The sequence below is a fragment of the Mastigoproctus giganteus genome, chromosome 10 (assembly GCF_048544385.1).
Source record: "Mastigoproctus giganteus isolate SK-2022 chromosome 10, ASM4854438v1, whole genome shotgun sequence".
NCBI classification, from domain to species: domain Eukaryota; kingdom Metazoa; phylum Arthropoda; class Arachnida; order Uropygi; family Thelyphonidae; genus Mastigoproctus; species Mastigoproctus giganteus.
Window position 1 is genome coordinate 195,523,257 of NC_143584.1, and position 72,089 is coordinate 195,595,345.

At 38.4% G+C, this 72,089-nt stretch overlaps 1 protein-coding gene across 1 annotated transcript; it reads right to left on the minus strand.

The window, feature by feature from the left end:
- Positions 1–14,662: 14,662 nt before the first annotated feature.
- LOC150079708 (uncharacterized) lies at positions 14,663–51,269 on the minus strand. The gene is made up of 4 exons (XM_090383175.1): positions 49,103–51,269; positions 16,512–17,235; positions 15,420–16,175; positions 14,663–15,029 (listed from the first exon to the last, which is right to left on the minus strand). The coding sequence occupies exons 1-4, from the start codon at positions 51,267–51,269 to the stop codon at positions 14,663–14,665; spliced, it is 4,014 nt and encodes a 1,337-aa protein (XP_090239301.1).
- Between the last annotated feature and the right edge of the window lie 20,820 nt (positions 51,270–72,089).

Below are 72,089 nucleotides of genomic sequence, written 5' to 3' on the forward strand. Positions count from 1 at the left end.
AGTACCGTTTGGTGTGAGAGTGGATTGGATAACTTCGCCCCTCGGGAGCTTGTTGGTGGTGATGCGGTACACCACCCCCCAGGGTTCAGTATTGCCAGTCGTTTTGACGAGTCGTTCCCAAGATGATCTTTTACATTGCCTTATAAGGGAGGTGTAGTCGTTTCTGGCTCTTCGATATTCTTCACGGAGGGTGTTGACCTCATTTGGGGGCCAGGAGGTACGGCTCTCTGAAAGGCTTTTCATTTGGAGTGTACAATTTGGCGAAGGTGCTCCAGCTCTGGGGACCACCATGGGACGGCATTAGGCATTGGTCTTTTCTTTCTAATTGATTGATTGCAGGCCTGGATGATGATTTCTGTTGGGAGCTTTTGATGTTGGTTTGGGGTCCAGTGCTGGAAGATCAGAAGAGTTGTGGTTCTGGATCATGGTCTGCAGTGTGGAGCAAAAGATTTCCCAATTGGCCTTGTTAATGGCATAGCGACTAATATTGTAGTGAGCTGGTGGAGTTGGATCAATGGATCTTGTGAGTTGAAATGTAATAGCTCTGTGATCTGAGGTGGTCCAGGCCTCATTGACCTGCCACCCAGAAATTTTGCTGGAAATGGATCGTGTAGCTATGGAGATATCTATTGTGGATTCCCACAGAGTGCTGGAATAGGTAGGCAGGTTATTGGGCTTGTTCAGAACCAGGAAGGGAGAAGTGGCCAGGAAATCTTCAAGGAGCTGCCCATTGTGGCACCCAGAGCGATCAGTGGTCAGGCTGTACCAGGTAGGAGAGCGGCAATTTACATCTGCCCCAAGAATAATCTTGCTGTTGGGAAGTGTAACAAGGACTGTACGTAGATAATTTATTGTTGGAGTGATATCTTGGCCAGGTCTGCAGTAGAGGGAGATGAGGTAGAAGGCTCCCAAAGGGCAAATTACATGGGCACATGCCACCCATGCAGTGCATAGGGAGGAAATCCTTGTAACCATGATGTTAGGGTTATGGACAGCTATGGCAGCCCAGGGCATATCTTCATCTGTATGTATGATTTTGAAAGTCAGGGGGTATCCCTTGACTAGCTTTGAATGGGTATATGGCTCCTGTAGAATTAATATGTCAGCATTTTCCACTACAGCTCTGATTCTAAACTGGGCACTTACTGCACGGGTTCGCTGGGCGTTTAGTTGGATAAACTTTATGATATTGCTGTTGAATGATTTAGGGCGTGCTGCCATAATCGGTCTTTATTTGTTGGTTCCTCTTAGCTTTTAGATAAACAGGGCACTTGCTGTCCCTGAGAGAATGTGGTGCATCGAGCTTTGCTGCTTTGCAGTTTGCACAAACTGCATCTGTGGATCTGTTTGGGCAAGAATTATAGTCATGCCCTTTTTTGGGCACAGTGCCCACAGGTAGACACGGTTTGCATGCATGTGTGGGTGGTGTGCCCAAAATGGCAGCATCGGAAGCACTTTGGAACAGGCACATGCTCCTTGAAGCGGTGACTGCTCCAACCCATAAAGACTCTGTCCTGTAGTTTGAGGATGTTCCATGCCTGTGGAGAAAGCTCCAGCACCCAATTGTATAGCTGGGGAGACTTGGAGCTAGTGTGATATTTTGGTTTGATGTGTTCCTTGGCATTACTTATGTCAGTTAATTCTTGGAAGTTTCTGTTGAAGAGTTCACCTGTGATGTTATCTGGAGTGATATCCTTGCCCACATCAAATATACGTATGGATGGGCCTCTCTTTTTAGGGATTTCTGCTGTAAGACCTAGGGTACTGACTGTTGGATTGGTGATGATAGAGTGAGCCTCTTGCGTGGTTGTTGTTTCAATGATTACTCCAACATTTCTTGTTTTTCGGATGGACTTTATTCTTGTGGTTTTAAAGTCCTTGGCCAGTTTCTGGACAACGGTAGTTTTTACTGCTTCGCTACTGTCTATTGTCGAGTTTTCCACTGGCTTTATTATGACCAGATGTGGCGTGCTGAGTAGTGTTTTCTTCTTTGTTGATGGTAGTTTGATGCTTGCGGTTGTATCTGGAGTTGTCCTCAGCGCTTGGGCACAGGATAGGGGGCGCTGTGGCATTTCTTTCCCCCTTCCTTCAAGGTAAACGTCTAGCTTAGCCTTCGTTCTCTCATGTTCTACATGAAGATTTACCAGAACATGCTCCATTCGGGACCATACTTCTATGATTTCTCCTCTGACAATGGTAGTGATTTGATTGCTCTGTTCTGCCATTATTGCCTCCAGGTTTAGGCGCAGTGAATGAATTTGTTCTGTTATAGATCCATCTAGTGATTGTACGGTGTTAGCATCTGTATTCAGTGATGTAGAGTCTTTGGGGTCGTCATTCTGCTCTGGCAACATGTTAGCATCTGTGGCGACCCTCGGGGCAGGTTTGCACTGGCATCGGGCACAAAAGTAACGCTCTTTAGCTACCTTTGTCATTTTAGAAATTAGTGACCGTCCTGAGCAATTTCCGCATAGCGATCGGCTGCAGTCGCCATTGCAGATTATTACATGTTTTACCTTCTTCAGGCAGGCCTGACAGGTGTGTAAAAAATCTTCTGACGACATATTGCTCATAGAGTGATTTTGGTCAGTTGTAGTGCTGTCTCTCTCTGCGTTGTTTTTTCCAGAACTTGAAGTGCCGCTTTTGCATTGGCTGCAGTAGTATCTAGATCGAGGCGTGGAACTTATCTTTGGAATCGTAGAACTTCCAGAACAGCACTCCCCTAGGGTTCTTTTGCAGGGGCCATTACAGATCAAAAAGACTTTAATATTTTTGCCGCAGCAATCACAAGTTTGTTGGCTTGCGCGACCACGCATGATGATGATTATTAAAAGGAGGGAGAATTGGCAAAGAACAAATGTTTAAGGTAGCACTACAGTTGGGGCGGAAGGGTTCTGCAATTTTTATTATTTTTGTTTATTTATTATTATTTTATTTTATTATTATTATTTTTTTTTTAAAAATTACTGCAAATTCTATTTAGTTTCTCAAATTCCTTATTTCTAAAGTGTTCAACTGCTAGGCAATAAAAGCACTTCCTACTATGTGAGGAGTGTTTGTGTTCAGTTATATTTAGCTTTAGCACGACTTTCCCTTCTTTAAGTGCCCCAGCGGGTAGCCGATGTCCGCTGCAGTGAGACAAAGTATACAGACCACCTGCCGGTTGACCTAATTTAGGTGATCTCTAAAATCCTGGTCAACGTGACCTTGTGCTGGAAAGCATTCCGCTGGCTATATGCTTGGCTGAACAAAATAAGATATGCATTCAAGTTTTTAAATTGAGAATAAAGTTGTTTACCTGATCATTTAGTGAGTACAACTTGCCTCAGGAAAAAGCACACCAGAAACTGATTCGCTGGATATCAGAAACTCGACAAGATGTTGAGCATAATCCTTTAAACTATTCATTGAACAGGAGCCTGAAAACATGCGACCGCACAGTGGAAAACCTACTCGAAGCTCAAATAAACATACAGCTTCGGCAAAAAAAAAAAAAAAAAAAAAATTCACTTAACGATCGAAAACAAACGTTTGTCCAGTTCTTCCATGAATTTATTTCAGCTGTCAAATTTCACAACGACAGTGGAAGTTTGTTCCAGGAATCACCACTCGCTAGCTAAGGGAAAGTTTCCGCTCATCTATTTTACAACTTTCTTTCCTCAATTTGAATTTATGACCCTCAATTGCGTAATCTAAACAAGAACAATCCCATTGAGCTTTTGAAACCATTCAAGGCGTCATACACCTGAATAAGTTCAACTGGCAGGTGCCTAGCCTTCAGACTCTGTAGTTTGCAGAACTGAAGCCTTTCTTGCTAAGAGCATCCCTTTGGTTTCCTCACCAATCTCCTTGCTCTTCTCTGTACTCGTTCCGAAAGCTTTACTTCTTTCCTAAAATGAAGCCTCCAGACAGGTATGCAGTATTCAAAGAGGGGCATGACCATTGTCTTATACAAAGGGATGATTACCTACTTTTCCCTGCTAGCAGAGTTCCTGTATATCATTCAGAAGGTCACATGGGTTGCTTTGGCATCCAGTGTGCACCGCACAGAAAATTTCATAACTGACTGAACAATTATCTCCAATTCTTTTTCATTATGCACTAGTGCTGTGCAGAACGAAACATCCTGTACAAAGTAGTTTAGTGTCATTAACACCCTGCCACCTTTGTATCATTTGCACACTTTGACGTTAAGCATGGTATTCATATTAATCTGAATCAGTGAAGAAAGTATCATTACTAAATTTAGCAAACAAGTATGGATCCAACGCCGAAACCTGCATGTGTTCGGTAATAACTTTAGTTCACGAAGAGCAGTGTCCATTGATTACCACTCTCTGCCTTCTTCCATTCAAACATTCCTTTTGTCCAGTGCAGCACCTTGCTCTTAATACCACACTGTACTAATTTGAACAGCAGTCTTTAATGTGCAAAAGTATCAAACTCTTTCCTGAATTCCAGGTGTAACAGTAAACTCTCGCTAATCCGGGTTAATTGGGGAGAGATCACCGGATTAAGCGATAATCGGAATCAGTGAAGCAAAAGATTCTCTAAAAGACAAAGCAACTCGGAACACAAATAAATGAAAAATTTAATGATATATGTAGTGGTGATGAAAATAAATAAAACAACTATCACTATAAAGCCATTATTTAAAAATTATAAAAACGCAATCCATCGATAGATTAAAAGTGCACAAATGGGAAACGTTTTGCACTTTTCCCATCTGATTTTTTTCCTAGCATATTAACAAAGGGATAGACTCATTCTCAGTAAACAATTATAATTTTTCGATTTGTGTAATTCATTTTATGAAAATTACAATTTTAAGGGAAGAAGAGTTATTATTAAGGAGAGTAGGTTTTTTCGCTTTTGTAAAAGTGTACGTTGTCCCAGAATACCCATTTTCTATACTACCATAGACTCTTTTATTACCCAAAAAATATTCGTTTCTGTTGCCATTTCATTACAAATTGCAAGCACTTGCCCAAAATTTAGAAACCTTTATTCAATACTTTTGGAGCCACCTTATTATGTGAATTACAGCCCATACACGTCGAATCAGATCCCACTATTGTTCTGAAGGAATCTAGCTTTAAACTTTACCATTATTAATACAGAATAATTGTAGGCTTCTGTATCGGGGCTGGTAGAGGATTGTAATGGCAAATTGGCCTTTATCTCAGATATTCCCAGTTGGCTTTGTGAAAAATTAAGTGGAAAGGGTAAATCGTGTTAAATCTACATCCAAACTGGTTCCTCAATCCTTTTGGATACAATACTTGCACAATGGATAGCTACACAGTGGATAATTTTGAAAGAATCCATTCTAATCCGCTTAATAATGAAGCACAGCTTAATGAAGGCAGTCCGCTAAGAGAGAAATTGGATTAATTACAGGTTACAAAACCTGTGAACGGAATGAGTGAACTTAAATACTGAACAATAAATGCTGTGACAAGAGAACATAATCTATTCTATATCTTCAGCCATTTCATCGGTGGATACAAGTCAGTTGTCATTAGAATCACGCTATACTCATTGTACATTGCTGCAGAAAAATGTAATTCCAGACTTTCTAGACCATACTCTAATCGAATAATTAGTAATCGAGTGATAGAGTTCAGTAATCGAGAGAAACAGTTAGTAACCGAATTATTAGTAGTTACAGTACTAACTAATATCGATTAAGGAAAGTCGAAATAATCATTTGATTATTTTGACTTTCCTTAATCGATTTATCATCAGAATTGGGAGATTCATTCATATGATGTGAAGTTAAGCGAAAGAAATGGTTGGTTATGATCATTACTAATAAGCCCACAACTAATCCCGTGGAATACTTCAGTTTGCAATGGATTAGGCAAATAAAGATTCATTCCAATGTAATGGATCTTTATTTGCCAAAAATAAATTTTTCAGCCATTTTCTGCAGACTGTACTCTCTATTCTGACACAATCCGCTTTAAATTCCAACGATTTCTGGTATTGAATACCAGAAAGCTGGTATTCAAAACCAGATTTCTGCCGCATTTTTTCCTTTTAGAGTTGCATTCTTCTTATAGACTTCCTCTAACCTGTATTCTCTGATATGGTTGCTTTCGACAAACCAATGATTTCCTTTGTTTTCTCAATTATGGCTCTTGCTTAACGTGCTCCAACAATAACACGTTTCTGAAAATGGCGAAAATCAACTGTTTTACACACGACGGAATTCACTACGCACAAAAGAATGGATATATGTTAATGTGTTATTGAAAGGAGTGGCTCCTTGAAGGCTGTTCAACTCGGCCTCCTGTCTTTTTGAAACCCAGTACTGTACAGTGCTTGGATTGGAGGTTGAGAAGACGAAAGAAGATATTTGTTGACATTGGACTTGAAATTCTGTAAACTGTACTTTTCAGGAAATACGTATGAAGGAAGGTTCTTCGAGAAAACGGCAGTTGAACGAATAAACCAGGAAGATGAAAAGTTGTTTCTGTTAGCTTGAAGTTGGACAGTAAATGGATGTTGGCTGGTGTCGGCACGTGTACGGACTGTTCTGAAAGAGAGAGTGGGAATTATAGAAGCCAATTCAGAAGAACAGTGCCCATGGAAGTATCTGTTGAAGAGGCATGCAGCAGAAACAGCACGTCTATGAGACAGCGAGTGGAGACTGTGTTAGAGAGGAGTCATTAATAAACATAACTGCCATCTTCTGAACGGAATCCAGAAGCTTGAGAGAGAGATTTTGTGGGCACCACCCCAGATGTGGGAAAAATATTCCATGGCAGGGCGGATTTGCAATTTATACAGAGTGAACAGCTGTTTGGAAGAAATATAATGCCGAGAGTGAAAGAGAAAACCAAGTTTTTTAGATGCAGAGGAAACAATATTTGTAATGTGCTTGTGCCAAGAGAGATTAGGACTCAGGGTAATCCCCAAGAGATATATCATCTTGCCTAGAAATCGGAGTGTCATGAAAGATAAGCATAGGAGATGAAGAATCCTTTTTGCGAGATATAAGACAGGACTCAGTTTTAGAACGATTGAAATCAATTAAATTGTCTTTGCCACACTACAGGATTACATGAGTTCAGCATTTAAGGAATTGCTAACGGATATTTGAGAAGTTGAAGCTGATTGAGCAGGGCAAGGTTTCTCAAAATGGAAAGTGGAATGCAATGTGCTATCATCTGCAAAACTATGGATAGGTTTCACGTTAATGGAAGATGGTCATTAATATACAAGAGGAAAAGAGTGGGGGAAAGAACTGAACCTTGGGGGACACCAGCATTAGTGGAGAAGTTAGAAGACAGAGAGCCATCTACCATCACCCTCAGTGAGCGATCAGAGAGAAAACTAGATAACCAATTACTAAAAACAGTTCGCAAACCATAAGATGGAAGCTTGTTTAGAAGATATTTATACCAAACACGATCAAAAGCCTTTGAGATGTCAAGAGCAACTACTGGTGTTTCACCAAACCTTTCCATTGAATTAGTCCATAAATGGGTAACATAAGCCAGAATATCACCAGTGGATCGACACTGACGGAATCCATACTGGGGATGGTTGATCAAACGGAAGGTTTCAAGGTAGTTTAAGAGTTGGCGATTAATTCATTTCTCCATTACTTTAGAAAGAGTTGAAGTAATTGCAATGGGACGATAATCGGATGAGAGGGATTTGACACCCTTTTTAGGAACTGGCTGGTTATGAGCAAATTTCCAAGCAGAGGGAAACACACCTTTGGAACAAGAAAGTGAAAAGAGGCGGCAAAGAACAGGTTTAAGTTCAGGAGCAGGGGTTTCGAGAACAAGTGGTGAAATACCATTGGGACCTGGAGCTTTAACATCAAAATTTGTGAAAATCTTTCTGACATACCTTTGACGGAAGACCACAGGAGTAATTGAGTGGAGCGTGTTGGGAATGGTGGGAGGTGTTTTACCAAGATCATTCATATATGAGTTGGAAGAAAAAGGGGATGCTAACAGTTCAGCTTTATCCTTGGCTGAAGTGACAACAGAATCATCTGGTTTGGACAGAGGCGGGAGCAGTGATGGGCAAAATATGCGGCCAATTGCGTTGGCAAACGACCAGAATGCTCGGCTACCATTAGGGCAAGAAGCAAGTTTTCTACTCTTAGCCTGTTGAAACTCTAGTTTGGACTGATTAATAACTAACTGCTTTACAATTGTTGTGGGGTTTGGTGTTGGCAGAAAATCAAACTGAAGAATTAGAAACAAGCCAATTACGATATGCAACATTCATCTCTTGAACAGCCTTAGCACATTTATTGGAAAACCAAGGTTTAGATAAAGGACGAGATTTTAAAGAGGAGTGTGGGATAAAGGATTCCATTCTTGCAAGAATAATTGAATAGCCATGAGATAAAGGCTCCATTGGAGAAGAGACAATCAGTTGTGATCTGGGGTGCCACAAGGACCTCTCACTTCGACCGTATACTTAGAAGGGATGTTTGTGAGAAAAAGATCAAGCATGTTGGCTGTATTGTTATGATTGTACTGTATTTTTGTAGGTAAATGTACACTCTGTGCTAGGTCATTAGAAATTACAAAAGACTCAGCATCTCGACCAGCTGGGTTGGTGTGACGAGAAAACGAAAACCAGCTGGAGTTTTGAACATTAAGATCACAAAGGAAAATTACCACACTGTTAGGAAAGTCGAATTGGAGAAAGTCAAAGAGCTCCTTGTGATTAGTGCATTTGGGAGAACGGTAGAGACAACAGATGCATTTGACACAGTGATGTAGAGGGATTTTAAACCAGAGAAGATCGAAAAGAGGAGATTCCAAATTACCAAGTCTCTGACAGGGAATATCGGAACGGACCTGTGCTCAGTACCACCTTTGAGGCGAAAGGAATCATACAGCGAATAATTTGGGCAACTGAGATGAGCAGTAGTTGAATAAAGAGAAAAACGAATTCTGGCAGGCAGAAAAATTACATAAGGTTTGCAAGACTGAAAGTGGAAATGGACATCGTTGAGATTAGAATTGAAACCACGTATATTTGTGAAATGAACTAGGAAGTGTTTGGGAGGTTTAGATCTTTTTGCAGATAAACTTACTCGATTAGTTTGAAAATTCATGGTGTATTCAATAGAGAGAAAAAGTGAGTGGGGCATGCTGTATGAAGTAATGAAATTTTTGGATATGACGTGGTAAGAATATAGAATATATCCAGATCCTTGACTTAACCTGGCCTCGAGAATGACCCCCCCCCCCCGCATACACTCTACTCGGACTCCGTCCGGTCACTATCTGGTACAGTAGGGGCAGCTAGATTATACACTAGCTGATCCGGAAGCCTTCTAAAGAAAACCAACAGGTTCAGTCCAGTGTACTAACTAGGTGCCGGCCTGTGAACACCGTTTTAGAGCTGTACCCTCGAAATGTAAGGAAGATTGGTTCTTACCACGATGTTCTCTATAACCTCAAAAGTCATCAATCATACTGAATGATGGAAGAGATGGGGAAGGGTTCACCGGAACTTAGCTCTGGAAACTAAACATGGGTTGCACCACTTCAAGCTTCCAATAAGCAAAGTGTTGGTATTTCACCGGTTGATCAGAGAGTCATCTTCCACAACTGGAACTGACTTTGTTTTGATCCATTTTACTGCAACTTATTTGACTTCGTTTTAGTGTCCTGTTTGAAGCAGTCTGAATTCTCTCTCATATCACTAAATACGTTAATAATGTGGCGGATTTCCATTGAAGTATTTAACAACTTAACTTTTCTTATTTGAAAATATTCATAGAGTCTGCAAGTTAAAGACAGCAGTTCACCCACAATAAAATTTCCGATCCGAAAAGGAAATATGCATATGCTATTTCGTAATGAATCTTTTCGTAATTAGAAATAAACAGATGATAATAATAATAATAACAATGTGTTTGCTTTTTTGGATGAACCATCCTTGTGTTCTAATTTAATGGTGTCGAGATTTGAAACAGTTGGTTCAATGAAGCATTCCGTAAATCCAAAAGAGTTCCCATAAAGTCTTTACCAAGGTTACCATTGAGTTTGGCGTCATTTCCGTAATAGTAATTTTAGGCACAGTAGGATTGCTTTTTTCAGAAAAAATGGGCAAACTTCGGAAAGAACATTGAATACATTTCGGATACATTTCAGCAACTGCAGTACATTCGGATAAAAATGATTAAAGTAGTGTGCTTTAGATTGTGTATATAAAACTTTATGTTTTTTTTTTTTTTTAGAATCGCTTGAGCAACTCGAAATTTTTCACAAATTGTTTTAGATTAAGACTGGTGTCTAGCGATATTTTCTCTATTATAAATTTAAGTGACGTGCAAGTCACATCGATTATTGGTTCTAAGGCGAGCACCACCAGTAACTTCATAACTTCCTATTTTCCTCATTAACTTACCAAACATAGAAAAACTGCTCCATTTTACAATGTTGGCAGTATTAAAAGAGAGAAAATTTTAGATTTGTTCACCTTACTCACATTTCTTGTTTGGATAATGTTATCATATATACTGATTATGTCATTTTGTACTACGGCACTTTTGTACATTGCGTTGCCAGCACTTATTCTTAAATGTTCCTCCAAAACCTTATCCTCTCCATTTCAAGACCTCGCAGCCGAGACTGGCTCAGCAATTGATAACATTTCAGAATCTTTTTAGCTAGAAATTGTCAACACTCGTCTACCACACACCCGTGTTATTTGTATCATACACGCAAGTTTCTTTCTATTTTGGATGATGTCCCGTATCCCAATTGAATCGAGCTGATCAATTGTTTTTATTTAATAATTTTGCATTATTTACCAGCAATGACTTCTGAATTTTTATGGTATTTTGTAGATCCATGTTTTTAAATAATTTTAAAGGACTTTTACTATAATTTGTACGTTCATGGTTTTAAACAATTTTAAAGAATTTTTCATAATTTTGCATGATTGATTAACCAACGCTCTGAGTACAAAAGGAGTAGGCTCTCAGAACAACGCACATTCACAAAAGAGCTTTTTCCCTTGCGAATAACTCGGGCATTTATATTTTTCAGACGACTTTATTAATCACAGGATAACACTCGTATATTGAATTCGAAATTTCCGTATTTAAGGGCCATCCTGTTGAATTGGAAATGCATATTTTGCAGATGGAAATACAATAAACACATTGCTCAGTAATTCAATCTTTTCTTCATCAGTTAAGATTAAACTCTTTTACAGAATCAATATATAATCTTTTATTTATTTTATTTATTTATTGATTTCGTATGATGTGATCAATACACGAAGTTTTTTCTTGCTTCCTTCGTGTATCGTGGCCGGGATATCCAACCAACCGGTTGGTTTGGCACCATCCTGATATCCAGCCCGAGGAGGGAATCGAACCCGCGACCTTTAGGTCGCCAGGCAGGCACTTTACCTACCCGGCTAGCCCGGTCGGCTTATATTTATTTATATCAAATAGTGAATTATAATAGACAGTGCTTATTTTGGAAAAAAAGTAGGTGCTGGTATTCATTCTTTGTTATCAGGAAAAATTGAAAATTAAGAGGATATGAAAAGTACTCCAAAATTTTTATTCGCCTTATATTGTTGCTTTAGCGGTAATGTTTTTAGAATTAGAACAACAGATTAAGAATATTAACACAATTTATGAAGTATAAATTTATTATTCAAGTATATAAACAAATAAATAAAATGTGAGTTAAATAAGTAAAAAATAATTTCGTAATAAAGTTTTAGTAGAATTTTCCAAATTTTTATTTAGTTCTCATCCGACACACTTAGTTGACATTTTTATTCCTCTTTGTTTGTCGGTTGCTGAAGGACATTTCATTAGCAGTCGCAAATCGACATATTTTGCTGGATTGAAGTCGGTCAGGGGTGGGCGTACAATTTTAAGAACAGTGGTGAAGAAACAGTTTTTATCATCAACGAAGCGCTGGTTATGCTGGCGATCATATTCATTTGTACGTGGGACAGCCAGTCCGATAGCTTTTACCAGGTACCACTAAGTTGTGGAATGCTAATCCCTTTAGCTCCCTTAATTAGCGCGCACCACTAATTGCCTAAATTCGCTGAACTCCAGAAATGCGAACAGTGGGTACCAAATTAATTCCCTTCTATTCCGTTCGTTTTATGAAAATTTTCTCGTTTAACAGAAAGTATTTTATATCTAAGTTCCAAGAGGAAGTTAAATTTATCCGCTATAAAATGACTTCGTTAAACAGAGGTTTCGACTGGATAATTTAGAATTATAAAAGTGGTAATAGTTTAATATAGTAAATATCTTAACAACAGACAGTAAAAAATTCAAATTTAGTTAAATCATTTTAAGCTTATTTGAATAATAGTTAAACATGCGAAAAAATTTCTGCAATATTATAAATTTCGAAATGCATTACATCCAAATATCACACGTCCTGTTAATAACGGTGCCAGTAGGGTGTACTATCCCCCCCCCCCTAAAAAAAAAAACAGTATACATATATATCAGTGTTATGTGGTAACTTCATACCTATACCCATGTGTACTGTGTTTTCTTTGGCCAATTTGTCTGTTTTACTGAAAGAAAAAAAGGTTTCCGGATGAAAAAATCTTGCGATCTATGCCTGAGACCAAATAAATCAGTCACGTACTAAAAAGAAGCCGGTATAGTTCTTTGCGTCATCAACGGGATACGAACCCGGGACTTTTCCACCAGACGCGTGGGGACCGATCACTATACTACTGTGCTACCAGCCAACCGCCTTCGGCATGTACATTATTTACAAGACATTGAGTGTTATTACTGTTTAACAGTCCTAGGGTCCTCACGGGTAGCATGGCTGGTAAGATCGCCGTCCCTCCACACCACATGGAAAAGACCTGACTTCAAATCTCGTCGATGAAGGGAGGAAATTGTATGGGTCTTTTCTCAAACGTGGCTGAATTGGTTTTTATTTCCGGAGACTCGGGATTTTCGTATAGCAACAGAAAATCGACCTCAGAACAGACGGAAATGCCCATATCGCAGTCATAAGGAACATTTAGTAATGATTGAAAAAGGTTGAAATTTATGGGTATAAAACCCAAAAAATATTCTTTTCATACATACATAATATTACTTCTAAAGCTTAGGATTCGAAATGATAACACAGAAAAAGGCGACCAAGTTTTATTGTTGGGTCTAAGCGTGACGTTTTGATCTACTCCATAAAAAGAAAACCACAGTTAATCTAAACTTTTATTGTACAAAAAACTGCAAAAAATATCATGAACCATATTGAAAGAATTCGAGTAATGGAAACTCTTTACCCTGAGGTAGGTAAAGGGACGGCTGATAAAACCATTCACTGACATTGACAGCGGCAATAGTAAGTAAGAGACGTGATGTCCACAAAATGGCACTCACTGAAGAAGAGGGCGATTGAGCAATGAAAATTAAAGAAAATTATATACCATAGAAGGTGCAGAACTGCACGATATTAGTATATAGAGATATATATGAGCCTTACTGTAACATGCATGGGAACAATGGATTGCTTTTGAAATAACATAAAAAATTAAAAATTTGGAGCACTAAAGCCTGAAACTATACTCTAACCCATGCATGACTAAATGTTGCAGGAAAGTTCACACAATATCTGATAGTAAGTCATTCTTTATCTTACCATGTGGCAACTTCTATTTGCGAAACACACGCTTAATTACCTGTTGGTGCCATTTGCAAAAATTTCTAATTTTTTGTTCATTAAGTATATAAAAATCACAAACCAGGAGTCAAGCAAACAGAGTGCGCTGGCAAAAAAATTGGCAGAAGATGATGCCGGGCACCAAAAAACATTTCCAAAACTTGGGTGACACTTTTTTATTTAAAAAATAGCATGTATATTTGGAGTGTAGAAAACAATGAAGAATACTGAGGAATTAAAATGGAAGAAGAAACCCATTTTAAAATTAGAATAGCGGGAGACAGTGAAGTTCTTTATGTGATACAGACAGCTGACAACAGGGACATATGGTGTTCTGTGAACAACTTATTGAACAAATTCTTTCAGCGATAGGGAAGTTTATAATTGCGCTTTATGTATGTACATGAATATACATATATTGGTGGATGAGACAGATAAGAATTTACTTTAAAAAATTCATAGGCAAGCATGAAACACTAGGGTTTTAATTTGATTTTAAAAAAGAATAATAAGTAAATTATCCAAATGAATAAATAACTGAAATATGTGTAACTGAATGTTATTTTTAAAGAGAAATTCATCAGAAATATGGAGATGTTAACTCATTACAATTTGTTTGAATTTAAAGGAAGCAGTTACAAAAAAATGCATATACACTTTATAAATATAGCTTGCTTCTGTTTTTATTCAATACATTTCATGTTTCAAAAGGAATTCATTCCCACACAGCTGGTTTGAACGGGTTGAAAATCTAGCAGTTCGTTTTTATTAGAGTTTTTAATGTTTACTATGGCTAAAAGGTTTCTTCTTGTTACTAATGATGTGCAGTGTTTATAAGAATATTTTTTTTTCTTGGAGCATCCTAGCGATTGAAACCATTGGAAAGATTCCACTGTTGCATGCAAACTGAGATGGTTTGAGATGTATTTGTCACCACTGACCACTGGCTGCTGCGAACAATAATATCTCCATTATGAAATCAAAGATCTCGTAAGAGAGGCCTATTTCCTTAAAAGTGTTTCATGAAAAATTGGACAGATAAAAGGTTTTTCTCCTGAATGAATTCTTAGGTGTTCTGTTAGTTGTCCTCTGTGTGAGAACTTCTCACATATCTGACAGCAGAAAGGTTTTTCGCCACTATGAATACTGACGTGCCTTGTGAGGTGTTCTCGTTGTGAAAACTTCTTCTCAGATGATGGACAGCTCAAAGGTTTTTCTCCTCTAGGAATTCTTAAGTGTCTGGTAAGCTGATCTCTCCGCGAGAACTTCTTCTCACAGGTTGGACAGCTGAAAGGTTTTTCGTTTGTGTGAACTCTAAGATGGATTTGGAGGTGTGATTTCTGTGAAACTTTCTCACATGTTGGACAGCTGAACGGTTTTTTTTCATGTATGAATTCTTAGGTGTTCTGTAAGTTGTCCTCTGCATGAGAACTTCTCACATGTTGGGCAGCAGAAAGGTTTTTCTCCACTATGAATACTGAGGTGGCTTGTAAGGGGTCCTTGTTCTGAAACTTCGCACGTGTTGGACAGCTGAAAGGTTTTTCCTTGTATGAATTCTTACGCGTCTTGTAAGTTGTTCTCTACGTGAAATACTCTTGTCACAGGTTGGACAGCAGAATGCTTTTCTCCGTTATGAATTCTGAGGTGTCTTGTGAGAGAGGCTTTTTCTGAAAACGTCTTCTAACATGTTGGACAGCTGAACGTTTTTCTCATATATGAATTCTTAGGTGTCCTGTAAGTTGTCTTCTGTGTGTGAACTTCTTCTCACATATTGGACAGCTGAAAGGTTTTTCTCCTGTATGAATTCTTAGGTGTCCTGTAAGTTGTCCTCTGTGTGAGAACTTCTTTTCACAGGTTGGACAGCTGAAAGGTTTTTCTCCACTATGAATTCTAAAGTGTGATCTAAAGTTTCCTCCTAGTGAGAACTTCTTCTCACAATTTGGACAACTGAAAGGTTTTTCTCCTGTATGAATTCTTACGTGTCTGATTAGACTTCCTCTCCATGAGAACTTCTTCTCACATGTTGGACAATTGAAAGGTTTTTCTCCTGTATGAATTCTGAGGTGTCCTCTAAGTTCTCCTCTGTGTGAGAACGTTTTCTCACACGTTGGGCAGCAGAAAGGTTTTTCTCCACTATGAATACTGAGGTGGCTTGTAAGTTGTTCTCTCCGTGAGAACTTCTTCTCACATGTTGGACAGCTGAAAGGTTTTTCTCCTGTATGAATTCTTACGTGTCTCATTAGACCTTTTTTCCATGAGAACTTTTTCTCACAGGTTGGACAGCAGAATGGTTTTTCTCCAGTGTGAATTCTGATGTGTTTTGTGAGGCTTGCTTGTTCTGAAAATTTCTTCTCACATGTTGGACAGCTGAATGGTTTTACTCCTGTATGAATTCGGAGGTGCCTTGTAAGAGTTCCTTGTTTTGAAAACTTCTTCCCACAGGTTGGACAACAGAAAGGTTTTTCTCCTGTATGAATTCTTAGGTGTGTTCTAAGTTGCCCACTGTATGAGAACCTCTTCTCACAGGTTGGACAGCTGAAAGGTTTTTCTCCACTATGAATTCTGAAATGGCTTGTGAGTTCTGCTCTCTGTGAGAACTTCTTCTCACATGTTGGACAGCTGAAAGGTTTTTCTCCACTATGAATTCTGAGGTGTCTTGTGAGTTGCACTCTCTGTGAGAACTTCTTCTCACATGTTGGACAGCTGTAAGGTGTTCCTCCTGTATGAATTCTTAGGTGTCCTGTAAGCTGTCCTCTTTCTGAGAACGTCTTCTCACATGTTGGACAGCTGAAAGGTTTTTCTCCTGTATGAATTGTTAGGTGTATTCTAAGTTGTCCTCTGTTTGAGAACTTCTTCTCACATGTTGGACAGCTGAAAGGTTTTTCTCCTGTATGAATTTTTAGGTGTTGTGTAAGTTGTCCACTGTGTGTGAACTTCTTCTCACATGTTGGGCAGCAGAAAGGTTTTTCTCCTGTATGGATTCTGAGGTGGGCTTTGAGGGATCCTTTTTCTGAAAACTTCTTCTCACATGTTGGACAGCTGAAAGGTTTTTCTCCTGTATGAATTCTTAGGTGTCCTGTAAGGTGTTCTCTCCGTGAGAACTTCTTCTCACATGTTGGGCAGCAGAAAGGTTTTTCTCCTGTATGGATTCTGCGGTGGCTTTTGAGGGATCCTTTTTCTGAAAACTTCTTCTCACATGTTGGACAGCTGAAAGGTTTTTCTCCTGTATGAATTCTTAGGTGTCCTGTAAGGTGTTCTCTCCGTGAGAACTTCTTCTCACAGGTTGGACACGTGAAAGGTTTTCCTCCACTATGGATTCTAATGTGACTCGTGAGTTCTACTCTCTGTGAGAACTTCTCACTGGTTGGACAGCTGAATTGTATATCCTTATCGTCACATCTCAGGTGCTTTTTAATCATTTCACTCCCTGAGAACTTCTCATTCATAGAGGACTGGAGGTTTTTCGAATAAGAACGCAGATGTTTCATGAAAAAGCAAATTTCATGAGATGACTTATTGGAATTGCAATTATTGAGAATTTTTGAGCACAGATGGAACAGCTGAATGGTTTTACCTGATTATTGTTTTCTGGGGTCTGTTTCAAGATTATTCTCTGTGAAAAATTCTTCCAACCATTTTCACAAATTAAACATCTCTCCTTATCATGAAGGGAGAATGTGTTTCAACAGTTCTTTGTTTCAGCTTCTTACTAGAAGTTTTACAAGAAGTGTATTCGTAAATTTGGGAATTGCCAGATGTTCTGAATAAGAAATGATCTTTTCTATTATGACATAATTGCAAAATCTCATCTTAGGTACACTTGTTGTACTATTTTTTTTTCCAAGTGATGTGTGGTAAAACCACTTAGTTGATGAAAATTCCCTTGTCTACGTTGTGTGAGATCAGCCGAGGAGAAATGCCCTCAGTGGTTTACGTTATGGCTGTGTTTTGAACACATTTGTGGAAAATTTTAGTTAGAGCTTTATGATATGTACACATATATTCCTTCAGCTTAAGTCATGGGTGACGTTGACTACCTTTTGAATAGTTAATAAGGGTTTTTTTCTAAGGAAGAAAATATGTATAAAAGTCCTTGATCACCCACATTCTTTATGAAGTGATTTCATTATAACCAGATGATAGTTTGGCTCATAAACTCTTGCTATTTTTGCGTTATATTCTTCATTGGTGATGCTTGCAATGTACAGATGTTTTGTTTATGTTTGGTTCAGCTGACTGTACAAATGTTTGCCAAAAATTGGCACGGAAACCTTTCGTATCTCTCTTTAAAATTATATGGCATTTTTCGATTATTAGAGAACTTTACTGTGTTTTTAATACTTTCTTTTAAAGTGTTTCTTCACTAGTCATTCAGGTTTCTGTAATCTTGTTCTTTCCATTAAAAGGGTTCGATTGGGTTGTATCTTTTAATATGTTATATCCTTCCTACAAAAAAGAAAGAAAATAAGTTATATAAATGCCATGTTCAATAAAGAGATATACACTCACCAGTCAAAAAATTTGAAATGTATTTTGAATATCTTGGAAGTGACAATTTTATCCCAAACTGAGGACTGTAATCTTCATGGCATGGATTTCACTGTTTCAGGGAGCGCAGTTCTTGAGGTTGTCACAGACATTCTCTCAGATATGCCAGACAAGCTGCACTTGCTACCTAGGGGTCTAGAACGCTGATGGTGACCACCCAGGTGTGAACCAACATAATCAGCAGGGGTTGAGGTTTGGCGCACACACCACATGGAGTAATACTGCCTCTGTATATTACCTGGCAGTACTAGATGGTAGATGACCCTCATCAACCAGTGCAATACAACCACTTTGATTATTGGAGGCTTGATGGGGTGGGACCCATGTTTAGTGTCTAGAGCTACGTTCCGGTCAACCCTTCCCTATCACTTCCATCATGCTGTATGGTTGACGAATTTTGAGGTTATGATGAACATCGTGGTGAGATCGAATATTCCTTACATTTCGAGGGTACAGCTCTAAAACGGTGTTCGCAGGGCGGACGCTAGTTAGTACTCCGGACAGAACCTATTGGTAACTCCCTACGAGGCTTCCGGATAAGCTAGTGTATAATCTTGCTACCGCTACTCTGCCAGATAGTGAGTGGAGGGAGTCCGAGTAGTGTGTATGCGGGGAGCATTGTCGATGCCACGTTAAGTCAAGAATCTGGGTAAATTCTTACCATGTGTACGCCATATCCAAAAATTTCGGTACATCATACAGCATTTCCCAATCACACTTTCTTAATATTGAATACACCATGAATAGTGAAATTAATAAAGCATGCATATCTGCGTAAAGATCTGAACCTCCCAAGGACTTCCTAATTCATTTCACAAATATACGCGGTATCAATTCTAAACTTAACGATGTCCATTTCCACTTGCAGTCTGCCAAACCCCATGTACTTTTTCTGACAGAATCTTAGTTATCGATAGATTCAAATACTGATCATCTCAGATGCCCAAATTATTCACTGTATGATTCCTTTCGCCTCAAAGGTGGTACTTGTGGATATGTCCGTTCTGATATTCCCTGTTAGAGACTTGGCAATTTGGAATCTACTCTCCTTGACTTTCTCTGGCTTAAAATCTCTCTACTTCGTTGTGTCAAATTCATCTTTTGTCTCTACCGTTCTCCAAACTCCAATAATCACTTGGAGCTCTTTGACTTCCTCTCTGTGCAACTTGGCTTTCTCCAGTCTAACTTTCCTAACAGTGAGGTAATTTTCCTTGGTGATTTTAATGTTCACAACTCCAGCTCGCATTCGTTTTCTAGTCACACCGATCTAACTGGTCGAGATGCTGAGGCTTTGGCAATTACTAATGACCTTGCACCGATTGTTCATTTACCTACAAGAATACCGGGCAATCCTAATCATACAGCCAACACGCTTGACCTTTTTCTCACAAACACCCTTCTAAGTACACGGTCGAAATGACAGATCCTTTAGGCACTTCAGCTAACAACTTGGTGATTGTCTCTTCTCCAATGGAGCCTTTATCTCATGGCTATTCCCAACCTCGTGTTGTTTGGTATTACAAGAATGCAAAATGAGATGAACTGCGAGACTTCTTTTCTTCTTATCCTTTGTCGGATTACTGTTTCAAAAGTTCTGATGTCACCGCTTGCTCAGATTGTGTCAGTGAAATTATTCTTGCAGAATGGAATCCTTTATCCAACACTACACTTTAAAATCTCGTCCTTTATCTAAACCTTGGTTTTCCAATAAATGTGCCATGGCTGTTCAACAGATGAATGTTGCATATCGTAATTGGCTTGTTTCTAATTCTTCAGTTTCATTTTCTGCCTACACCAAAGATCCAAACAATTGTAAAGCAGTTACTAATCAATCCAAACTAGAGTTTGAACAGGCTAAGAGTAGAAAACTTGCTTCTTACCCTAATGGAAGCCGTGGATTCTGGTCTCTTGCGAAAGCTATTGCCCGCAACTTTTGCCCATCTGTGCTCCCACCTCTGTCCAAACCAGATGATTCTGTTGTCACTTCGGCCAAGGATAAAACTGACCTGCTAGCATCCCATTTTTCTTCCAACTCATGTATTCTTCATTTTGGTAAAACGCCTGCCACCATTCCCAACACGCTCCATTCAATGCCCCCGGTGGTCTTCCGTCAAAAGGATGTCAGTATTTCGACGAATCTTGATGCTAAGAAAGCTCCAGGTCACAATGGTATTTCTCCACTTGTTCTCAAAACCTGTGCTCCTGAACTTACTCCTATTCTTTGCAGCCTTTTTTCACTTTGTTATTCCAAAAGTGTTTTTCCTTCTGCTTGGAAATTTGCTCATATCCAGCCAGTTCCTAAAAAGGGTGACAAATCCCTCCCATCCAATTATCGTCCCATTGCAATTACTTCTACTCTTTCTAAAGTAATGGAGAAATCAATTAACCGCGAACTCTTAAACTACCTAGAAACCTTCCGTCTGATCAACGATCGCCAGTATGGATTCCGTCAGTGTCGATCCAGTGGTGATATTCTGGCTTATGTTACCCATTTATGGACTAATCCAATGGAAAGTTTCGATGAAACACAAATAGTAGTATCTTGACGTCTCACTGTCAAAAAGAGAAAGAGAGCCATCTACCATCACCCTCACTCTCACTGAGGGTGATGGTAGATGGCTCTCTTCCTTCTAACTTCTCCATTAATGCCGGTGTTAACCAAAGTTCAGTTCTTTCCCCCACTCTTTTCCTCTTGTATATTAATGACCTTCTTCCATTGACTGGAAATCCTATCCATAGTTTTGCCGATGATAGCACATTCCATTCACCTTTCCATTTTGAGAAACTTCGCCCTGTTCAATCAGCTTGAAGTTCTCGAAAATTCGATAATATGTCCTTAAATGTCGATCTTCGGGTAATTCTCCAGTGGGAGAAAGACAACTTAGTTGATTTCAACCCTTCTAAAACTCAGTCTTGTCTTGTATCTAGCAAAAATGATTCTTCTGCTCCTATGCTTATATTTAGTGACACTTCAATTTCTAGGCAAAATGATATATCTCTTTTGGGGATTACCGTGACTTTTAATCTCTCTTGGCACAAGCACATTACAAATATTGCTTCCTCTGCATCTAAAAATCTTGGGTTTTCTTTTTCTCTCTCGGCGTTACTTTTCTTCCAAACAGCTGCTCACTCTGTATAAATCGCAAATCCGCCCTGTCATGGAATATTGTTCTCCCATCTGGGGTGTGCTCCCTAAACCTCTCTCAGGATTCTTGATTCCATTCAGAAGAGGGCAGTTAGGTTAATTAATGATTCATCTCTAACAGAGTCTCTCCACTCGCTTTCTCATAGACATACTGTTACTGCTGCATGCCTCTTCTACAGATACTTCCATGGGCACTGTTCTTCTGAATTGGCTTCTATAATTCCTGCCCTCTCTTTCAAAACAGTCGGATCATGTGCTGCCACCAGCCAACATCCATTTACTGTCCAACTTGATACTCGCAGAACCAACTTTTCATCTTCCTCGTTTATTCATTCAACTGCCGTTTTCTGGATCAACTTCTCTTCATACGTATTTGCTGAAAATTACAGTCCGGAGAAGTTCAAGTCCAATGGCAACGAATATCTTCTTTCGTCTTCTCAACCTCCAGCTTTTGCACGGTACTAAGTATCATAGGTTCTAATACCTCTCGTTTTTCGGGTTTACATTAAAAAAAAAAAAAAAGTCTTCCGGACTGTCATCATGAGTTTTGTGTTGTATTTTGATTTGGTACAGAAGACCGAAACCCAATTTGACTTATTCAAAAAATCGCAGACATTCTCATTTTGAATCAGATGTGTAGTATAATGGGTCAGAAGAAAGCTTGCAAATATTTGGAGTGTCACTGGTACTATTCCGTGTCAACTTTTGTATGGGGAGAGTTGTATGTTTTTTTTTCCAACACTGTTGTGTTGAAAGAATATGTAGCTATGGGGTAAAATTCAGGGCTGCTGTTTGCATGTGGTGGGAAATGGAAAAGGAAACCAAATATATATTTTAGGTTACATATCGTGTTAAGGGTATTATTAGATCAAGTTTTTATAAGATAATCTATCCGAATATCATAATGCACGTCCATCCCCTTGAATGGTGAAAAGGGGAAAGTCTGGATGCTTAGCTTCATGACGTTCACGCCCTGCATTGACACTGTATTGGTGCAAAAAGTGAAATTAACAGTCAGCAGACCACGTGGTTTTTTTTACTACACATCAAATCGGGTATTGGCAATGGCGGCAAATCGAATCGTTCAATTTTTAAAAGAAAGAAGTCGTTTCTTGTAACCGCATGTCAACCAAAATTCCGTATTCTTGAACAAACGGCGCACAGTTCGATTGGACACGGCCATTTCATTTTAATAATTTGAAATTTTCAGACATTTTCTGCAGTTGACTTTCTATTCTGACACACAATTCGCTTAAAATTCTTGTGGTTTCTTTCTTAGAGTAGCGAATTTTTATGGCAATTATTCCTTTTAGGTTGCTTTCCACTTTTGTCCTCCACTCATGTTATTCTTTTTGGGCTGATTGCTTCCGACACACCAGGCGGTTCTTTTGTTTTTTGAAGTGTGACTTTTGCTAAACGTGCTATAACAACAACAGCTTTATAAAAATCTGAACGATTACCTGACTTGCCCAAGCACGGATTGACCATGCCTCCCCAGAAAAGCATGCAGTATTTATCTGAAAGCAAGGAACTTTTGTTAACGCATGAGGCAACTTATATTCTCATAATTTACGTTTGATTATCTACTGAAACAAATTGGAAAAGGTTTCTAATTTTTTGGCCAGTGAATGAAAATTTTCTCTATTCCTTTTTGCAGTATATAAAAATAGAGATTAAAGAAAATGTCAGCAGAAAATCGACATTTCATAATAGATTCCAAGCAAATAAATAAACAAAGTTAATTTTATACACTTTACAGTAAAAATATCATGACCTATTAGGGAGTATGTCCTTTTGCAGCGAGTTCTTGCCACATAGCAGAACATGAACTTTATAAAATTAACGAATATTTTTTGGACTCCCGGAATTTAGAGGGTGTTCAGTGATTTTTGGGTAAAGTTTGTCAAAAGAGAAATATTAATGGGTAAAAGTGAAGACAGTTATGTAATCACTATTTACTGTCTCCTTTGAAATGCGAGTATCAAATTCCAAGACAATAAAAGCTTCAGTGAAAGGAATACTGACACAAATAAGAGTGAAATGGTAAATTTAAATTGAAAAGTGGAGATGATTTCCTCAGCTGGCTATATATATTTAGTCATTCGATATTTATTTCATTGTGCTCTCAAACAAAATCAAGGTAACAAAACAGAAGCGCCATAAAAATATTTTTTCCTATTAATCGTTTAAAAGGTTTGAATTTAATCCAAAATTTATGGTTGTAGAGTAGGACGGAAGGCATTACTAAATGAAAGTTCATTTCTATGAAAACTACACTACTCGACAAATTTAAGAACAAAGTTTTTTCATGAATATTTTTTGTGAGCGGTGTCGCCGAAGGCGATTATTTACTGTAATAGACATTCTGGCGAGCAAATGCGGAGTATCCAATAGAATTCGATCTACCATCTTACAGAGGCTCAACATTATAAATATGGTTTTAACTCAAGCTGCGCCAGATCACTCAGGTATCATGATTTTACAAAACTCTTCATGCCACCATGCCAGGGATTTTGGAAATTTGTCGTGGACATCAAAGGTCCGCAACGATTCCTTCGTTACCGGTCCGCGAGGATTGCATTTTGCAGAATTACCTCTCCGTTACGGATAGGAAATATAATACACTGATTCTTAATTGCATATAGCTTGAGAAGAACTGGGACTCTATTTGATTCTTTGAGATGGAGGGCTGTTTGACGAATTGAAGCCAGGAAATCGAAGGCCTGTTGCACGTTGGCTTAATGTGTCCCAAAGTGTCGTCTTGGCACTACCAAGGAAGCAGTTTCAGGGACAGGAAGGCTGGACGAAGGCTAGGGAAACTAGAACAGACCGTTATTTGGCTCTAACAGCGTTCTGTTATCAATATCGGTCGAGGTAGCTGTGGCGACAGCTATTTCCAACTGGATTGTTTAATGTCAAAACGATAGGAGAAAATCTGAGTATGATACTGCAACAAGAGCTAGATAACATTTTGAGATGACGTTTAACGTTGAAAAATGAAAGTACTGCCTATGAGAAGCTGTAATCCCAGCATACCATACCAATTCGGTGGTACCACACTCAAGGTAGTGAAGAAGGGAAAAGAAAGCTCAATTCAAGAGAATTCTGCGCAAGGTAGCCAAGGGGTTTATATCCCGATTAATAGCTAAAATATTTGCAATAGTTTTCGCCATATAATGCAAAGAAGCTAAAGGCTTTCGCTGCAGTGGGAAAAAAAAAAAAAAAAGTAGACAAGGAAACAGAAATTATATGCTTTCCTCTTCACAAAGGAAGTATCCAGTTGATCTTTGAAATTCTTCAAACTCTCAGCCTGAACTAACTGGAAGGGCAATTTGTTCCAGTTATCACCGACACGCAGGCTAAAAGGAAATTTCCTGCTATCTAATGTAAATATAAAACTCGAACCTGCAATTTGAATTTATGATCCCTAATTTGTAATATATATGTATATATATTATTAGTATGTATAATCGGTTAGATTTTAGCATTGTTTAATAAATTCTTTAGTGCAACGTTAATACCATTGTAAGTATGCCAATTGGACATTATACGTGCCTGTCTATATATATGTGTTTTTTTTTTTAATGTTGTTAGGATATTGTATATGTATAAGTATTATTGTACATACAAATCTGATACTAAAGTTAGCCCAACATGGTTATCTTAATTCAGCATGGCCTATATATTTTAATTATATTAATATTTGATAATTAATTTTTCATTACACTTTACTGATGAATTTTCATTACTTTCAGCTAATATTATATAAAAACTAATGGTCATGTTTATGTCAATATTAATTTTAAATAACAATACATTTACATATATTATGATATAATAACATAGAACATTGCATCTCGTGGTCGTCAACCCCCTACTTCTTCGGGGGCTTTCAGTGGATTCACAGCCCATTTGACGTAATGTCTCATACCCACCCGCTTCTGTTGTCCCTATACCAGTTTTGCCATTTTGCTATATTAATTTAATTTTCTAATTTACATTTTAATTTTACATTTAAAATATTTCAATTACTTAATTTTCTTATATTAGTTTAAATTTTTATAATCGTTCTCTACAGCAAACTGTGATGGGGAACACAAAGCCCAACGGGTAAATATACGATCTTTTCAAGGCTCCCACTGCTACTGTCCTGAGGAAGTTGTACCTTAGAAAGAGGTTTTTTCCCGCCTTCTAATTGTTACATAGGTAGGGAAACTTTTTACTGTGCAGTCCCACTTACTTGATACTGTGTTATGATGGTGCATTAGCCTCAGGCCCCAACATCCTATGCTAATGTATGCTGTTATTTGTACATTTGTTCCTGCCTTACCTCGGACTGCGCCGGTAACGCTTTTCTAAGGCATAACAGCGCGTATATGTCGTAAGGTATGGTCCAATATACATATATACAGCCTCTTACTAGGTGACATTTTCTAATAATTTTATAACATTTTTATCTTATTTGTATCTGGGGGGGGGGGTTTGCTGAGTGTTGTAGTACTGTTAGACGATGAGCCTCGTCTGAGCGAAGAAAACCCTGTAAACATGGGGATTAAATTTATTAAATGTTATGTTATTTTTAGATTATATTCAATGAATGTATGTGGGTCGACATTAGGGTGGTTCGTTCTAAGATTTGCGTGTATGGCTGCTTTTATATGACACCTACTGTATAGGGTGGGTATTTTTTTTAGGTTGAGAGTTTTAATGAGTTTTTGAATGGCTACCTTTCCGCTATTTATATTGTGGCCTATTTTGAACAACCTGTTTGTTTGATTTCTGATTGTATTTCCATGTATGTGTTTTGCTATATTGCTCTCCCAATGGGTGAGTTTTATTGTATTGAAGTTAAAGTGGTCTCTCTCTTATCGTAGTGATGTGTGTATGTTTTGTTATGGTTGATGGGGATTTCGATGTCTAAGTAGACTGCTTGTTGGTTGTTATACGGGTTTGTACGTTCAATGGTTAGGTCTGTTTGGTAAATATACTGGGCTACTGTTTCAAAATTGTCAGGGTTGATCTCAAGGACGTCATCGATAAATCTTTAAAATGTAATATTGTCTGTGATGCTGCTTTCATAGTGTTTCAGGTAAAGGTTAGCTATGGAGCATGAAATGCTAGATCCCCTAGCTATCCCCCTACATTGCATGTATATCTTATCTCACATTAGTACATAGTTGCCTTTGACACAGAATTTGACGAGGTCATTCCAATATTGTTTGCTGAATTTTATGATATTGTGATATTTCTGGTAGTATAACAGGAGTACTTCTTTTAAATTGCCGTGTGCTATACTTGTAAAGAGGTTTTTGAAGTCGTAAGGGTATATACTTTTTATCTTATTGCTTTGATTGGTGATATAGCCCAAATATTTTTGTTGTAGTTGATAATTCTGGTATTCTTTATTTCATTAGTAATGCCTTTTAATTTGCTTTCCATTATCTTACTGTAATACTTTATATAACTATTTATGCCTGATGTAATAAATCTTTTTCCTGTTGGCACTTTGTGATATTTTGGTATTGTAAGGGTATTGCACCCTGTCTATTTTTATTTTACGTATTTTATGCATACCCAAGGTTTTTTTTGCTGATGCTGTTTGGTTTGGTGTCTATATGTATTTGTATGTGTCATTGTGATTCAATTCCTCTTTGATAGCTTCTACGTAGTATTTTTTATATATAAGTCGCCTTGTCTGTACTTGTGGTCACGAATTTGTTTTGTATTTCTTTTATTTTGCTGTTGACGTTTCTTAGTTTAATTTGTTTATCATTTTTTTACAGTGCTATGTTTTCTCTGAAACTGGTCAATATGCTTTCAGTGGTGGTGTTTTTTTTTTTTTTTTTTTTTTATGAGAACCCCAAACACGAGAGGTATAATAACCTATAGTACCTAGTACAGTGCTTGGGTTGGAGGTTGAGAATACGAAAGAAGATATTTGTTGATATTGGACTTGAACTTCTGTAGATTGTAATTTTCAGGAAATACGTATGAAGGAAGGTTGTTCCAGAAAACGGCAGTTGAATGAATAAATGAGGAAGATGAAAAGTTGGTTCTGTGGGTTTGAAGTTGGACAGTAAATGGATGTTGGCTGGTGGCGGCACGTGTTCGGACTGTTTTGAAAGAGAGAGTGGAATTATAGAAGCCAATTCAGAAGAACAGTGCCCATGGAAGTATCTGTAGAAGAGGCATGCAGCAGAAACAGTACGTCTATGAGAAAGCGAGTGGAGAGACTCTGTTAGAGTTCAATCATTAATTAACCTAACTGCCCTCTTCTGAATGGAATCAAGAAGCATGAGAGAGGTTTTGGGGGCTTGATTTGATTTGATTTGGTAGTTGTTGGCGCATCGACTTCTGTGGCCATATTGCACCTCCCAAGGTTTTTGCAGTACTTTGATCCAAGCCCGAGGCGGGAATCGAACCCGCGACCTTTGGGTTGCCGGGCAGGTACTTTACCTACTCGGCTAGCCCGGTCGGCCGGTTTTGGGGGCACCACCCCAGATGTGGGAACAATATTCCATGGCAGGGCGGATTTGCGATTTATACAGAGTGAGCAGCTGTTTGGGAGAAAAGTAACGCCGAGAGCGAAAGAGAAAACCGAGTTTTTTAGATGCAGAGGAAGCAATATTTGTAATGTGCTTGTGCCAAGAGAGATTAGAAGTCAGGGTAATCCCCAAAAGAGATATATCATTTTTCCTAGAAATCGGAGTGTCACTAAAGATAAGCATAGGAGCAGAAGAATCCTTTTTGCGAGATATAAGACAAGATTGAGTTTTAGAAGGGTTGAAATCAACTAAGTTGTCTTTGCCCCACTGGAGAATTACCTGAAGATCGGCATTTAAGTAATTGGCAGCAGATTTTCGAGAACTTGAAGCTGATTGAGCTGGACAAGGTTTCTCAAAATGGAAAGTTGAATGCAATGTGCTATCATCGGCAAAACTATGGATAGGATTTCCAATCAATGGAAGAAGGTCATTGATATACAAGAGGAAAAGAGTTGGGGAAAGAACTGAACCTTGGGGGAAACCGGCATTAGTGGAGAAGTTAGAAGACAGAGAGCCATCTACCATCACCCTCAGTGAGCGATCAGAGAGAAAACTAGATAACCAATTACTAAAAACAGTTGGCAAAGCATAAGATGGAAGCTTGTTTTGAAGACCTTTATGCCAAACACGATCAAAAGCCTTTGAGATGTCAAGAGCAACTACTTGTGTTTCACCAAACATTTCCATTGAATTAGTCCATAAATGGGTAACATAAGCCAGAATATCACCAGTGCATCGACACTGACGGAATCCATACTGGCGATCGTTGATCAGACGGAAGGTTTCTAGGTAGTTTAAGAGTTGGCGGTTAATTGATTTCTCCATTACTTTAGAAAGAGTAGAAGTAATTGCAATGGGACGATAATTGGATGGGAGGGATTTGTCACCCTTTTTAGGAACTGGCCGGATATGAGCAAATTTGCAAGTAGAAGGAAAAACACCTTTGGAATAAGAAAGTGAAAAAAGGCGGCAAAGAATAGGAGTAAGGTCAGGAGCACAGGTTTTGAGAACAAGTGGAGAAATACCATCAGGACCTGGAGCTTTCTTAGCATCAAGATTCATCAAAATCCTTCTGATATCCTTTTGACGGAAGACCACAGGAGGCATTGAATGGAGCGTGTTAGGAATGGTGGGAGGTGTTTTACCAAGATCATTAACACATGAGCTCAAAGAAAAATGGGATGCTAGCAGGTCAGCTTTATCCTTGGCTGAAGTGACAACAGAACCATCTGGTTTGGACAGAGGTGGGAGCAGAGATGGGCAAAAGTTGCGGCCAATAGCTTTGGCAAGAGACCAGAATGCTCGGCTATCATTAGGGCAAGAAGCAAGATTTCTACTCTTAGCCTGTTCAAACTCTAGTTTAGACTGATTAATAACTGCTTTACAATTGTTGCGAGCTTTGGTGTAGGCAGAAAATGAAACTGAAGAATTAGAAAAAGCCAATTACGATATGCAACGTTCTTCTCTTGGACAGCCTTAGCACATTTATTGGAAAACCAAGGTTTAGATAAAGGACGAGATTTTAAAGTGGAGTGTGGGATAAAGGATTCCATTCCTGCAAGAATAATTTCACTGACACGATCTGAGCAAACGTTGACATCAGAAGTTTTTAAACAGTAATCAGACCAAGTAAAAGAAGAAAAGAAGTCTCGGAGGTCATCCCATTTTGCATTCTTGTAATGCCAAACAAAACGAGGTTGGGAATAGCCATGAGATAAAGGTTCCATTGGAGAAGAGACAATCACCAAGTTGTGATCTGAAGTGCCTAAAGGACCTCTCACTTCGACCGTGTACTTAGAAGGGTTGTATGTGAGAAAAAGATCAAGCGTATTGGCTGTATGATTAGGATTGTCCGGTATTCTTGTAGGTAAGTGAACAATCTCAGCTAGGTCGTTAGTAATTGCAAAAGCCTCAGCATCTCGACCTGCTGGGTCGGTGTGACTAGAAAACGGAAGCCAGCTGGAGTTGTGAACGTTAAAATCACCAAGGAAAATTACCTCACTGTTAGGAAAGTTGGACTGGAGAAAGTCAAGTTGCAAAGAGAAGAAGAGAGGAAAGAGAGGAAGAGAGGAAGTCAAAGAGCTCCAAGTGATTAGTGGAGTTGGGAGTACGGTAGAGACAACAGATGAATTTTACCCAATGAGGTAGAGAAATTTTAAGCCAGAGAAGATCAAAGAGAGGAGATTCCAAATTGCCAAGTCTCTGACAGGGAATATCAGAACGGACATATGCACAAGTACCACCTTTGAGGCGAAAGGAATCATACAGTGAATAATTTGGGCATCTGAGATGAGCAGTGGTTGAATCAACTGATAACTGAGATTCAGTCAGAAAAAGTACACGGGGTTTGGAAGACTGCAAGTGGAAATGGACATCGTTGAGATTAGAATTGAGACCACGTATATTTGTGAAATGAATTAGGAAGTTGGGAGGTTTAGATCTTTTCGCAGATAAGCTTGCTCTATTATTTTGACAATTCATGGTGTATTCAATAGTAAGAAAAAGTGAGTGGGACATGCTGTATGAAGTAATGAAATTTTTGGATATGGCGTACATGTGGTAAGAATATACCCAGATCCTTGACATAACGTGGCCTCGACAATGCTCCCTGCATACACACTACTCGGACTCCCTCCAGTCACTATCTGGCAGAGTAGAGGTAACAAGATTATACACTAGCTGATCCGGAAGCTTTGTAGAGAGTTACCAATAGGTTCAGTCCGGTGTACTAACTAGCGGCCGGCCTGCGAACACCGTTTTAGAGCTCTACCCTCGAAATGTAAGGAATATTGGATCTCGCCACGACATTCATCATAACCTCAAAAATCATCAATCATACTGCATGATGGAAGAGATAGGGAAGGGTTGGCCGGAACTTAGCTCTAGAGACTAAACATGGGTTCCACCACTTCAAGCCTCCAATAAGCAAAGTGGTGGTATTTTACCGGTTGATGAGAGTCATCTACCACCTAGTACTGCCTGGTAACATAGAGGGGCGGCGTTCCTCCATGTGGTGTGGGCGCCACACCTCGACCCCTGCTTACGTTGGTTCACACCTGGGTGGTCACCCACCATGTATTTGTGCATGAAGGTTATACCCAGGATTACTAACAGTCCCACCATCGTGAAGGTGCAAGCAGAGGATTTGGCTGTCACAGACCGTCCGGACTTCGCCGAAATTGGGTCCACTTTGACTTGAGTGTCACCCGAATATCAGTTCCATCAGCGTTTTAGACTCCCAGGTAGCAAGAACAGCTTGTCTGGCATATCTGAGAGAATGTCTGTGACAACCTCAAGGACCAAATCCAGTACTTACACCATTTTTCAGCTCAGTAAAAAGTGGCACAATAACGGGATTGAAAACGGTAAAATTTTACAAGACTATAATAAAGACAACTATGAAAAGCCAGTAAATATCAAAGACTTTGAAAAACTCCTAATAGAATGGGACATTAATACCATAAATATGAAAAATATGCACAATACGCTATCCTCTATTAAAATTAGCAAGCTAAAAGCCTTAAATAAAAGTATACCAAAAGCAAAAAACACAGAATAGATACCTCAACGTTGCCCTAGAAGACATGTTTAAATTCAGAATAGGCATAAATTATGCAGAACACACCAAAGTAGAATACTGCTTAATCAAATTCCTAAACTGATCATACGACAAGTTAAGCATAAGTAACATCATAAATAATAATAAGATTTACCTACCCATTAAAAACACCCAAATTAAAGTTAGATACAGCTACACCAGTCCTACAGGATTTACAATCCGCAACTACAAAAACACAGCAGATAAAATGATTGAAGAAGACCAACCGTGTCACTGCCAAAAAGCAAATATAAAGACTACATTAATAAACATTTCAACCATATAATTACAGGCGACCTCAACGTTATCGAAAATAACGCACTTAGAGAGACCATGAAAAAAGGTACAAAATTCAGACCAAACAACCCAGACAATTTGGAAAACGTACGAAAATCAGTATACACAGATCTATTACAATTTGCATTTAGAACCGCATACAAACACAACGAACCAATAGATCCATTACAAAACTGGATAAACACCACCACTGAAAGAATTTTGTCCCGCTTCAGAGAAAATATAGCACTACAAAAAAATGATAAACAAATTAATACTACTTACAATCTATCAAACAGAATTTGAATCGCAATGGCACATATAAATATATAAACATCCAACCAAACAGCATCAGCAAAGAAACCTTGGCTATGCATAAAAAACTTAAAATAAAAATAGACAGGATGCAATACCCTTACATATATTGGACACCAATATATCACAAAGTGCCAACAGGAAAAAGAATTATTACATCAGCCAAAAATAGTTATACAGGGTGTCTCAAAAATTTTGGTACAAACGTTTAGGGGATGTTGTTAACATCTAAAGGAATGTGAATCGCCTTGGAACCCATAACCGGAAACCTCACCGTAAGTCGGTAGACGACTGCTTAATCGGCCCATACCTGTTACCATCCCGCATGAACTCCGCTAAATATCGGATCTTTCTTGAACAACTTCTACCAGGGTTACTTGACGATGTTCCCGCAAATGTGAGACGCAACATTTGGTTTCAGTATGACGGGGCGCCTGCCCATTTTGGAAGGTGTGTTCGTGACCATTTGAACAGGCGTTTTGGGCGTCGATGTATTGGCCGTGCTGGACCCGTTGCCTGGCCCCCACGCTCAACTGATTTATCGAGCCTTGATTTCTTTCTGTGGCGGCCCTCAAATCTATCATGTATGAATCGCCTGTGGAGACGAAAATGGATCTCGTGGCGAGACTCGTCTGCAACTCCAGGTGTGTTCGACCGTGTCCGCCAATCCATGCTGCGTCGGTGTCACGCATGCATAGCGTCTCATGGTGGAACTTTGCAGCATCTGTTGTAACATGATGAAATGCATTCATCTCGTACTCCATTGTTAATATTATGTCAAATAAATGTTTCCCACTAATTACTGTTTTGTGTCATTTCTGCTTCTTGTGCCTCTGCTACTACTTTCCCATGACGTTTGCGGTTATGGGTTCTTATGCGATTCACATTCCTTTAGATGCTACCTACCTCCACTAAACGTTTGAGCCAATATTTTTGAGACACCCTGTATAAAGTATTGCAGTAAGATAATGGAAAGCAAATTAAAAGGCATTACTAACGAAATAAAGAACACCAGAATTATCAACGATAACAAAAAATACTTGGACTATATCACAAAACAAAGCAATAACATAAAAAGTATATACACATACGACTTCAAAAACCTCTTTACAAGTATAGCACATGGCAATTTAATAGAAGTACTCCTGTTATACTACCACATATATCACAATATCATAAAATGCTGCAAACAATATTGGAATGACCGTGTCAAACTCTGTGTCAAAGGCAACTATGTACTAATGGGAGATAAGACATACATGCAATGCAGGGGGATAGCTATGGGTTCTAGCATGTCATGATCCATAGTTAACCTTTACCTGCACCATTATGAAAGCAGCATCAGAGAAAATATTACATTTTACACATTTATTGACGTTCTTGTGATCAACCGTGACAATTTTGGAACAGTAGCCCAGTATATTTACTGAACAGCCCTAACCATTGAACGTGCAAAATCGGATAACAATCACCAAGCAGTCTACTTAGACAGCGAAATCCCCGTCAACCACAACAACATATAGACACATCACTATAATAAGAGAGAGACCACTTTAACTTCAATACAATAAAACTCACCCACTGGGAGAGCAATATAGCAAAACACATACATGGAAATACAATCAGAAATCAAACAAACAGGTTGATAAAAAAATGCTACGATATAAATAGCGTAAAGGTAGCCATTCAAAAACTCATTAAAACTCTCAACATAAATAAAATACCCACCCTATATAGGAGGTATCATATAAAAGCAGCCATACACGCAAATCTTAGAACGAACCACCCTAATGTCGACCCACATACATTCATTGAAAATAATCTAAAAACTCCATAGCATTCAATAAATTTAATCCCCATATTTAAACCGTTTTTTTGCGCTCAGACGAAGCACCTTGTCTAACCGCACTACAACCCTGAGCAAAAATTCCCCCCCCCCCAGATAAAAATAAGATAAAAATGTTATAAAAGTATTAGAAGATATCAGCTAGTAAGAGGCTGTATATATGTATATAGCCATACTTTAAGATATATACGCGATGTTATGCCTTAGAAAACCGTTACCAGCCTAGTCCGAGGTAAGGCAGAAACAAATGTACAAATAACAGTAAAAACAAATGTAAATACTCATATAAATGCAATATAAAAAGACAAACTTAAAATCAACCACCCAACAACCAAAGAAACACAGCAGACATTAGCATAGGATGTTGGGGACTGAGGCTAATGCACCATCACGACACAGTATAAAGTAAATGCTACTGCCCAGTAAAAAGCTTCTCTACCTAGATAACAGTTAGAAGTCGAGAAATAACCTTTTCTAATCTACATCTTCCTTAGGACAGTAGCAGTGGGTAAGAGCCTTCACAATATCGGATACTTACCCGTTGGGCTTTGTGTCCAATATCACAGTTTGCTGTAGAGAACGATTATAAAAATTTAAACTAATATAAGAAAATTAAGTAACCGAAATATTTTAAATTTAAAATTAAAATGTAAATTTGAAAATTAAATTAATATAACAAAATGGGAAAACTGATATGAGGACAACAGAAACGGGTGGGTATGAGACATTACATCAGATGGGCTGTCAATCCACTCAAAGCCTCGAAGAAGTAGGGGATTGACGGCCACGTGATGCAATGTTCTATAAATAACTTTTTAACGTAAGTCATTTGTTTTTTTAATACATATTTTGTATTAATATGTATAAAGAACTGCAATTTTATTAATATTTTTCTTCTAAACTAGTGTTTTTGTTAGTCCCTGGTCCCAATTAAGCAAAATTTATATGTATTTATATGCAAAGTTGTACCCCGACTTACGCGAATTCGACTTACGCGATTTTCGTCGGACCCACCTATCGCGTAACTTCGGGGTATTACTGTATTACAATATATGTAAATGTTTATTTATAATTAATATTGACAAAAACATAACGATTAGTTGCATTATAATATTATCTGAAGGTAATGGAATTTGATCGATTAAGTGTAATGAAAGATTCACTATCAAATAGTGATATACTTCTTAAAATTAATATGTATAGGCCATGCTGAATTAAGATAATCTTGTGGGGCTAACTTGATTACCAGATTTGTGTGCATAATAATGCTTATATGTCCAAACATCATTAAAAGAAAAACACATACACATCTATATATATATATATATATATAATGTGATTGATAGCTTTTCGAAAGTGATCATATAAAATTTTAGTCCAGAGGTTTAAAATTTCCAAAATGGCACTTATATAAAATGCTAAACCTATTTAAGAAAATAATTATAAAAAATAAAGCTCGGGTTCGTCATTTACACTTTACGTAAACTCTGCAATTGGCTATTTTATTTCAAAAAAATTTTTACCTTTCATATCCATCGACAGTAATGTGGAATCAGAATGATTGGAAAGTTGCAAAATTGTTCCCAAAAAATTCACTGAGTAATGGCATTGCTAAGGTACCAGAAGTGAATAAGACCACTTGTGAAACCTGAACAGCGTTTTCCACGTTGCTTGTAAAATCTCCCGCTGTGTCCCTTTCTGGGACTGGTGGACTTTGGCTTGATGGATGTCATGTGACTTGTATTATTCCTTCCTTAACAGCGGGAAGGCAAAGTGCCCTTCTTTACAGGAGGGATGGGTGTGCCCAGAGGTGAGGGGGAAAGGTGTGATATTGGAGAAGGAAAAAGGGCCATTTGAAGATTCTTCCGATGAAGGAATTTCTATTATTTGCAGCCTATATCGTGTGTTGGTCAAACGGGAGGTGCCATTTTAATACACACTTTAGCCGGCATTTGTCGCCTCTGCATACGACAGGGAGATTAATCGCGGACAGAAAAGTGCGCGTTGTAACAGACTGATATCATCCCCGACCTCTTCAAATCGGTTGGAAATTACTTGGTTTCAAATCCTATGGACGAAACAACGGAATTTTATCTTTTTTTTTTTTTTTTTTTTTGGTGCACCGGAACCTTTATTAAGAGTGGAGTTAAGTTTGGTCGCAGTACATTTCGAAATTTGAAATATTCAGTAATTTTTTTTCACGTGCTTAACTATTATTCCAATATGCTTAAAGTTATTAAACTAAATTTACATTTTTCCCTGTCTATTGTTAACATATTTTCTTTATACAACTTTATAACCAATTTTGGAATTTTAAATTACTCTGTCGGACCTCTGTTCAATGAACTCCTTGATAGCGATTTTTTTTGAATTCTCTTTTTTGGAAATTGCATTTAAAAATAGTTTCCGTTCAGTGAATAAAATTTTTATATAACTAACAGATTAGGAAATTTAACTGGGTACGCACTGATCGCACTTCTGGCCTTCAGGCAATTTACGCAATTAGTGAGCTTCATGAATTAAGAGCGCTGTAAAGAAATTACCATTCTACAACTTGTGACTTAAAACGTATCCAAGCACCTGTCTCACATATCGAGAAGTCGCGCTGGGCAAGGGGTATTCCCGATTCGGAAAATGGGCTCAAGTCAAACTTCTTCTGTTTGCACCCATTTCCAAAATTTAGACAGATTTGCTTTTTTTACTCCCACAAACAATCACCTGTTGTTTCGCGGAAGTGTGCGTTCTTCACCTTTTCTGTAAATGGCCCTTTCTCTGTTTACAAGGTCGCAATACTTCAATTACTCAAACGTTTTGGACAGTTTCGAAAAAAACTCATTCAAATTTATGGACTAGTTCAAAGAACTAATGACAATATCGATGAGGAGAGAAGGAAAATGAAGATAACCAAGGTATTAAACATTCAAAACATGAAATGTTGGCAACTTTTGAAACTTCGTCGTGGCCTGCCAAGTACGTTAAAACAACTGTGACCAACTGTAGGTTTATTCATTTTTTAAAACTGACTATACATTTATTTTAACAGGGCACTTTCGGAGGAGTTCTACAATTTTCGGGAAACTCGTGTACCTTTTTCTTGACCCCTCCCCCTTTGGAAACGTCATTTCCTAAGGGCTCATATTGTTTCCCCACTAGTTTTTTCTGCGACTTTTGTTGCAATGTAAAAAATTTGTTCTACACTAATAACTGTGCATTTGTGCATTTTTAATTCAGACGCAACAGGTTTATTTAACTGATCTTGCGGTAACGAGATTGTGAGTGAATTAGTAACACAAAAACCCGTAAAGTAAAAAATGAAACTAATTAAGTTTCTTTTTAACCGTCTGCAGTTAAGAAATTAAAAAGAAGTGAAAATGTGAATGAAGACTTCACTACAGAAACTGTTTCAAAGACTGTTTTTGTTCCTGGTGGTGTTCGTCTCCAAATGCAAGGGATGGTTAAGGTAAATGATTGTCCAAGTTGCTGGACTGCTGATCAAAATAATTACTTCTGTGAGAAGAATAATGAGCTAAATTATCAAAATAAGAGACGGCTCTGCATTATATAAACAAATTAAAACTTTTGGAGTAGAAAAGAAGTGGGCACGAAGAATTTCTAAGGAATGGGAAATAATGAGATAAAGCTACTTGCGAAAATTGAGAAAGAGCCCCATAAGTCTGTGTCTATACAGTTTATCTCCTGAAAAAGTAAGACAGCAAAACTACATTACTGATGAAATAAGAAAAGTTGCCTTAATATTGTCGAACAGTAATATTTCATTGATATTTCAGGAATTGACCAACGAAGCATTCACTGTCTCCAGGTACAAATATTATGTAAATGAATTATCCTGTTTGTTGGAAAAAATGATGAGCAGTTCAGTTCTTGATCCCGAACTTTTGTAAACGAAACTTTTTGGGCCTTGGTGTTAATTTTGAAGTCCACTGTATGCAGTGATGCTTCGTTTGTGGGACGAACTGAAATATCTGACACTCATCTCAAGTGACATTACAATCAAGGAACTTAGGACTATCTCGACAAGTACGGATGAAATCTTCTCATGGTGGCATCCTCCCTTGCTTCCGCTCATCTATGAGGATGAATGGCACAGATTTTGCACAGACGGTCCCATAATAAATATTAACACCACAGAATTTGACAAGCATCTTCATACTCATATCCAAATGAGTGTTATCAGCTATTATTGAGTGTCAAATGTTGTTTTCTTGGCACAATTTCCAAAACTTTTGTAACTCTCTGCGCATTTTGAGATGTTGACGTACACCCATTTCGTGCTTCTATGCAAACATGAGCACGTTGAACTTTGAAACATATATGTCATGAAAACACACAGGAAAGACTTAACCATCACCATAAACAGTGTTTACATTTCATATGTTTCTACGGAACATCAATGCTACTAACGAAACTGGCTAATACTTGCAGCCTGTCAGCCTACTGGACAGTCTTTATAGCACCATGTGTTAAAGAAATTTGAAATACAACATGCATCTTCCGTTTATTTTCAAAGTCATTGAATATAACTGTATCAGCACTAGTTTGGTTAGTTTTTTTGCTAAACTTCATATTAACGATATCCTTCCAATCAATCATTTCCGATTGGTTACATAATATTGTCGATTTATTCTGAAAGGACAGAATTCATGGGATACCTGGTTCCTGGGCAATGCGACGCTGTCACCTCTCTCGCCAGTGGACAGACCCACCATTTGGCAGATATACACGTACACTGCATTCACGTATACGGTAATTCGGTGTCAGTGTGGATAAGCCGACCGGGCTAGCCGGGTGGGTAAAGTTCCTGCCTGGAAACCCAAACGTCGCGGGTTCGAATCCCGCCTAGGGCTTAGATCAAAATACTACAAAAATCCTTTATTGTGCCATGTGGCCACAGAAGCCGATGTGCCAACAACTACAAGAAAAAAAAAAAAAAAAAAAAAGTGTGGTAAACGTCGTAAGTTAACCAGCTTTGAAAGAGGGATGATAGGAGACTCCTGAAGCATGGGTCACTCTATCGCACAGGTGGTACAGATATTGCCCTATCCCTGTTCGACAGGGTCAAGAGTGTATGGGGAATACGCCATTTCCGGAATAACGTCTCATCGTGGACGGAGCTGTGGGTGGAGAAAGGTGGTGGATGAACCTGGCTGCCGCATCTGTTTCTCATTGTTTCAGCGAACCGGAGAGCGACAGTGGCAAAAATCACCGCCGACTTGAACGAGGGAGGTGCCAGAGACGTCTTCAAGAAGACAATCAGGCGATAATTAGCTGCAATATGTTATAGGAGCCGCTACCCACCAGAGTCCTATTGCTAACATTGCGACACAGGTCTCTATTGCTCAAATGGACAAAATAACATCGGCACTGGACGTTGGACGATTGCAAATGGGTCTTCTTGTCTGATGAGTCCCATTTCCAGTTAATTGGAGCGGAGTGTGCGTATCTGGCAGAAACCGCACGAAGCTATCCACCTGCTATGTCACCAAGGTATTACTCAGGCAGGGGGATAGTCGGTAACGGTTTGGGGCGTGTTCAACTGGCATAGGTTGGGACCTCTGGTATGTCTAGTCGCATCTTTGAATGGTCCAGGTTACATGTCTACCCTTGCAGACCATCTGCATTCCTTCGTAGTCATCGTGCACCCACAGAGCAATAACTCTTCCAGCAGAACAATGCGCCTCCCTACAGAGCCATGGTGACTAGAACACGGTTCGAAGAGTATTCCGCGGATTTTATCACCCTGTAATGGCCGCCCCGTTCATCGGATATAAACCCTGAGGAGCTTCTTTGGGATGGTGTAGCAAGTTCCGTTCGAGCTTCGGATCATCCACCCAGGAATGTGAAGGAATTGTGGACAACAGTGCGACAACCACGGATGGGAATACCTGGGGAAAGCTTTCGCGAACTAGTAGACTCAATGCCAGACCGCGTGATTGCGCTTATCCGGGCGGACGGTGGGCCTACCCCTTGCGAGGTAGGTATCACATGATTTCTGTCCACTCAGCGTAGTTTCAAGCTTTTGTAAATTCAATCAAAAATTACTGATTCTTAATTATTACTCTTATTGCTGATTAACCTTCCTCAGCGAGTCTTCACGCTAGGGAGGATTTTGCTCCTTTGTGTTCCTCTAATATAAGAACATACAGTTTTTGGAACTCAGGGATTGCCTAGTAAGAACTGTTGATCCCCTGTTACAGGGAACACAAGCGGTTAATCCTTTTCAGGAGACTATTATTCTGTAAGCTTCAAAACTAAGTGTTACATGTTCTTCTGAGGGAGATACTACTAGGACACCAACTTTGAATGAAATGCCTAAAGTTTTAGGTACTCAGTAAGTCCATTTGGATCAATGTAAGCATATTCAACAATGTGATGTAAATCAGGATATCTGTTCTTTGTATGAGGCCATTGGCAAAATGCTTACGGAAATTACTGGCTTTCTGGCTTGTGGGATAACGTGGACAATAAACTTCCTTGGGACTACATTCTTGAGTTATGGTGAAATTTGGAAACTACAGGGTTGTTAAAATTAAAGTATTCCTATGTAGAGAGCTCTGGAGCCAGTACTAAGAACTTTACTGAAGAGAAATTTGGACAACACAATAATATTTATTTATTGGGAAAAAAAATAGTTACAAAATTTGTCACTGAATGGCACATAACTATCTTAGCTACGATTATGCAAATAACTTACTTTATTTGCATAATCTATTATTTGGCAATAATAGATTTGGAGTAATTAAGTGATGCAGTTTGGAGTGATAAAGCCCGCTTCTGCTTATATGAACAAGTGAATACACACAACTGTCGCATTTGGGCAACAGAAAACCCTCGAGTTATCCAAAAAGTCCCATTGCATTCTACAAAAGTGACAGTGTGGTGTGGATCAAATTAATATGACCCACATTCATGAGTGGGTCATATTAATTTGAACAGGTAACACCGACTGGACCCAGCACCTGTTCTGTCACTGGATAGCGATATTATGAAATGTTGGCAAAATACTGCTTCAATAAATACTAAATACTGCTTTACTCCTGTTTGATAATTTTTATTTCATTATATCATATAAGATATTCAGAGTCTTCTCTCTTTCTCACGCCTTCGTCTACAGTTGCTGTATTCTTCTATTAGTTTCGGTATTTTGTGTAATTAACGCAACCATCTTCGCACTTTTTATAAGACTTATTAATTCTACCTCACATACATAAAATTTTGTATCCTTTGTTGTTGCTTTGTCATAGCACCTCTATGATTATTTTTATCTCTCCATTCCCATTTCACGTTTCAACCCATTATTATACTCATTTATATACTGCCTCTACCCCTTATTTACTACACCTCTAACGCCTTCCCAGAAGAATGAAAGGACAGAATGTGCACATAAAATGTCCATGTGCTAGGAGAAAAACTGAAATATTGTAGTATCGCGCTCGTTCCTCCGACCTTCCACAATCGGATTTCTTGGTCTTTCCTGCCCTGAAATCCTTTCTTCGTGGGAAGCATTTTGTTGTTGATGATGAGACGATTTTTGTTGTCAAATGATGGTTTTGAAGGACAGACAGAGGACTGCGTGCAAGACTTGCCCTGCGGAAGTATACTGAGGGGCAGAAAAATATTTGGTATTTTATCTCTAGATTTGCCTATCTAATTCTCACAGAGACTTAGATAGGCTTCAGGAATGGTCAGAAGAATACACCTAGCAAACAGTAATCCCAAAATAACTTATTCACTTGGTGGAGTTCAATTAAGCCGAGTACTGGAGGAAAGGGACTTGGATGTTACGATACGGTCAGACATGAAATTCTTTGAGCATTTTAACCAGGTTGCAAGGAAGGCCCATCGTGCCCTATCGATGATCAGTCGAACTTTTGCAAGTAGAGATAGGGACGTGATAATTCCATTATATAAGGCTTTTGTTAGACCACACTTGGAATACTGTGTTCAAGCATGGAGACCGCACCTAAAGAAAGACATCGAGCTTCTTGGAAGGGGGCAAAGACGGGTAACTCGCCTGGTGAGATCGGCAAAAGGGCGTCGTTATGAAGAAAGACTTCGAATATGTATGTTGAAGAGTTTGGAAAACTAGACACCTTAGAGGAGTTTGATTGAGGTGTTTAAGGCTCTGAGAGGCATCAGTAAAATGAATGAGGACGAAATTTTCAAGATTATAAATGATGCTAGAACTAGGGGACATAGATTCAAGTTACGGGGGGGAGATGTTTAGATTGGACTGCAGGAAGTTTTATTTTAGCCAGCGAGTTATAAATTACTGGAATAAGTTGCCTACGTCGGTGGTAGAGGCTGAGAGTTTGGGGAAATTGAAAGGTCATCTTGACAGTACCATCGGGTCAGGGAAGCGCATAGGACGATAGGTTTAATTTCCTTTTTTTATTAATTATTATTATTTATTTATTTTGTTTTTATCATTTTTTTTTTTTTTTTTTTTGGCCGGTGCAGCATAAGCCGTTGGCTTTTTTGACCATGCGGCCATTACTGATACTAATACTAATAGTAATACTTCCAGTAAAGTTCTGCTATTTGTGCCACTGTACACAGAAAACCTTCATTAAAACCTGGTTAGAATAGGTTAAGCAGGTGCTAAGCATGTAATTTCGGGTCTCTCATTTCAAATTATATGGAATTTTTAGATTATCAGTAATTTTCACTTTGCTTTAAATATTTTTATCAGAATTCTTTAAAACTTATAATTTGGTTGTTATTCCATTTCTTAGGATATATATTTCTCTCCTTTAACAGGTTCACATTAACTCTGTTTTCTCTTTATATGCTGCTTGTTCCTTAAAATAACCTGTAAAATTCCACATAAAAATCACCTTCAGAACAAAATTATACTCAATGTCCAAAATTTTGAAATCTTTGTTCAATAGGTAGGTTGAATCAATTTTTTCCCGAAATACTGTCCGGAAACCTCGTGGTAGGGATTTCGCTAAAAGTCCAGTCCCAGAATTGCACATTCTTCCAAGAGGATATTTGTCAGCTGCTGTACTGCGGTATTTTGTGCAGTGGGTGAAAATTCTCTGCATTACATTTAATATGGATAACACAATACATTAATATATGTATATATAAAAGGATTTTTTTCAGGGTTCTCTGTTGGTCATCGAGAAAAGTATATCCAGACGTTTACCTGCTGTGTGGGTTCATGGTGCTATCAAAACGTATTGATGTACAGAAGCATATTTGAATTTTTATGGTATTTTTAACTCTCATGTTTTTTTAATAATTTTTCATGCTTGATTAATCGAAAAATAGCATATACGTTTGGAGAGGGATTCGATTAATCAGCATAGTGAACAATTAAAAATTGCAGAGGAAGAGGAAGAAGGTCATTGAGAAATTATGATACAGGCAGACGTGTATCATAATTAATTTAGATAAAGGCAGGTGGTTATTTGTACCTGTGGTATCCTTCAGATAATTTAAGGAACCATTGCTACCGCAGAGGCAGGAAGGGTCACAATTCCATTATATGACTGGATATGGGTATATATTGGGCGTTGAGACAGACAGTTTTTGGAAATTCAAAGGCCACCACAAATTTTCATTGTTTTCAATTTGAATATACAATTTTAAATTAGTTATCGGAATTTATAAAATTTTAAAATAAGAATGTAACGGAATATCATTTTGTATCAGAAATCGTGAGATTTGAGCTCAATATAGTTTGTATTTATTGAAAGCAGTAACAAGAAATTCATATATATGCAGAGAAGGAATTGTTTTTATTGAATGCTTTTCGATTTTCCAAATGAAATCGTTGCCATGCAGATGTTACCTGTACACAAATTGTTATCATGCAGTATGGTGTGGGTGAAAACATACAAGTGTACCTTGGAGATTTTCTAGTTGACTACCTGTACTTGATATGGTGTACAATCTAGTGCTTCTCTCTCCTTGTAACGGATCCTTCCGTGTATTCTAAGAACCATTTCTATTGTGGAGCTTCTGAGCAATGAAGACCGGATGAACGTTGTATCCCATATAGATTCACTGAGATTGTTGCGATATATTTCTCAGCACCCTCCACAGGTTTTATGGATGAGTGTTTCCTCCAGTAGTCAGAAAGTAGTCTTATGAGAGTCCATTTCTAGAAAACGTTTTATAAAATATTGCAGAGCTAAGTTTTCGTCATTTTTAATGCAGATATGGGATGTTCTCCTTTATCATGAATTTTTTTGTGCCGATTACAGAACGGAAGGATTTTTAAACTTATGAATTTTCATAGACATTCCGAGAGTTGCTTTTTGAGAGCTTTCACGCCTTAAAAGTTTCTTCTCAGTATGTACGGCAAGTGCCTGTTATAGTGATCACTGGTATTATGAACAGCAGTTTAATTAAGCAATACGTCTCAAAGGGAAGCAGAAGTAAAATTCAGAGTTCCTCAGTCAACTTATTCAAAAGTATTGCAATTACCGTCTCACATTAAACGCTAGTGTGATTACTGAAATCAGAAAAAAGATAATGTGAATGAAGGGAAATACCAAAGAGTAGATGAAGCTCTGTTCGTTTGGTTCAAAGAGCCAGCTTATTTAATGCACCAATCAATCGTAGCATTCTTTTTTTCAAAAAGCTAATGATTCTGCTGAAAAACTAAACGAAGAGTAAGGCGATGGACAGAAGGCTGACAAAATGGAAGTTGAAGCATGATATTATTGTTTACAAAAAACTTCACGGAGAAAAACAGGATCCCCATGATGCTGCAGCTGACAGCCGGTTGAAAACCTCTTGGGAAACTGTGTTAAGCACTTTTAATCCAGAAGACATTTTCAATACAGATTAAACAGGGTTGTAGTACAGTGCTAACCCAGACAATTGCAAGAATTTTAAATATTCCTTTTCTTCTGCGGGAAAGGTCAAAGACAGATCACATTTCTTTTAACATGCATAATGGGAACATTCAAGATGAAGCCGTTAGTTGTAAGCAAGAATAAATCGCCAAATAAGCGGTTCGCAGACAGGGCACCTTTCACCAGTTCCAGGGGTTCCGCAATATGACCTTCTGGAAATGGCCAAATTATTCGTTCTATGTATAGCAATCTGATGATAAATGAAGTTATTATATATTTATGTAAAAATAAGAATAAAGTTCAGTTGTTTTAAAACATAAAACTTTGAATTTTCTTTTCAGAAAAACCAGTGTACACACACACACACACACAGAAACGTATGCGCATATTTATATATCTACATTGTCCTACCATTAATATCCGGACATCCCTCCATGGATGGGGAAACAATTCATATGCATGCAACACGTCACAGAACCGGCTATAAATATGCACACTGGGCTTCGAACAGAGAATTGCGAAAGTGGGCAGGCAAGATGACACGTTCAACAGAATTACCTCAACAGTTCAACAGAACTGATCACCTCAAAAAATGCTAGACACCGATTAATATGGTATAAGGAGTGCGAATTCTATAGAGCAGTGGAGAACAGTCCTGGACAGACGAGTCGAGGTTTGAATTCAACCAGTCTGATGGCCGTTCCTGGGTGTGGCGAATGCCAGGGGAACAGTTCCTTCCTGATTATATCCTCCAAACAATGAAGTTTGGTGGAGGCAATGTCTTAGTATGGAGCTGCTTTTCATAGTTTGGCTTGGGCCCATTAGTCGTTATCTTCAAAACCACGAATGCTGTGCAATACCAGGCAACCTGTACAATTATGCTCTTCCAACATTATGGGAATAATTCGGGGAAGGCCCATACTTGTATCAGCAAGCCAACGCGCCATGCCATACTGCTGGGGTCGTAACAGTGGTTTGAGGACACGGGTGTGAAAAATTTCGATTGGCAAACCCAGAGTGCTCATCTGAACACTATCGAGCATCTTTGGGATTTATTGGATCATCGGATGCGTGCACGTCGAGATTGCCCAAAGAACAAGGCTGAACTGGTGCGTTAAAGGACGAGTGGAGTAATATATTACCTGACATTTATAAAGAGCTGGTTGAGAGTAAGCCGCGAAGATTGAAGGCCACCATACAAGCAAACGGTTTCACCACAAAATATTAAATGACACAATAAAAGCACTTTTTTTTTGCCCAAAGGCAGATGATGTGTTTGGATATTAATGGTAGGGCAGTATACAGGATGATTCGCTACCAGTGCAACAAACTTGCAGGTGTAGGGGGCACAAAGACGAATCGGAATCACATAGCATTGCATGGTCCGAAATGCCTTCGTCATGCGATAGAGGACATTGAACGGGAAGTTGCGTGAACAGCGATCCCGATGGAAGTCAGCATTTGCGAACCGGTTCCCGAGGCAGTAGGTGGACGAGTATTCAAACACTGTACTGGCCGACATGCATCTCGCGTATGCAGCTGCGGACTGTAACGGGCGCGCAGCTCTGCGCGTGTGCACAGGTTACATGTGACTAGTTGTTTCACGAGAGGTACCATGAATCGAGAGCAAACGACGAGGACTCCAGACAATGAGGAGAATGTCCTACGTCTTGCAGAAGGCAATCCGAGTACGAGTACTTGAGCGATAGGCCAACGATTGGGTATCTCCCAATCCACTGTATGGAGGATACTGTCAACAAACCAAATGAGTTCATACCATCTGCTACGCGTCCAATCATTGGAGCCTGCGGATTATCCACTCCGGAGGACTTTTGCTACTTGGTTTCTTCAACAGAAACGGTTCGCAAATGCCGACTTCCAGCGGGATCGCTGTTCACGCGACCTCCAGTTCAACGTTCTCTACCGCATGACGAAGGCATTTCGGACCGTGCAATACTGTGTGGTTCCGATTCGTCTTTGTGCTCCCTACACCTCCTGCAAGTTTGTCGCACTGGTAGTGAATCACCCTGTATATATATATATTATATATAAAAAAAATATATATAAAGATTTTCAAAAGTTCAAACTTTTGCAAAGATTTTCGGCATTGATTTTTAAGAAGAGACTTACTTTGATGGCTAGGGCTATTTGAAAGATTTCTGGACCCGTCAATAAAAAACTTAGTACTGAATTTGTTTAGTGCTGGCTTGTGCCAAGTTGAAAAGTTTTTATTTAACATTGCTTATTAATGCCTTTACTAATGTACTCTATATTTCTGAACAATTATTATTGTTCAGTTTATTATTATTATTATATTTATCAATGCCATACTATTCAGTATGGCACTTATTTAAGTTTAACTTAAATATTGGCGGTGTTGCTCAAGCATGGATGTTAAATGCAAACTTATTTGATACACTGCTTATTATTATAATTATAAATCTGATTGGCTTACTGCTTGGAGGGAATTAATGTGTACCTAACTTAAATCTAATTGATTTTAGAATTGTTAATAATGTCATTTTACTGATTATTTCATTTAAAGATAGATGACATGCTTATCGACCTCTTGACTAAATGGGTTTGTCTTATTTTTGACACAAATCATGTCTATCCTTAGCTCGATTAGAACTTGTATATTTCATCACTGTTTTTTATTTTTTTTCCCTACAGATTATAAAAGTGGGACAGAGAGCATCCATTGGTATTGCACTACCTCCAGTGGATGCAAACTTGGTGCATATAAGCACTAGATACCAGAACTGGTCCCAACAAAATGCGCCTAGAAACGGGTGCAAGGAGCGATTGAACAGGAGTTGGCTGTGCTTGTGTGTATTTATATTACCACACGACATAATATTCTCAGTAATTTAGCCAGTTTTACCGTTTCTAACAGAGATTTACATGGTGGAGTTTGATTTGCGTCCAGGTGCCACCCGAAACATGTGATAGATACATACAGTTTCTCTTACATAGAATGGATATTGTACATAAATATATATATAAATCTTCTGTATAAATGTTGTGTAGAAATGGATGCATAAAACTTCTTGAGACTGTATATAAAATTGTGTGTATGATAAATAAAATGAAATAATGCCTAGATGTCTTAAATAGGAGTAAAATCCCTGCTTGTTGAATATGAAAAGATGTCATCCAAGTTTTACTTGGATGTCAGCTTCATTTGAAGATTATATTCATAAATGGGATTAGCAATGGATAAGAAAAGCAAAAAAATAAAATAAAAAATATGCATTGGTTTTATATTAAACAGCTCATCCAAAGTTGACTTTCAAAAACATCGAATTAGTTTTTCTACGTTGAATACCACATCACTGATTCAACCTCTCAACCAGGGAACAATAAAATACCTTTAAGACCTTTTATAGATTGGATATGAGGTGAAGAATCATCCACTCTATAGAAGACGGTTTGGGAACATCCGGTATTGCAAAGGAGGTAACTGTTCTAGAGGCACTTCATATGAAAATGAATGCCGGAAATGAAGTTTCTGATACCTGCATTAGGAACTGTTTCAAAAAATTTGAATTAATTATTTATGATGGACAACAAAGTCATGCTACTGATCATGTTGAACAGCCTGAAAACATGGGTGAACAGGAGTTTAATGATTGGGTGGACATGCATGGTGATCTGCAAGTTATTAGAGCTTTAACAGATGAAGAAATTGCCCAGACTGCTACGGATATATTTGCCAAGGAGGAGGAAAATTAAGATAAATCCGAATGAATTCGTTACAAAACGGCAAACTCCTGAAGCTATAGTCATCCTGAGGGAAGTATTGGAAGAAACTGGTCAAGTGATCGTGAATATTGGCTGTTATTCAATATTAAAAAAATTATAGAATTCGTAGTGATAATTTAAAATAATCTAAAATCAGAGACTACAGTATTTTAAATCATAATCATATTACAATGTGTTATTTTTAATGAATATGTATATTAATTAAGCGGTGTGCGTAAGTATAAATTCATATTTATTTTTCTAAACTTAGGATAATATTCTTCCGATATTCACGTTACATTCAATTGGTAATATTTTGGCAATAAAGCGTAAATATGTGCTTTATATCACTAGTTTCATAGCATGTAGAAACTGTTCGTGAAATTTCTCTTATTAGAATCGACGTTCATTAGAATCAAAATTCAATTTGCAAACGTGAGCACTATAACTGCATTTACTGTACTGCGAGATGACCGTTGGACATGGACTTCCTCTACATGAAAGGAACTCTCAACAGGTTTGACAGACGCAACGATACCCGTCCATGCGTGCTATTAGATGTGGTTGTTATCTTGCTGTGAGAATCGATTGTTACGAATTGGAGATGTGCAAAAATTTTCTCCGTTGTGAATAATTAAATGATTTTTTGAGATGTCTTTTCCCCGAGAAATTCTCCGAACATGTTCGGAGGATTTTGTATTCTGTGAAGTAGGAGATGATTTCTGCGGGTTCAACAGTATGAAAGCTTCTTCTAACATATTGGATATCTGAGACTTCTCCACAGTTTGTTCTCTGAAATTATGTTTGGGACATTTCTCTGGGCGATCTTGTTGTATATGAATTCTGAGATGATTTTTAAGACTTTGAGCATTTGAGAACTTCTTCTCACAGGTTGGACAGCTGAAAGGTTTTTCTCCAGTATGCACTCTGAGATGGGTTTTGAGGTATTCTCTCCTTGAGAACTTCTTTTCACAGTTTGGACAGCAGAAAGGTTTTTCTCCACTATGAATTCTGCGATGGATTTTGAGGCTTTGTGACCCTGAAAACTTTTTGTCACAGGTTGGACAACTGAAAGGTTTTTCTCCAGTATGGATTCTGAGATGGTAATTTAGGTGTCCTATCTGTGAGAACTTATTTTCACAGGTTGGACAGCAGTAAGGTTTTTCTCTAGTATGAATTCTGCGATGGATTTTGAGGGCTTGTGTCCCTGAAAACTTCTTCTCACAGGTTGGACAGCTGAAAGGTTTTTCTCCAGTATGAATTCTGAGATGATAATTTAGTTGTCCTTCCCACGAGAACTTCTTTTCGCAGGTGGGACAGCTGAAAGGTTTTTCTCCAGTATGAATTCTGAGGTGTGTGGTGAGGGTTCCTTTCCATGAGAACTTCTTCTCACATGTTGGACAGCTGAAAGGTTTTTCTCCAGTATGAATTCTGAGATGGTCATTTAGGGTTCCTCTGTCTGAGAACTTCTTCTCACAGGTTGGACAGCTGAAGGGATATTCTCCTGTATGAATTCTGAGATGCCGTTTAAAGGCATTTTTGATTAAAAACTTCATCTCACAGTTTGGACAGCTGAAAGGTTTTTCCCCAGTATGAATTGTGAGGTGTCTTTTGAGGTATACGCTCTCCGAGAACTTCTGTTCACAGGTTGGACAGCTGAAAGGTTTTTCTCCAGTATGAATTCTGAGGTGTCTTTTGAGGGTTCCGCTCTGTGAGAACTTCATCTCGCAGTTTGGACAGATGAAAGGTTTTTCTTTACTATGAATTCTGAGATGTATTTTGACGGATCCATTCCGTGAAAATTTCTTTTCACAATGTGGACAGCTGAAAGGTTTATCTCCAGTATGAATTCTGAGATGGGTTTGGAAGGATACTCTCCATGTAAACTTTTTTCCACAGGTTGGGCAGCTGAAAGGTTCTTCTCCAGTATGAATTTTTAGATGGCGTTTGAGGGCTTTTTTGTGTGAGAACTTCTTCTCGCAGGTTGGACAGCTGAAAGGTTTTTCTCCAGTGTGAATTCTGAGATGGTGTCTGAGGTATACGCTCTTTGAGAATTTCTTCTCACAGGTTGGACAGCTGAAAGGTTTTTCTCCAGTATGAATTCTGAGATGTTCTTTGAGTTTTCCTCGCTCTGAGAAATTCTTTTCACAGTTGGGACAGCTGAAATTTTTTTCTCCTCTATGAATTCTGCGATGGCGACTGAGTTGATATGTCGCTGAAAACGTTTTCTCACATGTTTGACAGCTGAAAGGTTTTTCTCCAGTATGAATTCTTAGATGGTTTTGGAGGTGTGATTTCTGCGAAAACTTGTTTCCACATTCTGGACAGCTGAATGGTTTATCGCCATTATGAATTTTGAGATGCTGTTTGAGGACTCGTTTGTGTGAGAACTTCTTCTGACAGGTTGGACAGCTGAAAGGTTTTTCTCCGGAATGAATTCTGAGATGCTCTCTGAAGGTTTGTCTTCGTGCCAACTTCTTCTCACAAGTTGGACAGCTGAAAGGACCTTCTTCCCTAGGAATTCTGAGGTTCTGGTTTAGGGTTCTACTTTGTGCGAAATTATTCTCACAGATTATACCTGAAAGTCTTTTTTCCAGTGTGAGTCGTGAGATGGCGTTTGAGGTCTCCACTCCACAAGTGCTTTTTCTCACATGTTCGATAACTGAACGGTTTCTCATTAATATGTGCTGTGAAATGATTTTTGAGGACCCTTGTCTGGAAGAACTTCTCGTAGGTTGGACAGCTGATAGATTTTCCTCCATTATGGATTTTGAGGTGGTGTCTGAGGGCACTAATCCATAAGTACTTCTCAAAGGTTTTGCAGCTGAACGTTTTCTTGTTAAAATCATCTCTGAAGTGATTGTTGAATATTTTTTTTCAACGAGAAATTGTCGCAGGATGGATGGCCAAAGATTTTTGCTGGGCACGAAACCTGTGATATTTTCTGAAGTATCGTTCTACAAGAAACCTTTGCGAGTTGGACAGCTGAAAGTTTTTTCCTGCCTGGTGAATTGGAGATGACTATTGATACATTTTTTAACTAACATTTTCCAAACACATGTTGGAAATCTGAAATATTTCTTCTGAATATATTCTTTGAGGTATATTTGAGGTTTTCACCTGTGTCTATTTAATCCTACAACTGAAATATCTCTTTATCATCTTTATCTCAGTAAAGCTTTACGAAGCTATTTAATTATAATCAGATAATAGCTTGATACTCATAAGTTGTGATGACTTTTTTGCAGCATTCTGATTTATGCAAGTTGCATTGTTTCATTTATTTTCTAGGTTCTACTCTGCGTACAGTAATTTGTTTTCAAAAATCTTGTTTCAATAATCAAAGCGGGTGCTGTTTAAGTTTCGAGTTAGTAATTTGATATTACGTGGAACTTTTCGATCATCAGAAATCTTCAATCTTACTTTAAATATTTTCCTATTAATTCTTTAAAATTGGTGCTTCAGAACTGTTTCAAGTTCTTATGTTTTTTCCCCCTTAACAGCTTCACTTTAACTATGAAGCACGTCTCGGAAAGATCCCTACAAATAAACAGGAAAAAAAAAAAATCATATAAATGCCATGTTCAATAAAAAAATATACATATATATATAGACTCAATGGGTAAAAAATTCGAAATCTTTATTCAATATCTAGGTAAAGCCACCTTTACCGCCTGTATAGCTGCAGATTTAATAATTCAACTATTAGGATGTTTATCAGCAGCTGCATTGTGGTTGTCACAGAAGTGCAAATCTTAACAGCCCTTTCCAATCCAACATATTCCAGACATTCTTAATCGAATTCAGATATGGAGAACAGAGCAACCAGAGTAGACGTTGGAAATACTACGATTGTCTGTCAAATTATTCAGTTACATAAGTTTTTTTTTTTTTCGTGGAGGATTGTTGCGCTGTTCTATTGAAAGAATCCATCAGAATAAAAATCAGTTAAAATGAAAAAACGCAGTCTGAAGTTGGTCCTATACGACAAAAAATGGAACTTTTTCCAGGTGCCATGACCTTGTAATAGTTTGATCCAACATACGTCATAACGATAGAAAATACCCCTATGTCATACTACCACCTCCATCTACTTGAATGGTCTAAAAGAAACGGTCTGGAAGCAGGGTTTCATGAGGGTTATGCTTTCACCCTACCGCTGGGGCAAAAAGAGTATATTTAAACTTTTTAGACCACGTGTTCTGTTCCTAGTGTTACTTAATCCAGTCTTGGCATTGGTAGTACAATTCCAGCCAAATCTTTCCAATTTTCTAAATAAAGGAGTGGATTTCGTATAAGGAAATGACTATCAGATTGCAGATTTTTAAACTCCTGCTCATACTTCGATTGGAAATGGGGACCTTTTTGGACAATTTGAAATTTTCCGTCATTTTTTGCAAAGTGTTTGTTGCTGTATTTTGCAGAAGGGCCTCTTGGGCCATATTGTACCTGTTCGTGATTTCCTTATGACTATTTAAACATGTTATTATTATCAGAGATAATTATACAAATGTATCTGTTTCAAACAATAAAGCAGTTCTTTTAAATCGGCATCATTGCAATGAATATGTGATGGAGTTAAGAATTCCCGCGAGTTGGATTGTTAGCTAAGGCTGGATTTTCATAGAGTAGATTCTATGAAAGTAGATAGAGTAGTAACAAGAATGCCAATGAGAATATTGGTATTGTTCTTATGGCACAAGTGAAACTGGGCCAAAATATGACTGCTCCTATCTTATAATTTCATGTAATAATTCGGTTCAAACTGGCATCCGTGGAAGTCATATATGCATATTTTCTAAAGAATGGCAAACATTTAGATTTGCGTCATTGCCAACAATATGGGTGAATGAAAAGAATTCTTGCAATTGTGACAGAGTGAAAGGTATTTTTCTGATATGGGAACAGTAATGCAATCTAGGAATATATGGGGGTGATTGTTTATTTTTTGAGGGTTGGAAGACCTTATCTGAATTTTCATCTCTACCTCCTGTGGACTATTCCATCTCGAAATACGCTCCATTGAACTCTACCCACTTTCGCTGGTGACATATCTATGCATTAAATACTTCTTTAATGCCATTTTTCGAAAGACTGCGAGGTGTTTCCGTTGAGGCTATGCAAGCATTGTTGTTTTAGACGCGAATCCCTCGAATCCCTTGACTTTCAGTTTTATTGATACCGAGAAACAGGAATAAATCATATTGGACAATGTCCAGTGAATAAGGGGCTGTGGCAGATCTTCCACAGCTATGGCAATGATTAGCGCCTTCAAAATGTTAGCCGTATGGAGTCTAGAAATTGTCTTGATGAAGAGCACTTCAACCATCGGAAAGTTCCCTTACCCCGGAATAAAGACCGTATTCGGCAGTCAGGGGCTTGAACCCCGATCTACTCAAAGAGCGTGTACTAGTGCACTCCCGCTTCTGACCACTCGGCTACGGAGGCCTTAGAATATGGCAGTCCTACTAAGATACTCCTTCCCTATGCTTCAGTCATATCTTTCACTCTTTCCGATCCATTTAAGGCGGTATGAGGTAATAAGAAATCACATATCGCTGTTCAATCTGTATGTCTGTGATATTTGCTTTAAAACGATTGTCAGTGAGATGCGGCTAAAGAACTCTTCCCAAAACACTAGCACGAAAATTACCAGCATGGGCACACAGAGTGTGCTGAGTGACGATCAGAGAGAACCCCAATAGTGGATGTTATAAAATCGTCCACCAGTCCACGAATTAAATGATTAGCCCTCGTATATTTAACAGTAAGTGGTGATGAACAAGCATGCATACATTGCTAAATCTATTTGAGAAAATAATTATAAAAAATAAAGTTCGACTTCGTCATTACACTTTACTTAAACTCCGCAATTCACTATAATCATTCCATTAAATTAAAGATTTCTTACCTTTAATATCCATCGATAGTAATGTGGAATCAGAATAAATGGAAAATCACAAAACTGTTCCACAAAAAAACTCACGGAGTAATGGCACTGAAAGGCAGCAGAAGTGAATAATTCTTGTGAACTGCACTCTTTCTTGAGAAACTGAACCGCATTGTCTACGTTGTCTGTAAACAAACACCATCTCCCACCCCGTCCTTTTCCGTCACTGGTGGACCTTGGAGTTGGTGGGTGTCATGTGACTTTTGTTATTCCTTCCCGTGGCAGCGTGAAGGCAATGTGCCCTATTTTACGGGCGGGTGGTTGTGCCCAGAAGTGACATTAGAGAGGAAGAAAGAGTAAATTTGAAGTTTTCTCCTATAAAGGGATTTCTGCAAATTTGAGCATATATTTTGCCCTCGTCATATGGGAGGTGCCAATTTAATATTCACTTTATTTTTGCCTTTGTCGCCTGTGCAAATGAAGGGGAGATTAAATGCGTTAAGTTGGAGAGCTCGCCATAAAAGTCAGCGCAGTGATGTCGTCACCGTCCTTTCCAAACCAGTTGGAAACTACTCGGGTTCGAATCCCATCGACGACAAAGAAATTTTATAGGAATTTTTCCACTCCGTGGCTGAGTTAGCCGGTAATAGTTGAGAAACAGAAAAGTAATGTGCCATCGGATCTCAGGGTTTTTTTGTCCATTTAACGCATGCAATTTACAGACACGATACACAAATGGGTAGACGAAATAACCTTCAGAGACCTTAACAGTGATGTGACATTTGAATGTAGTACATTTCGAAATTTGAAATGTTCGATAATTTGTTTCACATGTTTAATTATTATTCAAATATCCTTAAAGTAGTTTAACTAAATTTGCATTTTTCCCTGTTTATTGTTAACATTTCTATGTAAAACTTTGTAACCACTTTTGGAATTTTAAATTACTCAGTCGGACGTCAGTTTAACGAACTCCTTTATAGCGATTTTTTGAATTCCCTTGGAAACAGCATTTATAATAGTTTTGGTTGAGCGAAGAAAATGTTCATATAACGAACAGGTTAGGAAACTTCACTGGGTATGCACTGTTCGCACTTGTGGCCTTTAGGCAATTTAGACAATTAGTGCCGCTGCACGAATTAAGAGAGCTAAAGGGATTACCATTCCACAACTTGGAATACTGGTTGGAAACTACTCGGGTTCGAATAGGTGTTACCCGGATAGGTAACACCTATCCGGCCACCTGTTCCACATACACAGAAGTTTTGCCAGTCAAGAGCTGTGATCAACCTTCTACTGTGTTCGGGAATTAGGAGAGTTGTTTTATTTTACTCCAACAAATGATCAACGGTTGTTTTGCAGACGTACGTTATCCATATTTTCCTGTAAATTTTCCCTCTCTTCATTTATATAGTCACAATATCTCAATGACTCAAACAGCTTGGACTGTTTGGAACTGCACTCTTTCAAAATTTTGAAATCCACTGCAGCTATCTACAGATTTAAAGCATTTATTGATCAACTTTCTATGATGTATAACGCGTCGCGAAAAAATGCCAGAGAATTGAAGGTTGGTGCAAACTCGCTGGATATTGAAGTATTAAAAATTGCCAGAATTTTAAGGACACGATAGGTGGCATCGAGTTTCCGATCTGTCTCGGCTGTTTTGAATAATTATGAGGCGTTAGTTGATCATTTTCAAGAAGCAAAGAATGATTCAACACGGGAGAAAAAGAAAGACACACATATGAAAGATTACGGGAGAAAATGACGACTACAAACTTTATATTAATCTCAGGATTAATGTGTGATGCTCTTCAAGAACAAGAACTTCAAGAACTTCAGGGCTTGAGCTTGAACTTGCAGGAGGGTGATATAGATCGGTAGAGTGCGAATAAAAAAAAAAAATGGAATTGTCGTACAACTTTTTCATGAAACACAAACAGTTCTCGGACAGTATTACAGAAATGGCACCAAAGCTGTCAAAAATCTACGATTTCAAAGAGTTTCACTTCATGGGGACAGAGTACAGTAATTATTCTCCAATCGATCCAGAAATATTTATACACAAATTTGAAGCAATCAGTGTAAAGCAGACTGCTTTATTGTAAAAATAATGAGTTGGCAGCGTTGGACCTAGTACTGTATATACAAACAGACAAGAGATTAGCAAAGCTACTCTTGTAAAATCTGCACTGAAAGCATTACGACTGCCTTCATTATAGTGGTAACATATTCCTCTTGCCACAGGTACTCACCACACGGAGGAGCATTGACTATCTAAGACGGCTGAGCGTTGCACGAGGTACATTGCACCCTGGCTCCAGAATTGCATCGTGCAGGTCTGCAACAGTTCGTGGTGGAGGATTCAAATTCTGACACTGTCGCTAAAATTAATCCCAGGGATGTTCAATGGGAGTCATATCCAGTGGGGACGGCAGTTCCTGTAAGTCATGTTCTTGTTCGGCAGACAACACTCGAACAATATCGTAAACGTGGCACGGCACATTTTTCTGCTGGGACTTATCTGTGCCATGTGTGTAGAGTCACCATTTAGGATGTACCTGATAAATCAGAACGGACGTTAGTTTTTAGCATTCAAAGTGAAGTCTAAAGTTATGAGTATTCGAGGGGATTCTGAGGAAAAAATTTCCCCAGTATATCGCAAAATATTGCAAAACATTCTAGTTATTGCAGATCAAGCAAGGGAAACTTGTTCGATCTTGTTTGTTTCTCTTTCACCAGAATATATCAGTTGTTCGTGTCAAATTGAAACGTGATTCATTGAAAAGTGAACTATTTCCAGTCAATTGTATAATAACGCCTTTCAAATGCAGACTTTTGGAGTGTTTAACGATTGGTGGCCATAAGCATAAGTACTGTGTCTTGACTGGGGGAACGTAGGGAGGAGGCGAAGGTGGGAGTGCTTGCAGATTCTGAGCGTGGAAACATCGTTAATATCCTCTGATGGAACTCCTCCTGCATAAATTTAGGTGCAAACTAACTATTCATTTTTTCAGCCATTGAGTAGGATCATCAGTTAACCATCAACATCAAGTTGAATAATGTGATTCATCACATTCCTTCTAAGCTTTAATATCATTAAGAAGCCTTTCCTTTTATTCCTTTCATTCTTTACTATTGTCCATCCTAAAGTGGACTCCCCACTTTAGGATGGACACTTCATAACAAAATAACGTTCACTAGACGATATGTAGTAAGCGCCGGTCATTGTGATCGCGTTTGCGAATTGAATTTAAATCATAATAACGGCTATTCTAATAAGCTAAAAGAGGAGGGATATTGTCCACAGGCTATAAAAGTAAAGATATAAAGCGCAGATTTACACTTTATTACCTTACCAATTAAAAATTAAACGATAGGTAAAACCATAAGAATATTTTCCACAGAATAATTAAATAAAAACAATTTACGCTTACGTAAATAGCTTAATTTGTACTGAAATTCATGTTAACGAATTGATATTTATATCCACTGTTTTTTTTTTTTTGGATTGTTATATTTAACACAATAAAAAAAGAGCAGCAATGAATAAAGACAAACACTGCACGCACAAATTGCACCAGCGAGACACAGAGTGACAAGTTTTACGGAGCAAAGAATAGGAATGAAGAAAATATTCTGAAAAGTTATTTGTTTTTGTTGTTATGTCATTGAAGATTTCAGTGAAGGAACTCATTTCACCATAATACCATAAAGTAAGAACCTTCAGAATTCCAGTGGGATAATCACAAAGGCAATGAGGGATAATCACAAAGGCAATGAGGTCGAGTGTACTACTGGTTTATAACCGATTGCATTAACAGGAACTCCACTAAATCGGAAACTGCAAATTGTTTTATGGTTTTGACCTCCAGAAATGTCACATTGGCATTCAAAATTGATTCTTATTAAAGGAACATATGATAACGATGCAAGTGTAGTGCAATTGCCATTATAAAAACAACCTTTTAGAGAGACAAATAGCTTAGTTAGAGAGCGAAAATTTCAACTTCCGAGGTCATGGAACAAATAACTAAAAAACAATGTTTTATTAGGTTCACATTAAGCAATTGTCACGATATGATGGTGTCTCTGGAAGGCATTAATATCGTAAGGTGGAGGTCCACTGTCATCTTATAGTCATTATAGATACAGTTTTTACGGAGCCTTTTTCTACAGTTTATTGCTCAAACCTGTAATAATTACTTTTAAGAATTTGAATATTAATTTTATCATATTATCAAAATAAATTGAAAAGTGTAGACAAAGACCTCAATATTATTTTCCTGGTAGGAATAATATTCTTATTTCTACTTTTTCTTTGTTATAGCTGAAGCTGAGTAAAGTATTTGGTCAAAAAATACGAAGGTGCTTTTGGAATGCACTCGACAGGCGTCGTTCTAAGAGAAGTGGAGATGCAGCTAAGATTATACCTCCATGGAGATCCGAATTGCAAATGTTATTTCTTTTACCATTCTTAGACACTAGGAAAACTCAAAGCAACATAAACGACAATGAGGACGATATGCAAGACCCTGAGAACGACGACGAAATGGATAATGATTGCATATCGAAATTGGGTGTTTTGCCCTTCTATTTCATCTTTAACTACATTACGTAGGAATTGAAATTCTATTTAAATAATCTGAATTAATTATTTACCCTTCGGTATATTTTAAAACGATTTTCATCTTCTTCTATGCCCTCCAATAAATGATGGAATTGGCGATGATGATTTCGGACACTAACAGAGTGGCTTGGAAATATTTGATCACTCCTCCAAGCACCTGAAAGAGTGGATGTCAACTCTGGTTGTTCGATTGAAACAGCGATAATCAACCGAAAATACAGTCCATTTAGGGTTGCCAAGTGTACTTTATTTCAAAGGGCAGTCCTTCATCTCATCTCATATGTTCTTGTCGTTTAATAAACTAGGAAAGGATGCCAAATGTCCTTTAATTCAATAATTGAAACCGAAACTTTTATTCATTACTAAAATTTTTAGATGCATACGTTTTCAGAATTAATTAGTTAATTACGATGACTTAAATTCAAGATTCAGATGTAATTTCTCATTAATGAGAGCAGTTGAAATGTTGCGTTGTTGCCACCCGTTTCGGCTTGTGAGTTGTCACTTATCTTTGCTGGAACGGAATGAGAAAGGCACTGTCGACGTTAACATATTTAGTACTTAGTCATTTTAAATCGGTTTTGAGTTTTTAATGTCATTATATTTCTTATAAGTTGAAGAATGTTCCTCAGATGACTCATTAGGCAACAACACTCAATTATATATTAGATTTCGCACTGTTTAAAAGTTATAAAACTTTTTTTATGCATATTACGCAAACCGGTAAATGCTACATATAAAATAATGGGAACAATCTTTCGCTTGCAACTTTCATATAACAAAAGAGATATTAGTTGAATATAAGTATCTCAGTGGTGATTGTTTTTGTGTCAAGAATGATTTTCTGCAGTATGAAAAATCACGTAGTCTTCAAGGTATACACATGTCGGCATTTCATTGAATTAATTGCATTGTCTTTTAATGCACCACATTTCATAACTTCTGCCTTTTTGTTATATTTTCATTCACTATCGGTCCTTAACGAAAATCACATTGAACGCACCTAAACTGTAATGAGAGGGATTTTCAGCAACTCGAAAGTTTAAAAATTTTCAAATCGAAACAAACATCACGCTCCAAATCGATTAGAGATAATAATTATGAAAAGTTGTAAAAAAAAAACTTGTTCGACGTTGTCATAACATTTTACGTGAACACGCCATTGCATTCACTAATTTATCCTATTAAATTATAAACTTCTTACATTTTATATCCACTAACAACAATGGCATCACTATAATAGGCAAATCGCGAAGCTGCTCCACAAAAATGCACTGATATTCTCAAGAAGCGCGATCTCAAAGGCAGCAGAAGTGAATAATATCAGTTGGGAACTGCTTCCTTCTTTCTTATAAAACTTAACTGCTCTGTCTACGATATCCTTATCTCCCCCAACTCCACCTTTACCCACTAACTGAGCATTAATGGATGTCATGTGGTTTTTTATAGACTGTGGACAATCAGAAGGGGTGGATCTGTGAGGGTGGATATGCTAGGAAATCATTTCAGAGAATGCCACAAGGGAAATTGTTTCGTAGGATTAAGCGACTGCCATAAATTATCGTGTACAGATTTGACCTGGTCAAGGACAGGTGAGAATTTTATACTAAAGACACACTGGCCAAAAGAAATATACGAATCTTTATATTAAGACAGTGGTAAACGGAAGAAGTCCAGTCTTCAGGAAGAATCGGTACAGGGCTGAATTGTGTGTTCCAGTTTTTGGATTAATTTACTAAAGATTAAGAATCTCATTCTGAGTTCATTTGGTAACAGGTGTGATGTAGAACCGCAGTACTTTAATGAATTGTAATGATCTGAACGGTGTTACTAAAATAGAAATGAAAAAGAAGCATTCTGATTTTTGATTTTAGAAGATTTTGGAAACAGAGTTCCGTTTCGTTTTTCGTACATTTTTTAATTAAAAAAAATGTATGAAAAACAAAAACAAAGGAAAACCAAGAAAAACAAAGTTTGGTATTCAAGACACAAAGCGGAGAATCAGAAAGAAATATACGTGCCAGCTATGCGGTGTCGAAGTTCAGAGCAGAAAATTTGAAGCATTTTAGTGACACAGTTATTCTTAAGGGGGTTTGATGACAGTAGTAGACAATCTATATCTCGAGAAAAAGATTTTATTTTCAAATATCAGTCTCTCAGCAAGGACAGTTACACGGCGAATAGAAGAAATCTTAGCGGATGTGCGAAAAATTGTTTAAATATGAATCGATTGAAAACACCAGCAATAAGAGGATCACAGTGATATAAAGTTGATCGATAACAACATGAAATTCGAATCAGATCATCAAGCACTCAAAACTGAACCATTCCGACTAACTAAGACATCTGACATACTGTTCAGCATTTCAAAAGTGAGACAAATATAATCTTCTCAACAAAATGTATTAAAAATGACGTCGTTCTAAAACACTTGATTGAATATAACTGGCAAAGCCTATATACCTTTTGAGCACCGATGTTGCCTTATCAGCACGCTCACAATCACTCTTGCAAACAGCTCAAGTTGCGTCAAAGGAAATAAAAGTGTCAGACATTGCAAATCCTTGGTCCGCCCACAGTTAAAAGCAATTTTCAAAAATGAACAAAACTTGTATGAAAGAGCTCATGAAAGAGCACGTTTCGCGAAGGTTAAGAAACGGACACACCTTGACACAGTAAAAGCAAAACTAAAAACAAAGGCAAAAGAATTGTCAACAAAAATTACTGAGAAGTCCTTTAAGAAATGGACTGAAGCCATCTTCGGAACATCTCAAGGAAAATCCAATGAACAGCGATGCAAACATTACTAGAATGCAAGACGCAATCATGAAGATTAAGGAAATTGGTTTTTACGTATGTTATTTATGGTGCCTCCACGGCAATAAGCCCACATTCACCAATCACAAAATTTCCATAAAGCATTAAACAATATTAACAATACAGTATTAATTTCATTCATTTAATCATTTGTCACTCGGTAGACCATGCTCCACTTGGTCCAGTAACCGTGATCGTCTCTTAAAAACATTTTGCACTTAACAACAAAAAACCTTGAAATTATAACGATTTACAAATAAAATTGGTAAATTATCTCTATCTAGGATACAGACCCCTCTTTCAAGCTTACTTCGCGAATCCCCATAATACGGACCGTGAAGCACGACATGGATGCCAGTCTCCATCCCCCCCGCAAAAACAAAACCCAGAAGGGACCAAGCTGAATTGATTTAGCTTAGAAATTAGGCCGTGCCTCTTCAGCAGTAAACAGGCATAAAAACTGAACTGCAACCAGGGACTAATCATGTAATTCAGGGCAGAGACGGAGAGCAGGAATAAAAACGTTTCTCTGCCTTTCTCAGAGCCGTTCCAACGATTTGGCCACATGTATTTAAAAGCTCATCGTAGATTCTTCTCCGCTCCACTGCAATCGTTTGCCTGACCAGTCCATTCCCACTTTCCGGGCAGGACCCAACACTTAACATTTCAGCGGGAATACCTCGCCTGACGCAATACATAAATCCAGCACGAATGACCAACAGGTCGGTAGGCAATTTTCCGGACAAAACCTGAAGAGCATCTGTAGATACGGTGCGGCAAGCACGGTCAATAACCAGAGATGCTTCTTTATTATGGAATTTTTAGCCTTCATAATTGGAGCCTCCGTAGCCAGGTAGGCAGGAGCAGCAGTGCGTAGCACACGCTTCTTGATTAGACCGGGGTTCGAGCCCGTGACCACCAAATACGGAGGATGCGGAAGGGTCAGGGAATGATCACCGCATATCCCCGGAGAAATATGGCCTTAGTTGCTAATGCTCCTAAAAACCAAACAACAGCCTTCATAAACCAAGCTCCAGAGGAATATGTGATTACAGGACAAACACACTTTCATATAAAATTTAAATGCCGGTCCCTAATTCCTCACTTCACTCTAGTAACCCTCTGAAGCTTAGCATACAATAATTTAATTTTCTGTTTCAAGTATTCAACATGTGTGATAAACAGATCCCCTTCCAGGTATAGACCCAAATAAATAAATTTTCTGTTTATACTACAGGACAACCAAACGGTTAGAGGAGTTTACAAGATACAGACAATAAAAGAAACAGCACCGTATTCAGCAGTCAAGGGGTTGAACCCCGGTCACTCAAGGCACATGTACTTTTGCAACCGCGCACTTGACCACTAGGCTACGGCGGCCTACAAATACCTGACACCTCTTGCATACCTCAGGGAGATGCCTCCACAGCGTACAAGAGGTGACCTGTTACTTGTTGTTATTTTGGTTTTTAGGAGCATTAGAAACTAAGGCCATATTGCTCCAGGATATACGGTGGTCATTCCCTGACCTTTCCGCATCCTCCGTGTTTGGTGGTGACGGGCTCGAACCCCGGTCTAATCAAGAAGCGTGTGCTACACACTTGCTGCTTCTTCCCACCTGGCTACGGAGACGCCTAAAGAGGTGACCTAGTCAAACTCAGCTCACCCTTTAAAAGTATACCCACAGTTTTTTATTTGGAAAAATGTAGCTTATATAAATTTGACCAATTTAGGTGATCATTGGGAAGTTTGGAATTAGTCTTTTCTTGAATTGTTTTCCCAGGATCACCTGCAACAATTAAAACTAACTCGTTTGCATAGGAGATGGTACAAGTGTCACTCCACAAACACATCTAACACCATGTTCCACATTTAAGGCCCGAAGTTGTACCCCTGGGGACACCAGCATTCCACAAGACCAAACTCGTCTTCCGAACGGGACCGAATCATGACTCTGCGATCGGAAAAGTAATTCATAAAGATGTTAAAGGGATTGCCGGGATAGAGGGCAGTTCTAGCCTGTGTAGGATACTATTCCACCACAGGGCATCGAACGCAACTCTGGAGTCCACGACCAAACCAAGCACATAATACTGCGACTCTTCCTAAACAGTTGTAATTAATTTTCTGATTCAATCGTCAGCAGAATTACCCTTTCTAAATTCATACTGTGTTGCAGATGACAGCCCCAAGGATTCATAGCTTGTCTGAAATCTCAGAATGATCAGTCTCTCGTATAATTTTCCCAAAATTGGCAAAAGAGCAGTCGGGCGATATGACGTCAGTTCATTCAATGGCCTCTCTGGACTCTTAAGAATTACTTTCTAAACAGCAATTTTCCAGATCTTAGGAAAAATGCTCGCCTTAAGACAATTATTATATATGACCAACAGGATAAGAGGAAACTTCCAGTGAAAGCGCTTAATGATGCAGTTCCCTGAGCCTTCTTATCTTTAGCTGAATTCGTGGCTGCATTAAGTTCCGCAAGAGAGAAGGGCGTTTCCGTTTCTTTAGAGAGATATTCATTGTTCTCTTTTAAAATTTGATTTTGTAGACTATTATTTAGTGTTATCATCTTTTAAAAATAATTCTGACATGACTTGTCGGGCATATTGGGACCATATAATACTTTCCTTCTGGCTTTAATTTAGAACACTGTAAGTGATTTCATCAAGATAAATCCTGTCAGCAATAATTCTATAAACAGAACTCCAAGGATCAGAATTCCCAGCATGCTCCACGAAGGACTGCCATGCTCGAAGTTTAAACACCTTGATCTTTTTGGAACATTCATTTCTAAACTCAACGTAATTCCTTTTCAACTCAGCTACAATATCAGAGTAGTGATGAAAACTCTTCCTTGAGGATCGAACACTTTTCTTATGATCAGCTAAGATGGGATCCCACCATGGAGCCGATATGGTAAGTTTCCTCTTCTTCCTCATTGAAGCTCTACTAGCCCCTTAAGTATTTCCGTTATCATGTTAACTTTCTGTGAAGCAGAAATAAATTTCCAATGATTAATTTCTTTAATCCGATTCCCCACCAAATTATCAAACATTTCCCAATTAACAATCTTAGTAGCAAACATGTCAATATCCATCCAGGTACCGATAGTGCAAGTTACACAGTAATTGTGAGATGCCTCTTTGGTCACCGGTCACAATAACGTTATGGACCCTCCAATTTGTAATTTTGCTCAAAGTTGCTTTAGAACAGAAGGTACCATCAATATATAATTTACCACATAATTAAACAGGGATTACCTTGATTTCTTTTGCAGGGAAGCTTCCATCCAACTCTCCATGTCCAAAACATAAAATGATATTATCCTTTAATTATTTTATGTTTAATCGGACATGGAGAGTTGAATAGAAGCTTCCCTATAAAAGAATCAAGGTAATCCCTGTTTAATTACGTAATAACTAAGAGAACATAGGAGATATTGTGCATCTATAGCTCTGATTACCTTAATAAAATAACTCATCACATACAGAGGAGTAGGTTGCACACTGCTGAGAGTCATTCACACCTCTCCACCCTGAAGAAGAACGGAACTCCGCTAGATCATGACCTTTGTTATCAGAGGCCACAGTACACCAGAGTGTGTGGAGCGAGAATGTGTCTGCAGCTACCACTATTGGTTTTCCTCTCAGGATCAACTCAACTCTCTCTAAATATTGAATGTACTGTTCAATAATATCACAAAATTTAAAGTAAAAGGACACCAATTCAACGGGACCACTCGATGTCATCACATCGCAGTACACCCCATACTCGTTACTTGACCTTTGTTATCAGAGGCCACAGTACACCAGAGTGTGTGGAGCGAGAATGTGTCTGCAGCTACCACTATTGGTTTTCCTCTCAGGATCAACTCAACTCTCTCTAAATATTGAATGTACTGTTCAATAATATCACAAAATTTAAAGTAAAAGGACACCAATTCAACGGGACCACTCGATGTCATCACATCGCAGTACACCCCATACTCGTTACTTAATGAAGTGATCACAGTAACCGCCAATATCAAACAAACTCTCGTCTGACACCTTACCTAATTGCAAGGCATCGTCTTTTGATCGCTGAGCATTAATCTGTGGCATCTTTAATAAAAGCCCATTATTGTTGATTCATAGTTGATAAAGGTGTAAGGTATATTGATGTCATGCGGCACCAGGGGTTTCCCCCATCTCCGCATTGCTTTCATTGTGGGTGTACCAGTTTGCTGGAAATGCCAGAGATTTAAAAATGTGTGGGCATTGTACATGTGTAATGTTGTGTACTGTACCGTTGTTCATCTGGTCATTTAGCCGCTGAGCCCCTGCTGGAGCCCCAAGTTTTATTTTATTTTTATTTTTTTTTATTTTATTAATAAAAAGATACACAACAGGTAACCATTAACAGTGTATCTGAGATCAGATCAATAAACATAATAACAATAATGTGAAATCCTACAGGACGATAAACATTGATACAAATTCAAACAATAAAGCATATGTACAAAAGAGGATTGTATTAAGTTAAGTTACCGGTAAAACAAGTAATAATTAATCCGTTAGAGAATAGAAAAATAATATAACAAATAATAAGCTACAATAATTAGATGCGAGCTAGTCACTTTGCAGTTTAAGTGAAGAGGCAAACTTGTGGATGGAGTTCATCAGTGATTGGGAGTTGTCAAAGAAGTCAATGCGAGAGTCATTTGCTGATTTGCTGATTCTGTTCAGTGGACTGAACTTCATTAAGTCCGTGTTGGCAGAGTCAAGGCGAAACGGTGTAAGGTTCCTGACTTGTCTACAGGGAGCATTGAAGTTTATTTTACTCAGGATATCAGATGCTTCATAAATTCCAGTGATTACTTTGGCTAGGAGGGCGATGTCAGCAGTAACTCTTCTAGTGCACAGAGGCCTTAGATGAAAGTAATCACACAGCGATTCATAATACACTGAGTGATAGAATAGAGGATTGCGGTACGTAAGGTAACGGATAAAGTTTTTTTGGACTGCTTCAATTTTGTTAGTTAAAGTCTTTGTGTGAGGATTCCAGATGGGTGAACTGAATTCAAGGATTGGCAGTACAATAGTTTTATAAAGGATAACCGCATATCTGTAGTTTTTGAACTTGTATGTGTTCCGTTTGATGAATCCCAGTGTTTTGAATGCTTTGCTGGTGATTTTAAGGACATGGGCATCGAATTTAGCACTGCTGGAAAAGAGAATCCCTAAGTCGTTAACTTGGTCACACCTTTCGATGATCACAGAGTTAATACTATACTCCGTATTCATTAGTTGTGGAGATCTGCAAGATGAGAAAGAGATAACTTTGCACTTCGAGGGGTTAGCAGACAAGCCATTCAGAGATAGCCACAGAGAGAATTTATTGAGAGCACATTGAAGTTGTTGAGAATCGGTAGTCTCCTTCACTGCTGAGTAGATCTTAAGATCATCTGCATAGAGAGCAACTTGAACATTGGAGGTGTAGATGAAAGAAGGAAGATCATTTACAAAAACAATGAAGAGAAGAGGACCTAAGGGAGAGCCTTGTGGTACTCCGCTTAGTGGTATAAAACAGTCTGAGTTCACTTGATCGATGATAACGCTCAAGGAACGATGCGTAATATAGCTGCGTAGCCATGAGAGCAAAGGGTCACGGATGCCATACAGCTTAAGTTTTTCCAGAAGTTGTTCGTGCGGGACTTTATCAAATGCCTTAGATATGTCTGTGTAGACTGCATCAACTTGTAGGTGGTTATCAAGAGCTTCAGAGGTGTATTGCCAGAAAGGAAGTAAATTTGTGACTACTGACTTGCCACTGCAGAAACCATGTTGATTCTGATCGATAAAAGGCTTGAAGAATTCGAAGAGATGTTTGTGCACTGCTGTGTCGAAGAGTTTAGCCAGGCTGTTTTGCAAGGTTATGGGTCTGTAATCGCATACGTCATTTTTATCACCTTTTTTGAAAATAGGAACTATATTGACCTGCTTAAAGTGATTAGGATACTTCCCCAGCCTGAGAGACAGGTTGAAGATCCGCAGTATGAGGGGTTTCAATGTAGTGACAGTCCTTTTCCAAAATAGGCCTGGAATGTCATCTGGGCCTCTAGTATAGTCATTTTTCATGCTTTTTAATGCCGAGTTTAAATCTTCATCAGTGATAAAGAGATTAATGAGGATATCATCTTTAACAGGTGTGAAGTCAGGAAATGAGGCAGGTCTCAATGTATCATTTGTTTGAATTCTAGAAAAGTGTTTGGCAAACTCTTGAGCAATACTGAATTCGTCAGATAAGAGAATTCCATCTGCGTTTCGGAGTTGTAACTTTCTACTGGTTATGTTCTTATGCTTCATGAAATTCCAGAATGGTTTCATATCTCTGTGAGTAAGCAGACTATCCTGAACTGACTCTGTATACATGTTGTAGGAGTTTAATATGAGAGTTTTCACTTCTTTGCGGAGTTGGCTGAATATTTCATAGTATTGACTGTCACCTGTTTGCTTATATTTGTTTCTGTAGAATTCTTTGGATTTAATTTTACGTATTAGTTCACTATTATACCAGTGCGGGTAGGTAGAGCGTGCGGTAAGATGGGATTGAGGAACAATGTCAGATATAACTGAATGGACACAGTTAATCAGGTTGTTGGTGAGCACATCGACGTCATCCATAGCGTCAGCGAGCTGCTTGTCTACGTTTCTTAGAGCTAGGTTGAGCAGAGGCCAGTCAGCCTTTCTGAAATTGAATCGAGGAGTACGGGAGCTGCATTTGAAGTTATGAGAAGTCACTGTGATGTCAAAAGTAATTGGTGAATGATCCGAGTGAAATATGGGGTTGTCGGTGTGAACATCTATATGAGTAGAGGAAAATATTAGGTCGAGGTAGGCATTTTCTCTGGTTGGAAAGTTGCAAATTTGTTCCAGACCATAGCTGTGAAGCATATTAAAGAGAGCCCTAGTCTGCAGTGATGGAGAAGAAGATTCTAAATTGGCCATTTGACAGTTAAAGTCACCCAAAACCATTGCTATGTCGGCAGATTGAATTAGTGGGAAGATTGATTCCAGCGAGCTTTCTAAGTACTGGAGGTCTATATTAGTTAAGGGAGGTGGAAAATAAAGCAATACTATTAAAACCTTTAACTTGCCAAGATGAAGAAGGCAGTATACTGATTCAATATTTGTGAAATTTGATGCAGTTTCACAGAGTATATGGTTAGAATGTATAATAGCTACTCCGCCTCCACGAGATCCTCTGTCCTTTCTATGGATTGTATATTGTCCATCTATAATCTCCTGATCATCAATATTTATGGAGAGCCAGGTTTCAGTGAGCAGGTAAATGTCGTAAATATGTGAGCCTTGGATTGCTCTGAAGTGGTTTAGGTTGCTAATTATACTCCTGCAATTCTGAAGGTAAACGCTGAACAGTTGGGATCTGGGGATTCTATGACGAGAGGAGAACGTAGTATGTGTAGATAGCAGGGTATCTGATTGCTATGCCGGTGGAGAGGAGATTTTGGACTCCCTTGATGGTCTGTCCGTGAAGCGTTTTACTAGAGCCCCTGATAAAAGGGATCTTAGATTCAACACTTTTTCTGTTTGTGATGGAAGGCATGTTATTATAAAAGATGAGTAGGCGGGACATCGTGTCTTCAGAGAACGGACATCTACTCCGAAACCATATTCTTCTTTAATTAGGTTGATAAGATCTTCAGATTTAGTGGAGGGTCCAAGTCTAGAAAGAAAAATTCGGTCTTTTGTGGGAATAATAGTGATATTATACTTGTGTTTGAGTAACTGAGATTTTTCTGCAGTAGTTACATTCTGTGTTTGATGAGTTATGGCTGGAAGCTTGGAGAAAGTACCTTGAGATATAGATGCTTTAATATTTTCTGACGGTTTGTTCTGTTTTGATCTTTGGTGCGATATTTGAGACTGGCAATCAGAAACAGGTTTACTCACTGTGGCGGCAGATCTACAGACAGGTTTGCAGACCTCATTAGATGTGGCAGCAGTTATTTTTGCATATGTTGCCTTAACTGATGTTGAAGAGGATTCCGCTTGGTGACTCTGAGCTTGTGAAATAGAAGTACAGACAGAACTGTTCCGCAGAGGAGAGTAGGTGGGAGGAGTGGTTCTATTTACATCAGAAGAATCATCTAACAGAGTCTGTTTGGCAATAAATTGCTCAGTTGAATGACTTGAATCATGAATGTTAGCAGGCTTGGGCAAGTTAATATTTGCAGCAGTAGAACTATTGAGGCCGGTGGAAGGTGAAGATCTGGTCTCAGTACTGAGGGCATCGTCAGTTAATGAAGAATTCGTATTCACTTTGAGCCCATTGGTGTCGAGAGTAGGTTCAGAATTCTTCCTAGCTTCCCTTAAGTGGCAAGACATAACTGATGTGAGATTTTTAATTTGGGCGTTAATGTCAGAAATTTCAGCCTGTTGATTAGCTAATATTGTTTTTATACCACAAATCTCCGTGTATAGCTCGCTGTTTCCTTCATTGAGTGTATTAGAATCCAGGAGAATTTCAGAGTTTGCAGTATGAGGTGCACTGATTAGATGAGTTTGAATGAGGATTTTTTGCATAGTGTTAAAGAGTAGTTCCTGGAATTCAGTTGATTGCAGAATACCAAAGGTTGGATTCAGAGTTTCCGTAGGGAAGGAGTTAGCGCTGAGATCTTCTGACAGCACAGATGTTTGAGTTGATGCATCTGAGATTTGATGCGACAACAAAGAAGGATTAGAGGCTTCATCCATGTACGATTCAGAGTCGGTATTTCTAGTTATTGGCATGATATTTGTCTCAAATGTACTAGAGTACGGCATTTCAACTTTGTTAGCCGAAGAGGAGGAAAGTGACTCAGGTTCCGTGCTGTTTGGCGTTGCAACAGTTATAGGGCTTTTCTGAGAATTTCTGAGTCGACATCTATCACAACAGAATGATTTCCGCCGACTTTTATTTAATTTTTTCAGGTCAGAATGTGTACAGTCATTGCATATTAATTGTTTGCACTCAATACATTGGACAATGGGGTCAGAGCTGGTCCCACAGATGGTGCAGACGTTAGAATTTTGACAGGAGGTAGTATTTGTCATATTGAATTCAGTTACTGTAGTTTTACTAGATAATTTAATATCACCACAGTTGTGGTTTAGCAAGCAATAGGCACTGTGACCAGCCGGTCGCCTTAGTTGCCCAGCAGTGAAATCCACAGGGAGCAGGGGACTAAGTAGGGAGGGAAGAACAGAGCGGCTAGGCAAAACTCCAATGCCTGGTCAAGGTCAAGTGTCTGTTGGACACATGTATAAGTTGAACTACAAGATAATGGCTGAAAGCGCTTGTATGGAGTAGCGGAATGAACATGCAGAAATTCATTTAATACTTATCTGTTGTCCGTTCAAATAATACAGTACTTGCACCTGGCAGTCCAAGGGCCTATCCTTATGTGGTGGCACTAATAGGAACTTAATACTTTAAATAGAAAACACACAAAACAAGAAAAGTTTACGGAGCATATCATACAGACAGCCGGACACAATCATCCCCCTAGCGGACAAGTTGCCCCACCTTCGCCCTGTGGAGGCAGACCAGGAACCCAGTAGACTTAGTTACTCTGGCAGGTCCTGCCGCTAAGTTTCCTGAGATTTCGGTGGATATTCATAGTTGATACGTTTTTTATTAAATTCTTAAGCCCATTAATATGCAGGGCATAATTTATCAATTTCTGTATGCTCAACAGCAACGTTATTTTTCCGCCAACAATTAACGCACCTACTCTGCTCTGACCTTTGTGAGCAACTCTTAAAAGAATGCCTTTGCCCTTCACAGAAAAAATGACCACAGAAAACTTCATTCTTGCAGAGTTTTCATGGCCAAAGGCCACGCATTTGTTGCACTGTGTGACAAAAACAATATCTCTGAAGCGGTGGGAATTCCAATATAAATCCGATCTCTATATAATAACTAGTGAAGACGACCAGAAAGTCCTATGACCCAGATGGTTATGGGTGTTTTCCTAATTTTGTTAATTGTTAAAAGAATGACATTTTGTAAAACTTGCTCCTTACTAAGGCCACACTCTTGCAAATTCCTTTGCCACAATTGTTCAATTAATATACCTTTATATACATCCTAACTCACGTCATAAACCAAAAGTTTGGGGTTCGAGTTTGTTTCAAAGCTTAAGTATCAAACCTGTATTCAGAATAGAAGATGAGTGGAAGAAGTCCCTAACAA

Coding starts and splice junctions, on each gene's coding strand:
- LOC150079708 (XM_090383175.1), bottom strand. CDS start 51,269: ATGGAGGAAAATCTATCAGCTGTCCAACCTACGAGAAGTTCTTCCAGA. Junction 17,236..49,102: donor TTTTTGCACATCTCCAATTC/GTAACAATCGAT, acceptor AACAATAATCAG/GTAAAACCATTCAGCTGTTC. Junction 15,030..15,419: donor TGTCCAATATGTGAGAAGAA/GTTCACACACAG, acceptor AAAACCGTTCAG/CTGTCCAACATGTGAGAAAG.